This window comes from Camelus ferus, chromosome 7 (genome assembly GCF_009834535.1).
Source record: "Camelus ferus isolate YT-003-E chromosome 7, BCGSAC_Cfer_1.0, whole genome shotgun sequence".
NCBI classification, from domain to species: domain Eukaryota; kingdom Metazoa; phylum Chordata; class Mammalia; order Artiodactyla; family Camelidae; genus Camelus; species Camelus ferus.
Window position 1 is genome coordinate 18554210 of NC_045702.1, and position 60948 is coordinate 18615157.

The window sequence follows — 60948 nt, forward strand, 5'->3', positions numbered from 1 at the left end:
GTCAGAGAAACTGATACTGGCAGGATGATGAAAAGGGATTTTAGTCTGTCTGAAGCTGGAAACCAGCTATAGGACCTGTCACCTGGGTAGCTGAAAAGGAGATCAGAGCACATCAAGGCTCAAGCGATTTAGGTCTTCCGGGGATTCAAAGCAAAAAATCTCAGCTCTCAGACAACGTAGCTGTCCTGACAGCCAGTCAAGGGACCTGCACCCTCTTCATCCCTGGCAGACAGGATCTGAGACCGGGACAGGCAGAACCAACCACTGAACTGATCAAAGTTGCCCTCTGTGTCCATGTGCCTCTAACTAGATCTAATTTATCCTCTAAAAGCAACCTAGGGTAAAGGAAACTTGGATCCTTGGAATCAAACAGATCTGTGTTCTTAACACAGCTCTGCTTCTTAGGAACCCTTAGCAAACTCTCATCCTCAACTTTTTCACCTGTAAAATGAAAAGAAGGATTGTAATACCTACAGATGGTTGAAGATGCATTTTGCCTTGTGCATTACATTTGTAAGTGTTGACTGTTTGGGGGGCCCTAGGGAAAGCCTGTACCTGGAGTAAAGGGTGGAAGATGTACCATGGGATGGGAAGGAGGGTGAGGCTGGGGGATGACAGAGGCACAGGAAGCATTGCCAAGCCATCAATTCGTAATCGCTAAGGATAAGAATCTGCTAGGCAGCTGGTATAACCTCATTTTGTTGAAATGAGACAGAAGACCCCAAGATGTCTGGAGGACGGCCAGTGGGTTCCTGGGAACCTTTCCTTCTCTCTGCCTTTGTCAAGCCCTGTCCTCTGAAGGATTCATTTTCAAGACAATTATTCGGTTGGGGTTGGATGTGGTGAGTGCTTTAAGGTGAGTACCTGGGAAAGGAAGCAGTAGGAGTGGCCGAACAGGGAGAATGAGCCTGAAGCAAATGCGGCATTTGCGGCATTTGCAATGCTTTCCCATTTCATCAAGATCTGGCGATGTAAGATCTTTGTCATTGTTGCTGACGCTGCAGGAACACAATTCAAAGTTAAGGCTGGGGTTCTTGCTCCTAAGAGAGGTTTGGCGGCAGCACGAGTTTTTTGTTTGCATGTGAGCGCACTGTGTTTGGGGGAGAGTGCTTTGATTTTTGATCCTTTCCAAATTTAATGAATTCCTTTTATGCTATTGACTTAAATGATGAATCAAGTGGTAAGCATAGTGTGCATTCCATGAACATTTCGAACATATGATGAAAAATAGCTATAGCCAACTACTGCTATTCAATCTGTTTTTATGAACCTGTTAATAGGACTCAATATGCCTCTGTCTCGTCAGATTGGAGGGATTGAACCCAAGATGGATACGTGCCCACACGCACACACACCGCCTCTTTTCTCCTTTTCTTTCCCTTTCTGTCCTCCATCTTTGCTCTTAGAATTTTTAGCAAGTTAGCCCTGAGTGGAGATGCGGGCGGAGGGAGGGTAGACGGACGGTGGCAGCAGACAGAGGGAGGAGGGCATTGCTCTTGCTCTTGATGGGAACACGTCACGCTCTCATCCGACTGGCAGGCTCTCACACCGGCCAACAGCTGTGTGGGTCCTGCAGGACGCATGAGAGCGGATGTAACTCATGGCTGCGTTGGCCCAGCGCCACCACCAAGCTTAGAAAGTGATGTGGTCTTCCTCCCTGGTGATGGCACAGCAGATTGGAGAGTGAAGAGACTTATCAGTTGGATCAGAGTAGCCAGCTGGCTTCTGACTCTCTAATCATTGTCACAGCTCAGTAGCTTGGAGCTCCTTCCATATGGCTGATGTCACAGAAAAATATCTCCTCACTCTCCACTCCCATCTGCAATATCGCTTATTCATTCAGTTCATTCGAGTCATTCATATACTGGGATGTGGATGAGGATACGTCCCTCTAGTCTGTGACAGCCGATCTCCAAGAGCGGGGAGCTGTATCTCTGGCCCGGATGAGGAGGTGTCAATGAGACAGGATGGGCGGCAGGCCAGGATGAACCATGTCAGCTCTCTCCTTGCCCTTCTCCTGGGCGCCCTCTTAGGTGGGTGCTCCCCTCTCTGGCAAGCCTCCCTCAAATCCTTTGGTTACCATGTTGAGTTTCTCTCTCCACACTGAATTCTTAATGATTCACTACTGACAAGAGAAAGCTTTATACATGAAGGGAGTGGTGATAAATTTAACTCTTCTCTTTTTAATTTAAAAACTGAAATCTGTCCCTTAACAATAGACTCAGAAGATAATTTCAGGGTCTATTTGTTCCTCTGCAGAAGAGTTAAAAATTACCTGGACTGATAGGAAGAGAGGTGAGTCCATCAAGGAGATGTTTCTGAATTTCCCCAGTCTCTGCCCTCTCTGTGTCCTGCCCCAGCCTGGGTACATATTGATCAGGGGAAGAGATGAGAGAGAGGTAGAGAGGGCAGAATCAAAAGCTCAGATGTTTGGAGGGTAGAGAATTGTGCTAACTTCCAAGATGGTAAGAACAAAACTCTGGGTCCCTATGTGCCACCCCAGAGACCACTAAATAGCAATGGCTTGTTTTAAGCAGAATAATGTCTCCCGAAGATGTTGACATCCTGCTCCCCAGAACCTGTCACTATGCTGGGTTACATAGCGAAGCAGAATTAAGGTTGAAGGTGAAATTAAGGTTTTTAATCAACTGGGTTTAAAACACAAAAACTGATTAACATACAGAAATCAGTTGCATTTCTTTACAAAATAGGGAAATTAGCTTGGATTATCCAGGTGTGCCCAGTGTAATCACAGACGTCCTCACACGTGGAAGGGGAAAGGAAATGAGAGTGAGGAAGAGATGTAGCAATGGAAGCAGACCCAGAGAGATGCTGCGTTTCTGGTTTTGAAGATAACGGAGTCACGAGCCAAGGGATGCAGATGACCTCTAGAAGCTGCAAAGGGATTCTCTCCAAGAACCTCCAGAAAGGAATACAGCCCAGCTGACACCTTGGCTTTAGCTCAATGAAACCTGTTTCAAACTTCTGAATTTTAGAACTGTAAGGTACTAAATGTGTGTTGTTCTAAGCCACTACTTTTGTAGTAATCCACTACAGCAGCAATGGAAAACCAATACGTGGCTTTAGAAAGTTTCTTGACAGAGGGACCCAAGGTAGTCTGCAGAAATCCCCGGGGAACTCTGGATAATCGGGAGTAGCCACTTTCTCATTCATCTGAAAACAAATGAGCTAAGAGAAGCAATCAAGCCTCCTGGTTGAGACACGGAAGACACAGAGCATCCTGAGTGGACCAACAGGGACTGAAGGACAGACACACACCAAGGAGGCAGTAGGGACCAGTGGGGACAGATGCTGAAAACCAGTACCAATGAAGATTCTGAAGGAAAGGAAAACAATGACCACAGACTGAGTACCCTCCCCAACACGGCCTTGACCTTTGGTGAGGTCCCCAGAACTTAGACACCACCAGGAGGAAAGGGACACGAGGAAAAGCGTGAACTGTCCAAGAAACTCCTGAGTTCACCGTGTGTACCCCAGAGGAATGAGGACTTGGGTAACAGATGATTTTAATTACAGAAATAAAATTATTTTATCCATCTATATTGGAAGCCATAAACTTCATATCCAACTTACAGTGCATATTAAATTCAAGGTTAAATAGGTGCTTTGGAAAACACAGAAATAATTAAGATGTTATACTTGCCTTCCACCAACTATTATCTATGAAGGAAAGGAAGGGTAGAAAAGTCACCCAGATAGCTGAAATGCTCAAAGAGTTTGGAACTTCTGCTTCGAGCTTAGATGGAGAAACTGATGTCCAACTAGACCTCTGTACTGGTTTCCTTGAGCTGTTGTAAGAGCGTACGACAGACTGGTAGCTTAAAAGAACAGAAATATATTGTCTCACACTTCTGGAGTCTAGAAGTCCAAAATTAAAGGGACAGTACAGCCATGTGCCGTCTGAAACTTGAAGGGGAAATCCTTTCCTGTTTGTTCCTAGCTTCTGATGATTTTCTGACGAAACTTGGCATTCCGTGGTTTGCAGCTGCTTAATTCCAGTCTCTGCCTTCATCATCACAAGATGTTCTCTCTGAATGTGTCTGTGTCCCCGTGGCTGTCTTCTTATAAGAACACCAGTCCTTATTAGTACTGTGCGAGCCCACAGTTCTCCAGCATGTTCTCATCTTAACTCAACGAATCACAACTGCAGTGAACCCATTCCCCAAATGAGGTCACATTCTGAAGCACTGGGGGTTAGGACTTTGACATGTCTTTTTTGAGGGGGACACAATTCAACCCATTACACCCTCCAGCCATAAACAACTAGAAAACTGGGTAATATACATGAAACAAGTGTCTTCTGACGTTGGACAATCGACAGTTCAGGACTGTGATTCATAGGATGGGAAACAAATGAAGTGAGTCCCACAATCGTCCCAGTTTCCTGCCTAGCATTTTCTGGGCTGCTTTTCGGGGAGAAGGAACCCCGGCAGAGCACTGCAGCATTACTCAGCTCAGAGAGAGCGGGGAAGAGCCACAGAAATCCACAGGGGGGTCTCCTCAAGTCTTTGGTCGAACACTAAGCTGTGTGCACAGGGTGAAACTCCACAAAGCCAAGCAAGGAAAAACTACTGGGGAATTCACCACCACTGGTGAAATACAGGGCGAACAATTGGCAGCGATTGCACAAGGCTGAGAGATGTTTACGCTCTGCCCAACCAGAATAGACACGTTATATAAGCTTGATCCCTTCTGATGTTATCCTCTCACTGAGCCCCCTCCACAGGAGGTGACTCATCAAAGTATTTGGTAGACAAAGTCTCTATCTAGGGAGGATTCTGCTGCCTAAAAACTATTTTCTTCCTCTTGTTACCTACAAACATTGGTAAGATCACAAGGATTGGTTTAGGAGAGAGGGGAAAGATGTGGAATTTAGCGCTCTGATCTTGCGGTCACAGTGGTCCCTTTCAATGGGAAGGGCGCTAGTGAAAAACTGGATTTTTAATGAGACATCGGGACGGGTGGTAGTGATTTGGGAGTCGTTTACGTGGAGATAACACATAAACTTTCAGGAACGGATGAGATCTCTAAAGTAACAGGTGAAGGAAAAGAACAAAGGTCCAAAATCAGGAACTGCTAAAAATCCATGCTTTTTTGGCTAGGAAAGGAAAAAGTGCTTGAGAAAAAAAGAAGGTAATCCTAGAGGGGAGAAGAGACATGGGAAGGGGACTTGGGAATTAAGAGAAGACACTGACTAAAAAGAGATGACAAAGAGATTTAAATTTTTTTAAATCCTTTTAAGGCTATAACAAGGTCAAACAAATTAGGACGGAGTGAACCCCTTGGTATCATTGATTGGAAGAGCAGATGTGGAGCTTCATCTGTCAAGTCCAGGGATGGAGAGAATAAGGCAGGAGTTAAAGGAAATAGTACAGCTGAGTAAAATCTCTTATCCTAGAATAATTACATCTTATTAAGCTTGAAAGCCAAGAGGAATAAACCTGTGAAGACAGGAAAATTCAAGATGCTAAAGAGAGAAGTTAATTGAGAAACAAGGGAAGCCTGAAGAAATTAATTCTTGGCCATCAAGAGAGAGGGATTTCTTCCTCGGAAACAGAAGAAAAAGAATTTTTTTTAATGATAAAGGATAGAACTTGCAATGAAGAAGGTCAAAAAACATTGAAAGATGCTTAATCTAAAGTTCAGCGAAATGTAAATTTTTAAAAAATACACCGTTTCACTCATCAGATTGGCAAAATTAAAAGAATCAATGATGTCTGATGCTGGGGAGCACGTGGGGAAATACAGACACTCGTACATAGTTGGAATGTAAACTCAGGCAGTCTTTGTGGCGGGCCATTTGGCAACATTTATTCAAAATGCACATAACATTTTACTCAACGATTCACTTCAAAGAAAGAGTTGCATAAAAATACATGTACATGTAGGCAGAAATTTTTGCCAGGATATATGTGATGGCATTGCTTGTGAATGGTAAAATATAGGAAACCTGTAACTACCCATCAATCAAGGATGGACAAATAAATATCCACGAAGTACCATTCTATGCAGCAGGAGTATTGAATGAAGTGGTGCAGTATGTGGTGCCATGGAAATATGTCCAAGATATACTGTTAAGTAAAAAAAAAAAGCTGCCAAATAATATGTATAAAGCAATATGATTTATATCAAAACACATTCACAAACACATATGCAAAGCAGTTTATGTGTGTATATGTGTATACACACACATTCATTCATTCAACGGTAGTAATTGGGTGCCCGCTATACATTCGCACACAGCTCATTTTGGTAAGGGATGCAAATATATAAAGGGGAAAAAGGCTGGAAAATGCACACTGGATTGATAATAGTGGCTATTTATGAGAAATAAAGCAGGAGAGGGAAGTGTCAAGAGAGTGTTTGGCCCTGTTTTATTTTTGAGGTAGATGTATTTGTATGATGTGTATTGAGTACCGTCAAATAAGCCTGACTCTCACTCAGCTTACTCTGAGCAGGTAACTAAGTGAATGACGGTCATTAGGCTCAGCTCCATGTGTTTTTTTTTTTTCCCCTTTCAGTTCATAGCAAATAACTTCTTGAGAAGAAAATCAAAAAAGGTGCAGGAATAGATCAGACTGATAGCGAGTCAAGATGCCCCGTGAGGGATAAATCCGTGAAAGACAGAGAAAGAACGGGCGCACAGATGACCCAGCAGAGGGAGGGGACTGTGTGCACTGGAAATGCTGACGGAAAAGATGTTGAGGAGGAACTGTCTGTGTTTGGCCCAAGTGGTGGAAGATCGAAGGTCTTGAGGGATGACTCAATAGACAGACTGAGCTCATTAACGAGTGCCAGAGGGGGGACTAGAGAAAAGAACATGAATCTGTTACTGAATCATCTTTGGATGTGAAAATGGGTCAGCAGAGGATGCCAAGCTATAGATTTCAGGAGGGCTGTGGACCTAAAGGACAAAGACTTCAAATAATGAGGAGCAGAAGAAGGGTGGTAGAAATGGCCCCACATATGGTCAGTCCCACCGCCGCCTCCCTCTTACGATGCTGGTTTTGGAGAACTCTCAATGGGAGGGAAGCGTAGGAAGAGTAATGTTGAAAGAGGAGGACTGGATAGGGCAGGGATGTGAATTTAGGAAAAAGTTGAGAAAAAAACAGTGTGTACAACAGGGCAGACACTAACCGCATAATGTGAACACAGTGAGGATGGGACCAGGGGCTACCAACTGGATGGCTATTAAGAGCCAAGTCAAAGCAGCCAGGGAGAAAGGGTGGTGCCCTGAGCTCTGGGTGTGGGTAACTGGGATAATGGAAACACCTGGGCAGATGGCAAAAAGGAGCGCCATTCAGGGGAAAGTCAGAACAAGAACCAGGGTGTCTAGTTGCTGTCACTCCCCAAGGTGCCCCAAAGTGGGAAAATCAAGTTCAGGAGGGGAGAGGCCAATGACCACACATAGACACACACACACTCTCTCTCTCATACACACACCCTAAGATTCCAAATGCAAAACTTGTAATGAGTCATATCAATAGCAACAATGATTTGACCTGACAGGTATGTTTATTTTTGATGACATTACTAAGAGCAGTGAGGCTGTGAGAAAGCTCCATTTATATCTCTGTTTAAAAATCTTGTGGTGCTCTGTTAAAAGGTATGTGCTAGATTAAAATTGTGTTATCTTTTATTAAGGGAAGTTGAGACCAAAGTACTTTGGAAAAGTTCCAGGAGAGCAAAGAGTTGCTACAGAAAGTGTCTTATGAAAACACAGTAAACTTCATATACCAATTGAAAATAAATGACAAAGAAATTCCCAAAGCAAGTTTAAAACATTAGTGGACTAAAGAGATAGAAAGGATGGGTAATTTCTTTTTTCTAATAGATAATGTATTATGAGAATTTGCTGTGTCCAGGTGCAACTGAGTGGTTTTCACATCTTATCACCCTTGAGATAAAGTGCCACCATCCTGACAGGTGGTTGGGATTTGCCTCATTTAATAAATGAAAGCATTGAGGTTTGGAAAGACTAAGCCACGTGCCCTGGGTCACACCACAAGGCAACACCTGGGCTCCATCTAGCACTGACCGACTGTAAAACTCCTGTGTTTGATCGTCTACGTTATTTCTCATCACAGCAAGAGAGCAGCAGAGATTTGCGTTGCCGCTACGCAGAGGTATGGCACTTCCCCCTAATGTCTATCCAGGCTTACCCTTCCTCAGGCGCTGTTCTGAGTGCTGAAACATTTAACAGCTTGATCCTGACAGAGACCCTACGCTGCAGGCGCTTTCTTATCCAACACCCTCCACTCCGCAGATAAGTAAGCCCAGGCACAGAGGAGTTAGATCATTCCGCCCACGGTCACAAGATTAGTAAGTCGTTGAGCCAAGAGACCAACCCAGGCAGTCTGCTGTCAACCGAGGCTCTTAGAGGTGGTGGTGCGCCTTTGCAGGGTAGGTGGCTGGCTTTGCTTCCCCCCGGGCTACAGAAACAAGACAAAGCTAGGACCCAGGCAAGTGATGAAATTTTTTTTTTAATTTTCCCCTTCGCAAGAGTGTTGAGTGGATAAAAGAACAACAAAACTGGCTTTTCTGTTAGCATATACATTTGCAGTCTTAAGAATTTCAGATATTGGAAAGACACAGGATTTCACAGAAACAGAATTTCAGGATTCCCAAATGATTCCGTGAACTGAGGGTCTCTAAGCAAAGTTAAATATGCTCAAAGGAAAAGTTGTGACGGTATCTGGGAAGGTGAGAAAGAGAAGGACCATCCAAGGTAGGTTGAGCCAAAGGACAAAAATTCTGTTACTAATAGTAGTAATAAACATCTACTGAGTGTTTGTTCTGCCAGACATTGTTGTAGATACATTTCTCCCCCGGGCTGCATGATCAGCAAAGGCCCTCAGAACCTCCTCCAGAACATGGACTCACCCACCGGTGGGTGAGTGGGTGAGGGGAGGGTATAGCTCAGGGACAGAGCCCTTCCTTAGCATGCCCAAGGTCCTGGGTTCAATCCCCAGTACCTTCCATTAAAAAATAAATAAAAAAACAAACCTAATGACCCCTCCCCCCAAAAAAAACAACCAGTGGGTGGAAGGCTGGATTACATGATCAATAATATCTCTGCAAAGTCAGTTCATTTAAAATGGCTTCTAAGTAAATACAGGCCTACCCTTTGATCTTAGATTCTGTGATTCTAGAAATAAAACAAGATGCAAAGAACATAACCAGAGAGACAAATTCCTTGAGGAGTGATTATAATAAACTCAGACAAGCAAACACAAACACACACGCACACATCTAGATAGAAGATATCCACTGTGTGCGTGCTTATGTAGAATTTAGGGAAAAAACATATGGTCAGGGTTACGCCAAGGAGAGAAAACACAATCTCTAGGAACATTGTCCAAGGAATACCAGCTGATCTAACGGAGAGTACGATGCAGCTAGAAGCCAGTCACAGATCAACTCAGGGCTCAGAAAGGGCCTAGGGACATGTGCTTTGATAGAGAACCTTCTTCCACTTTTTTTTCCCTTAAAGTCTCCTAAAAATGTCATTACTTCATTTGATCACAGTGGTAAAAAAAAAAAATGAGCATAATATCTAAGTGTATCTGTGACATCTCACTCATTAAAATATCTATATTAAAATGTTAAAAAAAATAAATAAATAAAAATGAAATAAAATAAAATACACTTCCAAAAGTTTAAAGCATAAAAAAACTATCTATATTAGAAATACGTTTCATTATAATATCTATGTAATATAGACATAAATATTACATTTAATATGACCCAGTGCTTGAAGGAGCAAAATGTAGAGCATTTAGAGTAACCTAGGAGTTCCCACATAGCTAGGGCGTGGGCTTTGGAGGAGTAAAGCTCCATCCTTTCCTAAAGATTTTGAAAGGTAAGCAGCTAAGGTGAGGCGAGGTCCCCTAATGGGTGAATAAAGCAATCAATAAGATGCTAGTGATAAGGTCTCCCTCCTCCAGTTCTCCTCCGAACCATCCCTCAGGTCCTGGGTGAAACAGCTGAGGCAAGCTCTGCAGTAGAAGGCTGTGTCATCATGTGGAAACACACACACACACAGACACACACCCAAGAGAGAAAGAGAGAGTTGGCTTCTGCATGTTTCATAAAAGCCCTAGGTGTGGCCACTACCTCCAGGTTTAATGAAGCTGTAATTAGAAAAAGAAAAAACAGTAAGAAGCCCCGACTGTGGTATTTTCACTAATAGCAGAAGATTGTCTAGGTCAGGTGAACTCCCATATTTCTTCCTAACAATGGCCCAAATCCAAGGAAAGTCAAGGATGAAAAGATAAAGATGGAAGGAAGAAGCTGTTACTGTACGGTACTGGTCTAGACGTCACATTTTTCAATGTCATGAAAAACCAAGAGAAAAGGAATTTAAAAATATTTCTAATGTGCATATTACTTACACATGGCATATATCCAAGATTTATACGTTGTTACAAATCTGACATTATGAGAATGTTCGTATCTGTTATAGAGACAAGAAAACAAATAAAGAGGGGAAAGAAACTTAGGGTAGAGGCAAGTGGCTTGTGAGACATCGGCAGCATTCCTAAGATGTGCTAAATACAGATAAATAAGTCAGTAATCTCTGAGACACAGACTACTAGATAAAAAGCAGCCAGAATGTGCCAAATGTGGATAGAAAGGGATAGGGAACGAGGGGAAGGAAAGAAGGGAGAGAGGGAGGATGAGAAGGAGGGAGGAGGGGAGGGAGGAGGGGAGGGAGGGAGGGAGGAGCTGGTGTGACGTTGACCACATCAGCAGAGGTCGGGAGCCAGGCCTTGGGAGCAGTTTCCAGCTAAAGACAAGGCAGCAGACACAGGCATATAGATGAAAGAAGTCTAGGGAGGGTGAGTGATTATGAGCGTCTCATTAAAGGAGTGGCCCTGGTCAACAGAGCTTGAAAGAGGGAGCGCACTTGGCTCTTAACAAAGGAAATTATTACAAAGCAATAGAATTAATTATTGCCTCTAGACTGAATAAATAAAACAATTACTATCATTTTTGAACTCTTGAATTGTATTTATGTAAAAAATAAAATCATATTATTCTAAATCTGGAATCTAAAAAGAAAAGATACAAATGAACTTATTTACAAAACACAAATAGATTCACAGACATAGGAAACAAACTCATGGTTACCAAAGGGAAAAGTGGAGGGTGGGGAGGGATAAATTAGGAGTTTGGGATTAACATATACATACTACTACATATAAAATAGATAAACAACAAGGACCTACTGTAGAGCACAAGGAACTATATTCAATATCTTGTAATAACCTATAATGGAAAAAAAATCTGAAAAAGAATGTGTGTGTGTCTGTGTGTGTATGTAATACTGATCACTTTGCTGTACACCTGAAACTAACACAACAATGTAAATTAACTATACATCAATTTTTTTACTTCTTTTTTTAAATCATTTCTTTAGTTGATTACATTGGGAACTATTGGTCTAATCTTTTCAGTTTACCCATGAATGCATTCATTCATTCTCCCAATGGGAAGTCCTGGTAGTTAATTAAAGTCAACCCATTATACTTATAGATGAAAATAATGAGTTCCAAAGTTGTTAAATAATTGTCCTCACTTGACACTGAAAGCTTGGCAGTGGTAGAGTCAGGATTTGAACCCAAGCACTCACAGAGTGAGAAAATAGGACTTAAGAACCGAGTAGGAGGATAGTTGGGACAGGAGTGGGTGACAGTGAGGAAGGAACAACGTTCCTCCTTGGAAGGAAGCTCTGGATATAAAGAAGCACGAGGGGGAACCACGAAATGTCCAAGAAGCACAGCTAAGTAGAGGGATCAGCCAGTCAATGGCAGAAGACGACTTCAATGAAGCCCAGCTTTCCCCAGTTTCATGAGAGTAAGGTTTAACCCCCTTTGAGAAAAAAAACAAACAGTATATAGATGAGAGGAAGGCAAGTCATGAGGCAGGGATGTCTGCAGGTCACCTGCTGTGCTGGCCACCAAAGATTCCTCTGCGGGGCCGCATACCTTAGTCAAGGTATATGGGCCAAGCTGCCATCTCAGCCTTCTAGGCTCATAAACCTGTACCATTACAGAAAAGGTGGTGCAGCCTCCCATGGTCTATTTAAGTTCTAAGAAAAAGTTGCTCTATAAATTAGAATGCCAATTTATAAATTTAAAATTCCATAATGAAAAATGTGATTGTCATAGGTTCTGAGGAGCTTTATATTTATATCCTGCACATCCTTTCCCTTGGGAGAAGGCATACGCGAAGGCAAATGATGACTGGAAGTTCACTTGGTGAGTGGTGGCTCCGGCTGTTTTATTACATCACACTGGGTTAAGATGAAGCATGTACTTGAGCAGTAGGAACTGTCCTGTGTTGAGGACCACAAATTCATTTCTGTGTGCATTCATCTAGTCCTCCAGAGTGTGCCTTTTATATTAGCTACTCATGTCACAGCAACATCCTAGCTGTCTCCCAGATCCCCAGAAGCTCCCCCTACAACCCTGCAGTCACATTAAACATCCCTCCCCGGGAAGAGGAAGCTAATCAGTGTGTGGTGGCATCATCTTGATAATGAGCGCTCAGGCTGCTTACTCCTTCTGAGTAAGCCCAACACTCCCACATAATTATGTCTCTATTGCTTACTTCTGTGCCTCTAAGCAATATTCACACTCCACACATCCTTATATCTTTGTTTCTTTATCCTTTAAAAAATTCATTCTTCACCTGATATGATATTGGTATCCTAAATCTTTCCTTTGTTTCCTCTCCCTCCTTCCATGCACTGAATTTATCGTAATTTTACTTCTACGTTGTCAAGGTTGATATCATTTACATTCTGTTTTGTAGCATCATCAAGTGTTTTGTGCCTTGTCTATAAGTCGACTCTAAAAGTTGAAAATTGAAATGGTGTTTATATTATGACTTCATAAATAAATTATTCACTGCAAAGTCATACAAGTACAATTATAGTTACTCTCTTGGATAACCTTTATTGATTTCCCTGGAGTTAAAATTCTGTTTTCTTTCAAGTAGTTGACTTTATCATATCCCTAATTTATTTTTCCATGCTCTCTACCAAATAAAATATATTGTGGCAGAAGCTGCTAATTGTCCCCCAGTATCTATTCTCTGCTTCTTCTACTCTAACAAACCACAATTAAATTTAGTTGAGTGCATGGAAATTTGGAATAAAAATTTTTTCCCCAGATTTGCTTATTTATCTAGCAAGGCATAGGCAAGTAATTCAGCTCTGGTCGTGGGATGTAAGGTCTAGTTTGTGTGCAGTTTTCACTGAAAGTCCTAAAAGGAAGTCGGCATGTCCTTTCTTTCCCTCTTCCTCCATTCTGCTCCTTGGTACTTGAACAGGATGGCTTTTGCTCACTTTTAGGCTGTTAGAACATGAGGGAGCAGAAAGCAGAAAGCTGGTCTGGTCCTACATCATTGTGCAGTTTCTATAACTACTCTGAACTACTTACGTTCATGCTTTCATGTGAAAAAGAAATAAACTTCTATTCTGCCAAAACCACCAAGCTCTAGACTGCCTCATTCCGGGCTTCTCTTATGTAAATTTTTTTAATTGTTTTTTTTTTTTAAACCGTGATTATTTAACGTTTCTTACCAGCAGAAGAAGGCATAACCTGATTGATAAAAGCTCAGGAAGGACATCATTGTTTTAGACACTTGTCTTGCTCATTTACTTCATAAGACAACACATGGACTCCACTCAGAGTTGGTTTCAGGGCACAGATGTAGGATACAAAGCAGGACACAAGGACTGCTTGCGTGGGTCTAGTGACAATTACTCCTAATCAAATACCATAGAGCTGAACGTCAATGTAAGACAATGGCTACATTGAACTGACTAGGGTGCACTCCAGGACAGGAAGAACAGAGGGAAAAGGGAAAAAAAGAGGAAGAAGAGAATAAGGCTCCTAATATAAAATATTCTGTCCAGCCACATTTTATCCTAAAGATCCCAAATTTATAGAAAAGGTCAAGGCAGAGGCACATCTGGACAACTGTTTCACTTGTTCAACCCAAGTTGTCCTATAATTTCTGGACCTAACTTTCCAATAATTGTAATATTCACCTTCTCATATCCAAGATTATCTGTTTAAATACCCACAGTATTTACTAAGCTAATTCTTTCCTTTTTTATTCTTTTCAAAGCTCTGTCCTTTCCTGCCTGCCAACTTGTTATCAAAACCCCCAGAGCTCTTGAGTGAACCAGAAATGTGTCCTCTCTGTACTTGGGTTGTATTCATATAAAGAATACACTAGGAGGGAGTTGGGGTGAGCAGAAAATGACTTAGCCACAGGGATGGTGTACAAGGAGGAGATAATGGCAGTCTTGTGGATAAATTGCTTACACGCAGATGCTCAGATAAATCCGTAATTAAAAGGAAATCTGAATGCTTGGCCAAGGGGAAGTAAATTCCCTGGGGCCAGTCCTTTGTTGGTTTCTTTGATCTTCTTCAGTAATGGGTCAATCAGGCCACATGCCCGAAGCTCAGATGCTGTCCACGTGACATACTTGCTTTCCACGCGTCCTCGCTAGGGCCTTGGGATTTAGATTACTCCTGCATTCAAGAGGCCTGGATTAGCAGACAGAACAGTAATATCTAACACTTATATGCTACATGTATACCGCATAGGGGAGGAAATCTTTTCCCTTCTTCTATGCTAGGCTCTTTGGCTGGTCTAATAGTTAAACTGACATAAGACAGATTAACAGGAGAAAAAACAAATTTCATAATACGGAAACCTCTAAGACAGATCAGCAGCTGAGGCGTTCATGCCATCCTGAGCGAAGGAGAAGGGGTGGGGATGTGGGGATGTGGGGACTTCCAAGGGGAAGACAATTCACAGAAAGATGGATGGGAACAGCAAATGTTTGGTAAACAGATGTTTACCACGTCCCCCACCCTGCAGATAAGCCTTTCTGATATAAAAGTTATCTCTGATACAGGCCCCCTATCTGAATTCTTTCAGGCAGTTAAGGGAGAGAGCAAACAAACAAACAAACAAGAACATCGCTTCCTGATTCTTTTAGGCCTTGATTTTCATCAGCTCAAAACAATCCACATGACAAAGTGGCATATTTTGGCGTCATGTAATCCACTCCCCCTCAGCCACTTCAATGTATTTTCACATATATTATTTCATTTAATCCTCACAATGATCCTGAGAGATAGCCAGCTGGTTCTTTAATTTTTTTAATCGTTTATTATTTTTAAAACAAAATTTTCTATATATTTAGGTTTTGATAGGCATGTATGAAGTATGTGTTTAATCTTTACAAGACTTCAATACGTAGATCATGTTTTACAGTTGAGGAAATGAAGGCACCCAGTTAGTAAGTGCTGGTGGTATAAATACATTGATAAAGGTTTTCTTAAAATGATAACACCTACTGTTGTTGGGCTTATAAGACAGTCTAGTATTTCAAGAGGGCAATTTTCTACACATACATAAAGTCATAAACAAGCAAAAGACCTTTGGGTCAGCAATTACACTTCAAGGAATTTGATCTATGAAAATCATCAGATATTTAACATCCCAAGTACAAAAATGTCAATTGCAGAATTGTTTGTAACTGTCAAAAACAATACCGAAATAAGCTACATATTCAGCCAGAGGAAGTTAGTTGGTAACTAAAGGTATCCTACAAAATGGAATATTTTTCACATTTCATAACTTGTTTTAGGAGATTATTTAATAATAAAGAAAATATAGACACGGAAAATCATTTATTGCTAAGCGAAAAACATACAGCTTTTAGTTTAAGATGGTAAGTTGAAGAAAATTATCTCTCCTAATTCCAAAAAAAAAAAAAAAGCAACAAACTATTGAAAATAGCGAAGAACATAAAAGAGGAGAAAATCATGACTGCTGAATACTGGAAGGGAAATACTAGCGAAACAAGATTTTATAAGTTTCTTAAAGATCAAAGATGATTATGGCCAAAGTGATATATAAATGAGAGCAGACAGGGCCACAGCTCAGCACAGGCAGAGGAGATAAGCAGAGCAGAGACAGGGCCACAGCGGCTGTGGACAGAGTTCCTTAAGTCCACAGGGATGCAGTCAGAGTATGAGAAACAACTTAATACAAGACAATTGGTGTAAGAGCTGTATGTTCCATGGCTGCTCTGTCAGACCCTCCTTTCCGACCTCCACCCGTATGAATGTGTTTAAGGAAAATGTCTATATAACATGAAGCTGGAAAAATACCTTTCAAAGGAATCAAACTGTCAACCTAAAAGGGTCAATGGCTTCCAGAGAAAAGGTTGCCAGCTTCTTATCTGCGAGTAAAGCCTGCCAGTCCACACACCACACTCACAAACAGAGCGTATGCAGTCAGTCTTCTCATGCAGGGAAGTGGCCGATACTATCAGAGGAAATATAATCAGTTACAGGTACTTTTACACATTATTCATAAACATAATTGGACAACTGAGTATCAGCAGATGTTGGTTTAAAAACAAAAAAAAAAAACCAGCTGTGGCAAAGACAATGCTATAGATGTATCAAACCATTTTATTAGCCCCTCAGGAGTCCAGGAAAATTATGTCTCCCAGTCCCCTTGCACCGAAATGCAGCCAGGTAACTAGTTCTGAACAGTAGAACGGGGCCAGGAGTGTATGCCATTTCCAGGCTTGGCCCCAAACACTAGAGCTGTTCAGGTGAGCTTCCCGACCAAGAAGACGTGCATTGGCCTTTATGTGAAAAGGAAACTAAACAAAACTTCTATCAGCTTAAATCAGTACTAAAAATTGAGAGATTGTTTGTTATATCAGGTATTATGAATTACTCTTACTGATGGAATAACATAAAGGAAAAGACCAAAGTCATCAAAACAAAACATTGACTCCAGAGGAAATAGAGGTGATTCAGGGTGTTAACACAAACCATCAATAAACAGTCTATAATGAGAACAGAAGAGAGTTTTATCCGAGCTACACTGAGGACCATAGCGTAGGAAACAGCCTCTCAGCAGCATGGAGGGGACCTCTCCAAAGAGGTAGGGGGAGGGCCAGTATGCACATGAATTCTTTTGCCTGGGAAATATGTACACCTTGGTAAAAGATTACTGCTAATCACAAAGAACAGATATTTGAAGTTAATAATTTTAGTGTTTTTCTATGTATGGGAAGATGCAAGAATCTGAGGTCATTGAAATTCTTCCTGAGATACGCATCTTAACTATGCGGGAGCCGATATATCCAAACAGAATGATTCATCCTGTTCACTGTTGATGGGTGACTGCAGCGGGTGGCGACTTAACTCTGTATAACTGGATGAGTGACACTCTTTAATGATTAAAGCAGATGTACAATGTCTGTTTAACAGGCCATAAGATAGGTTGTTTTACTTAGCATAAAATTCAAGCCAAAATATGTATAAACCAGAAAGACTTCCCCATACCTCAATATGTGAACATTTCTTCCATCAAGGGCAAAGACAAGGACCTTAGATGAATTCCAAGTCTCTTTTTTTTCTTTTCAGAAAATTTTGAGCATATATTAATTCATTGATTAACAAAAGGATAAAGTAAAAACAAAAATCGAAGAGTAGGAGAGTCATGAAGTTAAAAATGATTGCTTAAATGGAAATTTCAGGAGAAAAGCTGAAAAAATATAGACCTCCCCCCAAAATAAACAAACACACAAAAAGATGGAAAATATGAGGAGAAAATTTAAGCAATGGGTAAATATTTTTGATATATATTCATGAAGTGGTCATTAGCCTGAGCGAGTGATCCCCAGGACCAAAGGGAAATCTGTTGGCCATTGCAAAATGGTATCAAGCAGACCTAATGCCTAGAACCCAGAGCATCCCCTGGGGTGCCTCTTAGTGTTCTTCTGTCCAATATTTCTAGATAGTGAAAACTGCAGTATCTCAGTGAAGTCAGGAGCCCAGACTCAGATCCTCTGGGAATGAAGGCATGATTCATCCAACCAAAAAAAGAACTCGGTCTTGCTAAGATGCTAGAGGAGGGTAGAGGGAAAGTGGAATGGCTGGGGGGTGCAGTGTAAGAAAGGTGCGATGACTATTCATTTAGACCCCATAACCGCTGTAGAAGCAAGGACTGAAGCAGTTACGTTTTGTGTTATTTAATGCTTTCTTTTCCTCTTTTCCCTGTAACATAGCCTAATAGGAGGTGCCCTAGAATAATGGCTAACATTTTAGTTTTCAGGTAGGTCCCATTCAAACCACCATTCCATCTGCTAACAATCAGATAACTGCTTTCTCTGATCCTTGGACTCTTGCATCCAGACGAACAACCTGTTTCCTCCATACACAGACAGAATTTATCAGTTAGAGTAATGCTAGCAGTTGTAACAAGCAAGCTCTAAATTTCATAATGGCAAAACCATGCTAGAAGTTTATTTCTTGCTCATGTAAAGTCCTAAATGGTTGCTCCTGGTTGATGGCAATCACCTCTCCAGGGAATAATTCAGAGATTTAAGGAGTTGTTATTTTTCCCACTTGCTTTTTAAAAAAATGTAATTTCCAAGATCCTTCTACTCATCTATATCAAATTGGTAAAAAAAAAAAAAAAAAAAGAAGAGACCATAGACAAAGCACAGCTGCTTATTAAGCTTCTTGACCTGGAGGTGACACAGGTTACATCTAGTATTTGCAAATACTTGGTGGGGGCGTTACTCATCACATGCCCCCCCTGCCGTGATTCTCTTTCCCTAGCTTTACTGTGTCTTTTCTGCTTCCCCAGATCCTCCAGCTTCTGTCTCAGAGTCCACATGAAAATCTCCAAGTGGCCCTCAAGGAAAAGTCATATGGTGATTTTTACATTTTAGGAAGAAGAAACATAGGTACAAACAGATTATGGCCCTCATCTAAAGAAAGGTAACTCAGGGTCCTTGCGTCCTTTTCTTAAAGATACATGCCTGCCTGTACTATGAACAATAAGCCATAGCCACCAAGTATTTTCTTAAGGAATCTGGTTTACTTAACACCTTTGCTTCATTAGTAGATTAGAAAGAAAGTTAGCCTTTAATATCTTAAATAAGACAAAAATAAATGTTAATGGATTTTCCCACAAGACTCCTGGGAAACAAACATAAAGGACTTGCCCCAGGGAAAGTAACATTTATGACCATGATATACCCACTTTTTGGTAGAATAGGGTCTTGTGGAGATCCAGTCCTGGGGCCAACACCTCTGCTGCCATTACCCACCCTGCCCCCACTGATGAAGCCGGAGACCAGACGTCCTGTTGCTGACAGCTGCGCTGTTTTTGATCAGTACATTTTGAGAAGAAAGTGTGATTTCCTTTGACTGCTCTCCTTCTCTCTTGGTATCCTGAAATTTCCATCCAATTGCTATTTAAAAATTAATTAAACACAACCCCCCAAACACCCCTTTATTATGTAAAGCAATTTCAGCCCTGCTCTTGCCACATACCCAAATTTATAATTGCATACAAAAAAAAAAAAAGTGGCAGTCCACTTGATTTAAGCCCTGGATTTAGAGGGCAGTTTGGGAGCAACCTGCAGAACTTGAGCCTTGCACTTGCAAATGCTCGTGCCCATGATAGCTTATCCACACGTTTCCTCCAAACACAACACAACATAACAACTTTCCCCAGGGAGAGTTTTCAAACCAGCTACTAAGAGGGGGAATAAAATTCCCAAAACATTCTCTATGATACTAACTTCTACTGCTTGAGTGTTGTCTCTCTGCCAACTAGTTTCTAAGCAGCCTTTTTTTTGGAAACTATTCAATGGCATTTAGCAGATGGAAAAACCGTAGATCGCAGAGAAAGACACACAACATAAGCATACACAAACTTATCAGAGTCCCAACAAAAACAGTCTTAAAAGTCTTAATCATTTATTTACAAAGACACGAAATTGTTTCCGTTTGGAAAATTAGACTGAGCAACACAACTGGAGAATACGCTTATTAATAACAAGGCAGATTAGAAAGGAATGGGTACATAATAAAATAACTTCAATGTAATTAATGTCAACCGTACAATTTTTCCATTTTAAGTAGCATTGAGTCCACTATCTTCCCACCACTATCATTACCACTAAAAAAACAAGAAGAAAGAAAGAAAAACGTTTGTCTGGAAGGAGAATTGTTTTGTCAATATGCTTACAGGATAAATTTTGTCAATATTCTGCCAGGTATTCAGAATCAAAAGTGTTCACCGAAGAAGCTCTTCTAAAATTTTAAACTTGAGAAAAGAAAAAGAAAAACCTCACTTTTTGGTTGTTCATCCCTTGAACTATTAACAATTGCTGAAACGTTATCGTGAATTATTGGATATAAAAATCCATAATACTTCCCACTCTGTTCATTTCTTTGCAGCCCGTTACGAGATACGTAGATTCTCATGGGAAACTTTGTTTACTTACCATGATTATCAGTTGTCAGGTGAATTACCTAAAAATCAGAACATGTTGCCATACCTCTTCCTAATCAGCCTCTACCAAATTCAGATGAAAGGAAATGATGGCTCTCAGAGACCATTAGGAATAATCACTCCTTCTAGTCTATAATTCGATTGTGGATAATTACGTGATGTAACAATAGAATAATTAGACTTGTTTCTCCATCTGTGTTTGTGTGTGGCCTAGTCATGCCACACATTTGCTAAATTATATTTTTCAGTGAACTATTAAAATTAGTCAGCTCTATAAATGTCATGGCTAGGAAAGATTCAGATAATTACAAGGCATGTGGTTCTCAAGATTGTACTTTAGTTTTCTTCCTTAATACTGGAAGCTTTTTATGCCAAATTATTTGAGTGGGCTGGACACTGTTGGGTGATATGTAAGCAAACCTGACACTGGAATCATTATGGATCACACAGTTCTGGGGACGAGAAAGACATTCCTCAAAAATCACACACACACACACACACACACACAAAATACACATTTACAAACTAGGATAAATACAAAGAAGGAAAAGCAGAGTCTTCTGGGAGTGAGTACAATAGGATTTCAGTTGTTTTCCCTGAAACAGCCATCCGTGAGCTGAGAGTTTTTTATTGTGATAAAATATACATAACTTCACATTTATCATTTTAACCACAATTCAGTGGCATTAAATACATTCATAGTGCTGTGTAACCATCACCACTATCTATACCCAAAACTTTTTCATCTTCCCCAATAAAAACTCTATACCCATTAAACAATAACTCTCCTTCCCTCCCCCCAACCCCTGGCAGCCTCTATTCTATATTCTGGCCTTAAGAATTTGCCTTTTCTAGATACCTCATAGAGCCAGAATTATACAACATTTGTCCTTCTATATCTAGCTTATTTCACTTAGCATAATATTTTCAAGGTCCATCCATGTAGCATATACCAAAATGCCATTCCTTTTCCTGGCTGAATAATATTTCATTATATGTTTATACCACCTTTTGTTTATCTGTTCGTCTGTTGATGGACACTTGGATTAGTCCCACCTTTTGGCTATTGTGAATAACGCTGCTATGAACATCAGTGTACAAACATGTGTTCTAGTCCCTGCTTTCAATCCTTCTGGATACATACCTAGGAGTGAAATTGCTGGGTCATGTGGTAGTTCTATGTGTAACTTTTTAGAAAACCATCAAACTCTTTTCCAGAGCTGCTTCAGCATTTGACATTCCCCCTAGAAATACACAAGAGGTCTAATTTGTCCACATCCTCACCAACACCTGTTGTTTTCCATTTTTTTAATTCTAGCCATCTTAGTGTGAGGTGGTATCTCATTGTGGTTTTGATTTGCATTTCCCTAATGGCAAATGCTGTTAAGTGTCTTTTCATGTGCTTATTGGACATCTGTGTATCTTCTTCAGATAACTGTCTATCAAGTCCCTTGCCCATTTTTGAATTGGGCTGTTGGTTTTACGTTGTTGAGTTTTAGACCTTTATATATTTGGGATATTAAACACTATCAGATATATAATTTGCAAATATCGTCTCCCATTCTTTACATGGTCATTTTGGTTTCTTGATGTTATCCGTTGATGTACAAAAGTTCTTAATATGGATGAAGTCCAGTTTATCTTTTACTGTGTGTGTGCCTGGGCTTCTGTCATCATGCCCATGAGACACTGCCAAATCCAAAGTCTCAAAAATCCTCCCCAATGTTTTCTTCTAAAAAGCCTTCTTCAAAGTTTTAGCTCTTCAGTTTAGTTCTTTGATCTATTTTGAGCCAATTTTTGTATCTAGTGTAAGATAACGGTCCAACTTCAGTCTTTCACATGAAGATATCCCGTTTTCCCAAGACCATTTGTTGAAAAGGTTGTCCTTTCCTCATTCAGTGGCCTTGGCACACTTCTCAAAAATCAATTGACCATATAGGTGAGGGTTTATTTCTGGGCTGTGAGCTGAGATTTTAAGAATGAATAAGAGTTAACTAGATGACAGAAGAGGGGGAAATCCCTCTAAGTAGAAAGATTCGTTTGAGCAACAGTTAAGTATTGCCTTTGTTTTCAAGGAATGTGGGATTGCTGTCTCATTTTTCTGTTCCTCTCAGACATACTGCATTAGATTAATCTGGCATCTAAAATCTCTTCTAGAAGAGATTGTGAGTTATTTACTCTGGGGTCTCCAGCAGAATAATACAGGGCAGCACTAAATCCACTCTACTTCTTCATCTTGCAACAAACGTGAGTCATAAATATGCCATTTTTTCCCTCCTAGTATCCAACAGGTAGTGGTGATTCAGAAAAGCATACCTCACAAGACCAAACATTAGTTCTCATAAAAAGCACAGAACAAAATTATGAGGAAGAACCTAATTATCTAACAATCAGTAAAACCCACCTTGCCCGTAATAAAATTAGTAATTACGCTATTACTAAGGGCAGTGTTAGAAAATCTCCTTCTAGGTAACTAAAAAAGTTGTGGGCAGGAAGAAAGGGGACGTTGGTGTTGTCGGTATGTATTTAATGAGAGTTAACATGGGAAATTTCTGTAATTTACACTAGTTTCATTTAGCATTTTCCATTATCTGTCAAATGTCTCTACCTCACTCATCTATTTTGCATGAAATGAATGAATGTGATCCAGTTAAGAAATGTACTCTGTTTTCCAGTATGGAAATAAACAATTTCATGTTTTCATTTAAAATGATTAAAGTCTTGAAGCCTATATTTTTGTTGAATTTGAATATGACTATCCCATGATTTTTTAAAATCATCTCTCACTTTCCCATTGCATCCTCTTGGGTTTATAATAAATAAGAAGTGAGCTCATTTCTAAGTTTTATCATTTTTCATGATTGCTGCTTTAGCGACACAAAGACTCAGATGAAGCTTTGAAATTATTGCCTGTAAGAGCCTATCCATTTTGTTGACAAGTCAATATCATTTTGCATCTCTCCTTCGGTTGTGAAGGTGCGTAGAAAGAGAGGTATGGGTTGGAGACGTGGGAAATGGGAAGGATCACAGTGTTCTTCTGTGTGTGTGTGTGTGTGTGTGAGAGAGAGAGAGAGAGTGTGTATGTATTTAGACTCCATGGTCTAAATATTTCAAAATTATATATTTAATTTGACACTATTATTTTGTACTGTTACTGATGGTTCCATTTTTATTTGAGAAATTAAAGGGTTACATGCGCCCCAAATACCGTCTCCATCATATAAACATTTCTAGAGGTGCAAAGGACAACAACTCATTTACGTATATTACAAAATGTGAAAGAGACTTTTGTTACATGCTACATGCAGAAATTTCACAATGTGCTTATTCCACTGACTTACCGTAGAAATTGTTCTAGAATATTATGCTTATTAGGACATTGTACTTGGTTTGACATCTGTCACTTCAATTATGTTTCCTATATTTTAATGCTTCCTTATTACCTTTTACATATTTTCCTTTTGCATGGAGAAACTATATGCATTTGCTTTTATCTATGATTTGTAAGGTTAACACCCTATTTTAAAGATAATCTTACATGATTATCTTACAACATTAAAATTCCTTTTATCTAATTATGCCAACAATAACTGTTGACTTCCTTTGATGATGTCAGGGAAGTTAACACTCATGACAGCCCCATCTTTGTTATTTCCCTTTCATACTTTGCATTATGCTAATCTGGAGTTTAAAATCTCCTTTCAAAAAACCTTTTTTTATATTTACATTGTTCCCATAATTACTCTCAATTACTTAATTTTCCTCTTTTTATTGCTTACTGATTTGCAGGTTCCTTTTTGTTTTATATTTTACTTATCCTACAATTTTAGATAGTTTCAGTGATTATAACCCCTTTTTCTCAATCACAACTTCCCTAATGAAGAATACAATTGCTTATTCATCTCTTAATTGTTCAGAGTACGTTTGCAGTGTGTCTTGCTGGCAAACAGACTTGAGCGGTAAATGTTCTAAGAATTTGCAGATCTGAGGATGACCTTATCTTGCCTTTTGAAAAGAATAAGCCCTTGGCTAGGGATTTAATATTTGAGTCTATATTCAATAGAGAAGTATGAAGCTGCAGATAAAAAAAAAAAATCACAGTTACAGGTGTTTATTTTTCTCAGGCAACAGGAAGTTTATGTGGTTGCTGGCTTTGGCTCAGCTGCCAATATGGTTGCTGCAGTTCCAGCCATCATGTCTGTGGTAGGCAGAATAATGGTCCCCAAAGATATCCACATCCCAGTCCTTGGAATCTGTTTTATGAGTGTACATGGCAACCAGAAATTAAGGTTACAGGTAGAATTAAGTTTGCTGATTACCTGGCCTTTAAATGGAGAAAATTATCCTGGATTATCTGGGTAGATCCAATATAATCACACCAGTCCTTATAAGTAGAAGAGAGAGACAGAAGAGAGTCAGCATGAGAAGGACTCAGCCCATCACTGCTGGCGCTAAAGACAGAGAAGATTATGAGTGAAGTAACACAGTGGCCTCTAGACATCACACTAGAAAAATCAAGGAAACATTCTCCCCAGCTCCTCTAGAAGGAACACAGACCTGCCTACATCTTGATTTTTTTTTTTTTAAGCCCATTTAGACCTATTTCAGATGTCTGACCTCCAGAACTGTAAAATAACGCCTTTGTGTTGTTTTCAGCTAAGATTTTTGTGGCATTTGATAGGAAACCAGTACAACCGAGGGATGATTTCAAAGCGAGACCAAGGAGAAAGGGCCACATCAGCCATATCTGTGTCTTTTTATCCCAAACCCAAAAGCTCTCTCAGAAGTGCCCCTAGCAGAATTCTATTTTCTTCTCATGAACCAGAATTCGGTCTGAGTATCTGCTCAGAACTGTAAGAAAGACTAGCAGGGCAATTATTTAAGGTTTTCAGCCTCAACATTTCACATCGCTAAGAAGAAGAGTTGGAAATGCCTTTTTAGAGGCTGATCAATAGTGTTTCATCCTTTCTTCTGAACACTCCATGGGTATTACTCTATGACCTTCTCATTAATCAGTGGTCCAGAGAAGAAATATGAACATATCTTGACTTTGACTCTTGTTATAAGTAAACTCTCTGTGTGTGTATGGTGTATGTGTGTGTGTAAATTTATAAGGTACTGATGGGAAATTTTTTACTAGAATATCAGAATATATCTTGGCATTGATTTCTACTTATCACTTTTGCTTAGAAGATGGCAAAATCTCTAAATGTTCAATCTCGTGACTTTTTTAAGGTAATTCAACTATTTGATAAATATTTGTTAAGTACTTAATATGTGCCGTATACTAAAATAAATTTCATTAATTTTGTCTTTGGTTTTTTTTTCCCCTCTTGTATATTTGATCTGTCTTCTCATTCCGGAATTATTGTCATTTTAAGGTTAGACTCCCCTGTTGTATTTTCCAGACATTTCACCTTCTCTGTTATTTAAAAAATAATCTATTTATGTCTCACGTTGAATATCTTCCCAGGTTCCTGTTATATTTCAATGGTTTGTGTTTCCTGGAGTTTTAAGTCACTTTTTTCCTTTTTGCATGACTGAGATTTTATTTTGGTTATTGTGCTTTTCCTTTTTTTTTTCCCCCTACCTTCTTTTCATCCCAACCTTTAAAATAGTTTCCATATCTGTTTTTAACTCACTAAGAATACAAGGTGAAAACTTTTTCTTTAAACACTTGCACTGTTACTCCTTTTTCATTTGGCCTCAGATTTTTAAAAGATCTCAAGTTTACTCATTCTTACTACTGACTTGCTCCCTTTGTTACTGGTGCTTAAAGGTCTGACAGGATAGATTCCCAGAATCCCATATGCATGGAGAGAGAGAGATCTGTCGTCAATGACAAAGGAACATCCAGCACCCTGAGATCCAGGAAATGCTCCAGCCTCATCTACAGCTAAAGGCAGATCTTGCAGCAACTGTCAGAGAAGACTGTCTGGGACCAGAGCTAGAGGACAAGACTGCATTTGACTGGTAGAGTGGACCATGGACCATCCGCTACATGCTGCAGATTGTCTCATCTCCTAGACCCAAAGGGAGGAGAGACACAGCACACACAAGGGAAGGGGCAGAGCGGTGAGGCACGCTTGTCAATCCTGTCCTGCACATGGGGACTGCCCACATTCTTACTGAAATCTAGAATTCTTTCAACTCTTATTGTTTATATGAGTAACTGCAGAGAATTTTTCTTCTGAGATAGTGTCATAGTTATTCTAGCAAGAGGAGGCTCTGAGCATTTCTATTCACTCCATTAACTTCCTCAGAATCATCTTTGAACATTAAAAATATGTATTAAAGATGATGGTGGGGGTAGGGTGCAAGGATGTGCTGTGGAAAGCCTCCATCCTCACTGATGGCGGAAAACATGGGTAATTGTGAGCATCTAGGCTCACTTGTGTTGGAGGCTGCTGGTTGCTTGCCAAACATTCTTTCTCCTCTCCCCTCTCACTAGCAGAACTTTATTTCTATTTGGTGCACATGCAATACACAGCCCCTTGCATGTAGGGGTGCTCAGGTGACACAGTCTTGGCCAACAATATATAAGGAGAAGTCACTGGGTGGAGTGCCCAGAAAGGTTCTTTAGAGAGTGCTAACACAGCTAAAGCTATGCCCTTTCTTCTGTGTCCATCTTCTTTCTCTTGGCTGAAACTAATAGACATTATAACTGGCGCTCTGGCTGACATGCTGAGAACAAGTCCTCACCCTAAAGATGGAGGGGCAGAATCCCAAGTCTCATTGATCTGAGGCTATCATAGCATCCCTGGATTCCTCGATTTGTCTAAAGCACTGCTGTATCATTACAACTTTTCCCTTACACGCAACGGACATTAATCTCTAACGGATTAAGCATCCTATTAGGAGAGGAGACCCTTTCTCTTTCTGTCTGTTCTCTAATACCTCTGAACATCTTTTTATTAATGCTTGGTTAAAGTAATGCCCAAATGTAAGACTGTGATGGGTAAACGTTGAGGACCACTCACATTGAATTCAGGTTATCAATCAATTTAGGTAACCAATCACCGCTGGTGCACAAATTGGTTGCAAACAGACCAGTACTGCAGGTTTGCTCTAGAAGTTACTAAACAGAAAAAAAAAAAAAATCACAAAATAGACAGACAACAAGGTCCTACTGTATCGCACAGGGAACTATATTCAATAGCTTGTAATAAATAACCTATAAAGAAAAAGAACATGAAAAAGAGCATGTAAATGTATAGCTGAATCACTATGCTATATACCAGAAACTAACACAACATTATAAATCAACTATACTTCAACTGAAAAACCAAAAAGTTTAGTTGCATAAATTGGGCATTTGACACTTTTATTTGGGTGAAATGTCTGGAGAACAGACTCCAGCTTTGGGGAAGACTGTCTGTAGAGGCCACGGGGCGTGGAGACAGTTCAGAGAAGTGCCTGAGACCCTGTGAGGTTGTGCATCGGGAACTGTAAGTAATGTCTTGGAATAAGAGATCTGGGGGCTCAGCAAGTTCCTTCATTGCTTTTTTTTTTTTTTTTTTAACTAGAACTCTTATCACTGAAATTACTTATAAAGCTCTTGTTTATAATAACATCAGCTTGCATTAGCTGTTCTAAAGGGAAATAAGAAAGGAGAAAATTGCACATCCTTGGGGAGTGATAGATGTTGGAGAGAGAAAAACCCAAGAAGGAGGCAAAAACAGGGGGAAAAAAAAAAAGGCAGAACTAATCAAAAAGCCATCCCAGACCAGCTGGAGTTTTCTCCTCAGGACCTTCTTTTGGCTCCAGATTCACATTGTAGATGCCTGCGTCCCAAGATAATGAATTCTGTGAGTCACAGACTTCATTAAGTCCTGCCCTTCAGCACAGAACAAACTTAAATACTGTTACTTATTATTCACTTATTCTAAAATACTTCTAAGCCCCTCATGATCAAGCACTGAACAAATTATGGAAAGGATTTATGTCCAGCTTTGAAAAGGAATTTATTCCTTTGCTTTGTAATAGCTGCAGATGGCAGCATAACTTAACAATGCATTCTGCGCTTTCCACCTGCTTTTAAAATTTCATTTAATAACACATAGGAGATTATAACACAGGGCCAATTGTAATCACAAATTTAAGCCCCTTTGCCTCCAGGGTACAATGATGCTTTCTTTGAACACTGGATGCCTCTCAAATTTTATGAACAAAAGAAAAATAACTAATTACATAAGCCTCAAACAACAAAAACTTGATTTCATATTCTAGGCACCTCATGAGCAGTGTAAACAATGTGATACATCAGACAATAGAAAGGAATGTTTTACTATAATGTCAATACATGATGTAAGTTACCACTGGAATTTCTGGGTTTTATCAAGTAACTTCTCTGTTTTTGGTTTGATTGATACTTCCTTTTTTTAACCTAATTTAATTATATGCTTTTTTGAAAAGTTTCCAATATACCCATAGCTCTCTGACAATCAGTCAAATTGTTACTATATCTAGGATCATGAGTTATGTAATAGTGCATATAATATAAAGTCAGGTTTCTTCACAAAAGTCTTTCAAGGCCTTGGAGAGAACGGATTTCGAAGTGATGGCAATTCTCTACCACTGGGTTTCAGGGCAAAGGGAAGACACAAACTCACCAGTGCCAGTGGACTTATTATTTGAATGTCCCTCATGCAGAGTCCCTCAACATCATTAGGTTTATTAATTGACTCAGATACTGAGAGTGAACGACCCCCTTGCCCAGCAGGGACTAGTTCAGTGGCCTTTATCTTTCTTTCTATCACTCATTCCACCGATTCATTAAAGCCAGTTTGTTTCTCCCAGGTGCCTCCTAGTGAGTTTCACCGTTCTAGTTGCTGCGCTTGTTGGCTCACAGATCGCTTTCACAATTTCCCTTGGTTTCTGAATGCTTCTTAAGTACCAGTTTTGACCAGCCCACTTGCGGCTAGTGCTTTAATAAAGATGTTTTGAATAAATGAAGAACGTAGGAGAATAACCTAGGACTGGGTGATATGGAGGTGGGGGGTGGCGGGGGGAGAGGTCAGATTCCCTCAGATGCCTGCGTTCCTGGAAAAGCGGCAGCAGGTGGTAGCAACACTTCGCTGTAAGGACCCGAACAATAGACCCCTACTGGGTGTGAGAGGAGGCTACCGGGTAGGCGGAAACGCTTTTGTGGCGGCGCCCCTCCGTTCCTGAACCCTTCCAGGCACCCGCTGCGAGTATTTTCCACCGCCTCTCAAACGTGTGGGGTGGTTCTCTCTGGGGAGCGGGTAAGGGAGGGGGCGCCCAGAGATGCAGTGACTTGCCCTGCAGCGTCAGCGCCTGGCACCGACCTCAGAACTTCCCCTTTCAGACCCAGCCTCCCAAGCCCTTTGGGGTGGAAGGAGGGAGGGAGCATGGAGTCAGAAGCCCTGCCGCTGAGCAAGACCTAGGGTCACAAACGCGGAGAAGTTTAAGGCTAGATCGGAGCCACTTTCATACCCTGACTGCCGATCCACCCCCACCCCACCCCCGCACCCTCCAGATTTCTCAGTTTGTCTTTCCCTCCACCCTCTTCTCCTCTTTTTCTCAGCTCACGCCCACCTCAGTTCAAATCTGAGTAGGAACTAAAACAGTAGGTTTAGTTCCTAGAGTTGAAGCAGAAAGGCAAGGGAGGCGAGGGCGCGCGGCTGCCCTGCGCTGGGCACCAGCCCTCGGGCCAGTCGCGCTGTTCTCCGGGGGCGGGAGCCCACGCCCGCCCAGGGGGCTTTCAACGCCGCTCCCAGGCGCCCGGTAGGGCCGCCTAACCCCGGGCCCCGCACGCGTGCCACCCTCCGCGCCCACGTCCCCCGGCCCCGCTCCCAGGCGGGCCCCGGGCGAGCCCCGCGCCGCCACCCCGCTCTCCCCCGCGCGCCGGGGCCGCGGAGCGAGCGCCGCGCACTCGCCGCCGAGGCCGGGAGGGCGGGCTCGGCTCCCCGGAAGAGGGGAGAGGGAGGGCGGCCGAAGGGGCCGGAGAGGGGCGGGCCGGGCTGGGAGGGACGCGGAGGGGGCGGGCCGGGCTGAGCTCGCTCCAGCCGCTGCTCCCGAACACAGCGGCGGCCGGCGGGACCCGCGACCCAGCACGGCGACGGCGAGCGCGACGCGGACCCCGCGCGATCCCCCAGCGCCCCGCCTCCCGAGCAGCCCCTGGCGTCCGCCACCGCCCCCCGGCCGCCCCAACCCCTGAGACCCGCGGGGCCGCGCGGGCCCGGGCCGCGGGGAGGGGGGCTCCCGCACCCCAGCGGAGACGCGGGCGGCGCTGCGCGAGCGCCGGGAGCCGCAGCTCCAGCGCGGGGCCTCGGGGAGCGCAGACCTGCGGAGCCTGCGGCCGGCGCCAAGGTGAGCCCTGGGGTCGCAGGCGGTGTTTGGGGGTCGGGGACCGGCGCGCCTGGGGACAGAGGGATTAAGGTCTGCAGAAGTGGAAGGGCCCGCCAGACAGGGCCTCTGCAAATCCGGGGAGTCCTCCTAGCAGAGTGCTGAGTATCTATCCCTCCCCAAGGCGAGAGCAGGGTTCGTGATGGATGCGGAACAGGCCACCCTGGCTCCCAACCGCCCCCGCCTCTGACCAGTCATCCGTGACACCCCGATTGTCCTGCTGCTGCGATCCCCCACTGTGTTTTCAGAGATACTCCGTTGGCTCTGATACAGGGAGTCCTGAGCTAGGGGGTCCTCGCAGAGGCTGGTCTCCAAGCCTTCTGAAGAGGATTGCCCACCCCTCTGACTCCAGTGGCATCTCTCCAATCCCGGTGGAGCTGGGAGGAGCAAGGAGGTTGATGGCACACCTGCCCCCAGTTCCCCGAAGCCTGTCCTCTCCCCCACCTCCATCACCACACCTGGAGTGGAGCGAAGGCTTGGTTCCTGCTCCCCAGCCATGACCCCCAACTTGCAACCAAAGTCTACTGCTTGCTGCTGCCCCAGCTCCACCCCCTCTCGTTACATCTGGGTGCTTGGCCCTGCCTGCCCGACACCCCCACCCACCAATCTTGGCTGTCTGGCACTGTCTCTCCTCCCATCCCTGGGGGAACTGGCACAGGCCCAGCATAGCCGATGTTGTAATGTCCCTGGCAGTGCCCATGGAGAGAAGCGGCTGGGCCTGTTCCCAATCAGTTAACCCCAGGCCCTCTGCCCGCCTGGGAGCTTGACTCAGGCTGTAGACAGGGAGATGCTGGTTCGGTGGGAAAGGAGATGTGGGACTTTGGCAGTCCACGGAAACTGCCCAAGTGGTGGGCACTGGGGCATTGAGACTTGCCAGGTGCTGTTCAGAGGGATCTTTCAGGGCACTGGACCTTTTCTGTAGCAGGAAGATTAGCGTGAGGGCTCCTATGTACCTACCTAGTGGCCTAGGGAACAGGACTCCTTTAGAGTCTATTGGTTCATTCAGGGTGCAGGAAGATGGCTGGCTGTGGCCACTCTGTCATCAGAATGCTGGGGAGCAACAGGCGGCGATGTGCTCAGTGTGGGAAGGGCCAGACCATTCCTCCACTAGCAGGGCCAGCTGCTCTCCAGCTCATCCCCATCTCCTGAGCCGGACCCTAGACCCTGTGTCCCAACCACATTCCTCACTAGGTAGGAGGGGGACGGTGGCCGTTTGAGGGGATTTGCGCCTGAGGTTTCCCAGTCTCTACTTCCCGGCTTACCTCCCCCTCCCATGTGTTTCTGCAGAAGCAACTCCCAGGGCAGAGAGCAGCTTACAGCCTGACTGGGGGTGGAGTAGGGGCAGACCAGGGTGAGGGAGAAGGACTCACAGGCGTCTGCCACCAGCATGAGGACCACGTGGGATCTGTGCTAATGTGCATGCTGTCACACACACACACACACACACAGCCCAGCACACACTCTCCTGCCCCACACCCACCTCACCTCGTCACACTCCCTTACACACTCTCACACTCGCTCTCATGGGCATGGGTTGGCACTCATGGGCTTTTCCACAATCTGCCACTTCCTCATCTCTCCTGCATATGTTTCAACTGCCCCAGCCCCCTCCCTTGTGCCCTCTTCCACAGCCGCACTTGTCCCCTATCTGTGCACAGCCAGAGTGGCTCATTCTAAGTGGTTGTCTGGCTAGATCCAGACACTGCCTGCATCTTAAAAGCCTCCCCCAGCTCCACAGCCAGCCGGGGAGTGAGAGGCGCATTTGTCTGCATCTGCGTGCTCTGGGGGACATGCTCAGGGGCTGGAGGCCTCCAGGGACACAGGGCTGTCCTCTGCTAGGTGATCCACAAATTGGCTTCTGCAGCCAGGACAGCTGGGGCTAGAAGCACCAGAAGAAAACCACCTCCTCACTGTCTGCTGGCTGCTCTCCTTAAAGGCCAGTGGGATCCTTTTTAAGGTGGGTGGCCAGAGGGTGAAGAGAGAGCTACTGAGACTGTATCCAAGGTAGAGATTAAAGGGTAGCATTCAGCTGAGCAAGGATTATACTGGAATTTCCTGGGCGTTTAACAGCTGCAGAACAGGACGGAGGTCAGGGCCTATGTGCTGACCCCTCCCACGCTGACCCTGTGGCTAACAGGTGTGAGGACCAGCTCAGCAACCACACCAGGCACATGAGACATTTAAAACCATCGACCCCTTTGCCCTTGGGAGCGTCCTTGGCCCTGCTGGCCCCCGCGGGCTGCTCTGCCTCCCCATCTGAGCTCCCTTTGCAGCGATGCCTCACGTGTGTTTCAAGTGTACAGCCTCCTCTGTTCCCCTCTTTCCTTGTGGAGTTGCAGGCCTTTGCTTGACAGCTCGTAAGAGAAGCATGATGTCATTAGTGGGACAGTTCTCAGGGGCTGAACTTCTTAGGAGAGACACTTAAAGAATGCCCAGGGATAAAGGGTATTTTGCTTTTACTGTTGACATTATTTCACTCATTCATTTCCAGCTCCTACTGCCTCGATATCTCTCCTTTCTTCTTATAGATGAAAATTTCTAAATATTTGGGGGCAAAGAGGGGAGGGATAAAATGTACCCATGCTATGCTAGTCTAGGTTTTACATTTTCCTTTTTCTGTTTAGATTTTAATAATGAGATTTTGTCTTAATTATAACAATAAGATATGCTCATTATAACATAAAAAAATTCAAATTTGTATAAGACAAAGTTAATAACTCCTGCATGCTCCAGCTCTACCCACTACAGGTTTTAGCTTCATAGCCCAATATATCTTTTTACATACTTTCCTCCAAGCTTATTTGGCTTATATTTTTTAATGTTTAAAAAATTCACTTTGTGGACGAGGTGCATAAATTATATTAAGTCAGCTTGGTTTGCTCATAAATTATCATATTTAGCATTTTAATTTGAGCCCTGTTAACTTTTAAAATTCTTACAGATTTACTCATTTATTTTTAAAGCTTTCATTTTTATAGCTACCAGGACTCATAAGCTATGATTTATAAGCTTAGATTCTACACATCTTTAATCTTTGCCAGTTTGTGAAAACAAAATACAATCCTTATACCCACGAAACTGTCATATTTTTGTAAACTAAAGAAATGTAGCAAGCTTGCAGGTGTAGTGTCTCTACTGTATCAAAAAAATATAAAATGATAAAGCCAGAAAAGGGGCTGAAAAAAAAAAAAAGCTGGTGATAGAATGCAATTTTTATCACATGAAACTTTCTCTAATCAGTCTCATTTTCTGAGCTCTGATTTTACATCCACATTTCTGCTGCTGCTGGTGTCTTATATTTTTAAAACCATATACACATCTGAAATGTGAATGTTTTCCTGATGGAGATAAGTTTTCTACTTTTTCATAGGTTAGAGGATTTCTAAACCCTGACGGATTCCTTTCATGAGCTGGAGAAGAGAGGACTCTCCAGCAGGCCTCAGGGAGGAGGATGAGGGGCCTGGCCCTACAGAGGTTGGTCCCCCTCTGAGTGGCGGCAGAGATGTGACTGGTTGCTCCCAGGGCAGACTCCTGGACCAAATGCGGAAAGATGTCCTAGTCCTCAGCCATTGAAGGCACCTTTGAAAATCAAGTTCTAAGTCCTGCTTGTTTTGTAGTCCAGGCATACGATGGAGCTGCGTGTTCTTGTCACTTACATTTCTGCCTTTGAATCTTCTCTCAAAAGAACCTGCAGGGGTAGGAATTAATTGACAGCAATTTCTTCCATATCTTAATAAAATTTCCTTATATCCTTGTTTTTGTCCTTGCCACAGACATACACTCAGTTTCTTTTTATACATTAAAAAATAAAGACTTGGATTTATCTGGTTTGTTTGATACGCAAGAACTGACCTAACTTCGTAGTCTTACTCAGCAACACTTTTTTTTTTCTGAAGAAATATGTTTATAACCTTCAGTCTTCTGGATCCAAATCTATAAGAGGTTCTCATCAAACAGCAGAAGTACACGTCTGGATACTTGAAGACCCTCTAACCTCTTCAATGAGTATCTTTGCCCTTAGTAAAATTTCAAAAAATTACTCCTGGCAATCCACATGCAATGTCTCTATTTTATCACTTTCTACTTGATTCCTCCTGACAACAGAAGCTGAGTGGCTTAGCATGTTTTAGAATTGCTTTGGCTCCTTTCTGGAGCTTCTGGAGAGAGGCCAGCTTCATGTTGTCCTCTAGATGCACACTAAGGATGTTCATGCACGCCCTGGGGTAGCCGCGAGCCACCATGTTACTTGTAGCGTGGGTCATCAAAGCATATGCTTTGCCTTCATCTTCTAGAATGTTCCATATTGCACAGCCGATGTGATCTGCAGTGCATCTTTTTCTCTCATGATTCGCTGTCTCTCAAAAAAATTCACTGAGATTTTTCCACGGTGTTCCTCATTCCTTCTCCAGGATTATTCATCTAGTTAGAAGTTTAGGAAGACATACGACTTAGAGTTTCTTCTTTGTACAGATTCCAGAATCCATCCATGTTCTGACTGAAAGAGGCTATTCTAAAGAATATCTGCTGGGCAAATGGTATAATAGGCTTCATTGTTTAAAGATGTTTTGCGGGCATTTTTGGTTCTTGATAAGACCCTGTGACTCTGGCCAGAAGCTGGTCTGCTTTGGTGTAGAAGCATGTCTCCAAACTGAGCCACTGAGAGTCTGGGGGGTGGGGGGGTCCACCTACAACGTGAATTACTTCAGGATATTTCCTAAACAGCCATTGTTGATGGGGCCATGCTTTTGACTTCACTGTCTCCTCATTCTTCTTTGAAACATTTATTTAATCTGTGAATGATTCTAGTAGAATTTGGGACAGTATTTGCAAAGAACCTCTGTTTCTTATGAATAATTTCCCATGTAGAAATGCTTCTTTTTTTCCCCAGCTGTATTGAGATACAATTGACATATGATATTGTGTAAGTTTAAGGGGTACAACGTGATGATTTGGAAATTCTCCTTACTTGCCTCCACACGCTATAAGTTGAATTCTCTATTCCACAAATCAGGCTCTAGAGGCATGAAAGGTAAATTTCAGTGGCTAGTTGGCAGACATCCCCTACACAGCAGCCCACACGGATGTCGAAACGGTGTCTTTTCATGATAACCACATGGAGAGAATGCTGAAGCCTTTATCTTACAGTACAGCCGGCATTACCAGAAAATGTAGTAGACATCAAATCATGATTTTCATATTTAGCAAAGTTAAATATAGTTTAATGGTTTGGTTTCAGCTTCATTGTATACAGTGTAATTTTTAAGTTCCAACTTCCAAGTTTTTTTTTTCCCACTCTTAGTCTCGTGTCTTTCAACCCAACAGGAAAATCTACTGCTCTTGACCATGCAACTTCCAGATTTCTGAGATTCAGTCATGAGGAGACAGCTCGCTCACCACTAATCTTAGACTAACAAGCAGCCCTGTTCGTCTTCACCTTGACCCTGGGAGCAGCCGTGCCTCCTGGTCCCATGCTTGTGAGCTGCGGTGCTCTGCTTCTAAAGGTTGGGGAATGTTTTGTATCAAGGGGTAGCTTATCACATAGTCCCGAGATGTCATTTTGAGGGCATGAACACTATCTGGATTCATTTACTAAACAGTTATTATTGACTGATTTAAGTGAAATTTTAGTGATTTAATTTAAAAAATAATATAGAGGCAAGATTTTTAAAATATAAAAATTAAAGAGCATATAGTGAGAGCACTTCTCCCTTGTGCTAGCCCCAGTCCTCTTCCTCCACCTTTCTCCCCAGCTTGTGTCTACCCTTCATGAAGATCCTATTTACATAACACGTATATGTACGGTCCTTAGTGAGTTCCCAGTAGGGAGCATACTGTACACGGCTCTGCAAAGGACAGTGTACTTTTACTTGGAGTTATTTTCATATCAGCACATAAACATTAGCCCTTATTCCTCTTTAAGTTGTGCCATAATTTTTTAACCACCTTCCCCTTGCTGAACAGTTACTTTACAGCCTTTTCCCTTGCAAACAATTCTGCAATAAATATTCTTGTTTGAACATCCATGCGAAAGAATCCAAGTATATGATCCATCAAGGACAAATTCTCAGAGGTGAAGATAGACATTGCCAACTGTCCTTCTAAGAGGATTCACCAATTTGAACTCGAAAGCACAGTGACTCTTAGAGAGCCTATTTCTCATACCTTCTCCAACCCAGTGCGTTGTTAATCTCAGGACAAAATGACATGTCACTGTTGTTTCAACATGCGTGCCTTTCATTGTGAGCAGAGGAGGAAGCATCTTTTCACATACAAGACATAAGTTTATTTTTCTGTAAGCCAGAGAAAAAATGTGCCCCTTGTGGAGAGAGGACCTTTGTTCACAAAATGTAGCTATGCCAGACCCGCAGAGCTCCATCTCTTCTCTATCCTTGCTCCTTTTTCAGACGGAATCTTTCCGCCTGTGTTCCTTTGTGCGTCTGTTCTTGCCCCCTCCCTCCCACCATACCCCACAGCTCTCCTTCTGTGGTCCCTCTCGCTTCACTGCCTCTCTGAAATGTCTAGAGGGTCCAAGCCTGATGGGGGTTGGGAGGTGATGGGGAGGGGAGACCGTGTGTCCCCAGGGAAGGAGTAGCTTCTAACTTGTCTGCTTTTAATGAAAAAAAAATTCTGACTTTCATTTCAATACCGGGTGACTGTAGGGAGAAGAGAGAGTAAATGAAGAGAAAGAACTTGATTAGCTCTTTCCGGAAGAAAAGGGTAAGACTGGCCCAGAACTGCCCTCTGCTCTAAGTGTGAAGGCCGTGAGAAACAGATGCTCAGAGGTGGGTCACCTGCGGAGAGTAGGCAGGAAGCGCCGACCGGGCCCACAGCCCTCCACGATGGTGGGCTTGACAGAGATCAGGAGTCAGCTTTCTGCTGGCCCTCACCCATGGTTGGTGCTGGGGCAGTTTGAGAGATACAGGGGGAGATACAGGGCCAGATTTTGGAGGCTGGGCCATATATGAAGCAATGCAGTTACCTCCCAGCGGCCTCTTCTGGTCCTTTGTGTCTCCCTAGGAAGCAAGCTTGGCTGCAGACCCCAGTCTGGCAAAGCAGCAGCCCCACCTGGGAGCTGGGCAGTGGCCAGGGCAATGGTGGGAGCCCTGAAGATGCCTGATGGCTGCTGAGGGGGCTGCCCAGTCAGGGAGCAGAGTGGCGGGCATGGTGGGCGGCCTGTGGGCCCTGGTGCTGGTGTCCTCAGTCCTGGCTCTGGAAGGTAAGAGGGAGGGGAGACCGGAGAACCCCCACCTGCCAGTAGAGACCCAGCATAGGTGAGAAATGGGAAAAGATTCAGAAAAGGCAGGAAACAGTGAAGATACCCAAAGTGGGAAAGGAATGGGTAGGGTTTCAGCGACAGGTTCCTGACAGACAGCTGTGCTCCTGCAAATCAGTTAAATGAACCTGGGAGGGAAATGCTTTCTTTTCCTAATGGGAGTGGGGTGGGGTTTGTCGTGGGGGCTGAAGGCCTGGTCACTGAGCGCCTCTTATCTCTGGACAGAGGTATTGCTGGACACCACTGGAGAGACATCTGAGATTGGCTGGCTCACTTACCCGCCAGGTGGGGTGAGTGTCACTCTTTCCTTCTGAGCCCCCTACCCTTCCCCTCTTCCCCCACCCTGCTTGCTCTTGAGAGCGTTGTCTTAGGAGAACGTTGCATTTGAGAAGGAAGCACTGGGTAGAGATTGATGGGATAAGACATCTTCCCTCCAGAGAAACAAGACTTCCGGGTGGCCTTACCTGCTTCGCCTGTCATCAATTTTAAGTCTCACTAGAAGAGAAACACCCCCACTTCCCTTCACCCTCCCAGCCCAGAGCAGATAATGCCATCTCTGATCCTCCCTGCAGTGGGACGAGGTGAGTGTCCTGGACGACCAGCGACGCCTGACCCGGACCTTCGAGGCATGCCACGTGGCTGGGGCCCCTGCAGGCCCCGGGCAGGACAACTGGCTGCAGACCCACTTTGTGGAGCGGCGAGGGGCCCAGAGGGCACACATCCGACTCCACTTCTCCGTGCGGGCGTGCTCCAGCCTGGGCGTGGCCGGGGGCACCTGCCGGGAGACCTTCACGCTTTATTACCGCCAGGCCGAGGAGCCTGACAGCGCCGACGGCATTTCCGCCTGGCACCTCAAACGCTGGACCAAGGTGGACACGATCGCGGCGGATGAGAGCTTCCCCGCCTCCTCGGCGTGGGCCGTGGGCCCACGCGGGGCGGGGCAGCGGGCCGGGCTGCAGCTGAACGTCAAGGAGCGGAGCTTCGGGCCCCTGACCCAGCGCGGCTTCTACGTGGCCTTCCAGGACACCGGGGCCTGCCTGGCCCTCGTGGCGGTCAAGCTCTTCTTCTACGCCTGCCCCTCCGTGCTCCGCGCCTTCGCCGCCTTTCCCGAGACGCAGGCCAGTGGGGCCGGGGGCGCCTCCCTGGTGGCCGCCATGGGCACCTGTGTGGCTCATGCAGAACCAGAGGAGGATGGAGGAGGGGGCCAGGCAGGGGGCAGTCCCCCCAGGCTGCACTGCAACGGGGAGGGCAAGTGGATGGTAGCCGTCGGGGGCTGCCGCTGCCAGCCTGGGCACCAGCCTGCGCGCGGAGACAAGGCCTGCCAAGGTGAGATCCCACTCCCTTGCACTTGCCCGAGATCCCCCACCTGCCTCCACCTTTGGGCTCCTCTCCTGAACGACCCAGACTTCATTCTGTCCCCAAAAGGTCAGGAATAAACTCTTTTAGGAAAGGATCATTGTTTTCTCCAGATTTATTTCCTAAAGCACATAGATTGCCGTTAGCCACTCCTCTGACACTTCTAGAACCTTCTGGAGGCTCCCACAGCAATTGCTGGGGATTCTGAGGCTGCAGGCTGGAGAAGGAATGGGATGAAAAGAATTAAACTCCTGGGCTATCTTGGGATGGGAGTCCTTTGTCCACGTGGGCGGATATCCCAGGGCCAGATGACCAGGAGGCAGGTGGAAGACATGTATACAGCGAAGCAGAATGATTCTGCTGCAGAGGGAGGTTATACAATCCAAGCCAGGCACCTACATCTGGTGCTTGTCCTCCCTGTAGCCTCCACCACACCTCACTTTTTCATCAATGGAATTATAATTCCACCCTAGCAAAATGGCAGAAGCAAGCTCTGCCTGAGGGAGGGAAGGAGGGAAGAGGGGGTGAGGAGTAGATCTCAGGAAGAAAGGAACGGAGGCTGTGAGGATGCCTGTGTGCAGGTGTGGGGGTCACAGGAGGTGATGGACAGAGGGGACCTGAGGCCTCTACCCTCCTCTGCCCCCTAGCCTGCCCCCAGGGGTCCTACAAGGCCTGGGCTGGAGATGCCCCCTGCTCACCGTGCCCTGCCCGCAGCCACGCCCCCGACCCTGCAGCCGCGGTTTGCCCCTGCCTGGAGGGCTTCTACCGGGCCAGTTCTGACCCCCCAGAGGCCCCCTGCACTGGTGAGTTCCCCACCCATCCAGGGTTGGACATGGGGATGGGGGTGGGACCAGGAGAGGGGGAGCCTGAGGGCAACACGGTGCAGCTGGTTTGCATTTGCAGTGATTTCTTTCTCCTGTGTCTTGGTTTTCCTATCCCGATGCTCTTTCTCTGATCCCACCCCCACCTGGCCCACCCCGTTCCTCTCTCCTCCCACCTGCCTCCTCGGGCTTTCCCGCTGTCTCCTCCCCGCTGAGCCATCCACCCTCTCCTGCCTCCTTCCTTTCCCAATCATCCCCACACCTACAACTTCCTCCCTCGGGCCCTCCCCAGGCCCTCCGTCCGCCCCCCAGGAGCTGTGGTTCGAGGTGCAGGGCTCTGCGCTCATGCTGCACTGGCGCCTGCCGCAGGAGCTGGGGGGCCGAGGGGACCTGCTCTTCAACGTCGTGTGCAAGGAGTGCGGCGCGGGAGGCGCAGGCGCTTGTCGCCGCTGCCCGGATGAGGTGCATTTCGACCCCCGCCAGAGGGGCCTGACGGAGAGCCGCGTGCTAGTCGGGGGGCTCCGGGCACACGTGCCCTACATCTTGGAGGTGCAGGCTGTCAACGGGGTGTCAGAGCTCAGCCCCGACCCACCCCAGGCTGCAGCCGTCAACGTCAGCACCAGCCACGCAGGTGAGCCTTACCCCGTCCCAGGCTTCCCCTCACCTCTTCCGGACCTCCTCCCCACTTCCGCTCTCCAGCCCCCCCCCCCGGAAACCCCGACTAACGCCCCGCGCCAGTTCCCTCCGCAGTTCCTGCGGTGCACCAGGTGAGCCGGGCCTCCAACAGCATCACCGTGTCCTGGCCGCAGCCTGACCAGACCAACGGCAACATCCTGGACTATCAGCTCCGCTATTATGACCAGGTGGGCAGGGGAGGCGAGGGGAATGGGCACCCCGCAGCGCTGGTGGGAGCTAGCAGTGCCCCACAGTGGCGCTGGAGGTAGGGGGCCGGGAGAGGGGCCTAGGAGCCCTGCAGCAGGGGCGTGGGGGGACCTTGGGGAGGAGCAGGGGTAAGAGGGGCCACCATGGCCAACAGGGAGTGAGTAGCTGTCACCCCCAGGCAGAAGATGAAGCCCACTCCTTCACCCTGACCAGCGAGACCAACACAGCCACCGTGACCCAGCTGAGCCCCGGCCACATCTATGGCTTCCAGGTGCGGGCTCGGACTGCCGCAGGCCACGGCCCCTACGGGGGCAAGGTCTATTTTCAGACACTGCCTCAAGGTGAGAGGAGGCCTGGATGGGGAGGGGGTGGCCCAGTAAGATGGTGAGGAGGGGTCCAGGGACCACCCAGGCCTTGAAACTTCACCCCAAACCCTCCAGACTAGGAGAGTGACTGCCCGCTGATCTTAGGGTCAGCATAGGGAGGGGGCGTGGGAGGGTGTGTGGGTGCACTGACGTGTGGGACTGTGCACACCTGTGACTCTGGGCCGCTGGTTCTCCAGGTGAGCTGTCCACGCAGCTTCCTGAGAGACTCTCCTTGGTGATCGGGTCTATCCTGGGGGCGCTGGCCTTTCTTCTGCTGGCAGCCATCACTGTGCTGGCCCTCATCTTCCAGAGGTGAGCCCCTCCATGCCATGGCCCAGCAGCCCCAAAGCCCCTGCAGAAACCCCCAGGAAGGCCCTTCTCCACCACCCAGCCCCTGCCCCTGGGCCCAGCCCCGCATGCCATTGATCCCTGGCAGGATGGACGTTGGCCTCCTCGGGGGCAGACAGGGGAGGAAGTGGGAGGGTCATCCCAGGACTCTGGTTTGTCCCTTAGGAAGCGGCGTGGAACTGGCTACATGGAGCAGCTGCAGCAGTACAGCAGCCCAGGTGGGGGTGGCTCTGGGAATTGGGGGCGCACAGACAGAAAGCTGGGAGATGGGGCCGGGAGCACATGGCACAGCTGGGCTTCCCAGGGTTGAGAGCAGCTCCTTGGCACCATCATTGGAAGTGAGAGAGCATGTCGGGTGTGGGGGCAGCCTGGCCTGCACCGCACCCTCACGCTGTGCCCCGCACGCCTGCAGGGCTTGGGGGAAGTACTACATCGACCCCTCCACATACGAGGACCCCTGCCAGGCCCTCCGAGAATTTGCACGGGAGGTCGATCCCACGTACATCAGGATCGAGGAGGTCATTGGGGCAGGTACCGCGGGGCAGAGGGAGGGCGTGGAAGGGGCCCCAGCAGGATACCTTCTAGAAGGAGCAGGATACCCACCGTGGGACCTTCCTGGACACCCCCCAGCCCACACCTGCTCTCCCAGGCTCCTTCGGGGAGGTGCGCCGGGGCCGCCTGCAGCCTCGGGGACGGCGGGAGCAGGCTGTGGCCATCCAGGCCCTGTGGACCGGAGGTGCCGAGAGTCTGCAGATGACCTTCCTAGGCCAGGCTGCAGTGCTGGGCCAGTTCCAGCACCCCAACATCCTGCGGCTGGAGGGCGTGGTCACCAAGAGCCGGCCCCTCATGGTGCTGACTGAACTCATGGAGCTGGGCCCCCTGGACAGCTTCCTTAGGGTCAGTCTGGCCTGAGGGTGAGGCAGGGTGGGGGCCGGCGGGGCGCGGGGCTTGGGTCCAGAAAAGTGGGAAGTGGGCAGTTCTCAGCAGTCCTGGAGACAGAGCTCTATGCCTTTGCTCCCTCCTGCCCCACCTCTGGGGTCTCCATCCTTCGTTCTCAGACTATCTGATTCCCAGATCCCCTTGCTGTCTGGTGCCAGTGTCTGCTCTGCGATGTTGAGGTCCCCCCTCTTGGCTGACCTCTTCCGCACTTTGGCTGACCTCCTCCCCCCCTTGGCTGACCTCTTCCTCCCCTTGGCTGACCTCTCCCCCCTTGGCTGATCTCTTCCTCCCCTTGGCTGACCTCTTCCCGTCCTTGGCTGACCTCTTCCCATCCTTGGCTGACCTCTTCCCGTCCTTGGCTGACCTCTTCCCCACCTTTTGCTGACCTCTACCCCCGTCCCTCAGCAGCGGGAGGGCCAGTTCAGCAGCCTGCAGCTGGTGGCCATGCAGCGGGGTGTGGCCTCGGCCATGCAGTATCTGTCCAGCTTCGCCTTCGTCCACCGCGCGCTCTCTGCCCACAGCGTGCTCGTGAACAGCCACCTGGTGTGCAAAGTGGCTCGTCTTGGCCACAGGCCTCAGGTGAGAACACAGCCCTAGGGCTCCGTATCCCTCAGGGGTGCCAGAGGATGAGCTTCAACCTGGGGTGGGCGGATTCCACAGGTGCCGTCCCTTAGTGTCTGAAGGGACAGAGCTCTTCTGTGTGATGGAGGGAGGGGGCGTGGAGGGATTTCCAGGACCGGGGACACTGGGACCAAGAGGGCGGCAGACCTCCTAGAACCACCTCCTGTCCTTCCCTAATGTCTGACTCTAGAGTCAGGGCCGCTGGATACCAATTGTGAACGAACATGCCACCCTCAAGCTCTGTGACGTTGCACAAGTTTGTATTTCTGTGTGCCTCAGCCTCTGCATCTGTAAAACGGAGGTGGTGCCATCTCCCCTACTGGGTTATGCGATTAAACGAGGTGCCTTATGGGATGTGAAGTCCATGACACATCTGAGCAGGTAGTATCTGCTCAATAAATATGGCCGCTGCCATGATGACTGCTGTTGTTACTTGCAACCTCCCCTCAGGGCCCAAGTTGCATGCTGCGCTGGGCAGCCCCAGAAGTCATTGCACACGGGAAACACACAATATCCAGTGACGTCTGGAGCTTTGGGATAGTAATGTGGGAAGTGATGAGTTATGGAGAACGGCCCTACTGGGACATGAGTGACCAGGAGGTGAGCTCTTGACCCAGACATCGCAGATTCCCCACTGCCATCCCCCCAACCCACCAGCCTCACACTTTCTAAGACCCCCATCCTATAATACATTCACGTTCTACAATCTCGTGGGTCTCCTTTTCCATATTTTTAAGTTCCTTCCCCACTCCAGCCTCATGCTCCACCTGATCCCAGGCCACCTCCTTACCTAACACTACATTCCTTTCTGCCAGCAATAGCCTCCAAGTACCATATTCTTCCTCTGACTCCCAGGTACTAAATGCAATAGAGCAGGAGTTCCGATTGCCCCCACCTCCTGGCTGCCCGCCTGGACTACATCTGCTGATGCTGGACACTTGGCAGAAGGATCGTACCCAGCGACCTCACTTTGACCAGCTGGTGGCTGCATTTGACAAGATGATTCGCAAGCCAGACACTCTGCAGGCTGGCGAGAGCCCCGGGGACAGGTCTGGAGCTTGGGGCTAGAGCCTGGAAAAGCTCGGGAGGGGAGATACAAACCAAAAAGAAACTGAGGAGAGGGGGCTAGGATGAAGAGCGGACTTTGACCTGCCTGCCCCTCCCCCCCTCAGACCCTCCCAGGCCCTTCTGAACCCCGTGGCCCTGGACTTCCCCTCTCTGGAGTCCCCACAGGCCTGGCTCTCAGCCATCGGCCTGGAGTGCTACCAGGACAACTTCTCCAAATGTGGCCTCTGCACCTTCAGTGATGTGGCTCAGCTCAGCCTGGAGTAAGCAGGGAGCACGGGGGTGGGGGAGCCTAGGTCCCAGGCCAGGGGTCTTGCCTGGGATATTGGAGAGGCTGGCCCCAAGTTGATCCACTCCTCCCCCTCTGCTCCTGCCAGAGACCTGCCGGCCCTGGGCATCACCCTGGCCGGTCACCAGAAGAAGCTGCTCTACCACATCCAGCTCTTAAAGCAGCACCTGAGGCCACCGGGCTCCGTGGAGGTCTGAGTCTGGGCAGGAAGCTGTGAACGGATGGTGCCGCTGCCCTAGTCCTGGACGCCAGTCCAAGGAGGGACATTGGCGACGTGAGCCAGGCTCCACCTTGGCCTCTGAGAGGCGCCCACCACGCCAACCCTTCAGATGCCTCATTCCTCACCCCTCCACCGACCTCCCCGCATTAAAGGGAAAGAAGGGATTTGCAAGTTGGAGGTGTGATGAGGCCTGGAGCAGAGGGGTGGGACCGGGAGACCACACTGCCTCGCAGGCTGCACCAGAGACACAGAGCAATGAGCAGGAAATGACTTTATTGGAAGGGAGGAGGTGGCCTCCCCCCAAAGCAGTACCTGTGCCCTCATTCACACCCCTTTCCACAGCCTCCTCAACTGTCTGCAGGTGTGATACCACCGTAGAGACCGGTGTCCGAGGCCCCAAGCCTTTCTTAAAGTGCTTTGCTCAGTGCAGCCACCTTCAGTTTGGCCAGGGTGGGTGACACTGGGCCCTGTGCTCAGCTGAGGCAGGGGCCAGCTCCTCAGTTTCTGATGCCCTGGAATGGAAGTAGAAGCCTGGGGGCAGTTGTTCCCAACTTGCATTCCTTGGGTTCACCCTACTCTAATCTTCCTGGTCAAGGGGGTAGAGGTCTAGGCAATTTTTTTTTTTTCCTGATGCTCTCAGGAGCCGATGTGAGAGGAGGCACTCAGATCTGGTACTCCCAGCCCTCCCCGTCTTCCAGAGCCTTGTTGACCACCCCCCTCAGAGTCTCCTGCCGAAGCCTCTCCCAGTTGGTGCTGCTGCGGGAGGTACTTCGAGACACTGAGGGGGTAGGAAGGCACAGGTGGGGGCCAAAGGGGTGGCCTAGCCACGTTTTTTCTGTCTTTTCCAAGTCTTTGTCCAAGTCATCCTCGGAGCCTGGGTTGTAGAAGGCATGCGCGTAGCGCTGGATGCGCTGCCGGTTGAACTCCTGTCTGTCCTCCACCCTGCGGGGACGGGGGACTCAATGGAAAGGCTGACCTTGGCCCAGCCCTTGGCTCCCAGCCCCTCCCCATCCCCACTGCTATCAGCCTTTTGCTTGTCTGCAGCCCCCGTGGACACAGGGGACGCCAGGCCTCAGGAAGCAGTACACTGGGGTCCAGCAGCTCTGTGGATGCTTTCAGGGCCTAGGGATCTAGCAGGTCCCTGCCCCCAGTGAGGCTTGAAGCTTAGGGAGCACAGGGATGCTGGCCTGTGCCGTCACTCACCGCAAGAACCAGCGATCTCCCAGCCCAAACTTGCACCCACAGATCCCAGAGCGAGGCCACAGGCAGCGAGGTAGCTTCCGTTCCAGCATCACTGTGGTGGCCACCACCTGCATGTGGGGACAGAAGGGGACCACATCAGAGGCAGGTGCAGACCGGGAGAGGAGAGGATGCTGGGCAGAGGGACAACAGTTTAGCAATGGCTGGGAGACTCATGGTTTCTTAGAGATGACAGGCACCACCCCTAAGCCGAGGATGGTGGTGTCAGCTTTGTCAACCCCCTTCTCCGGGAGAGTCAAGGAGCCTTGAGCCCACCGTGCTTCACCAAGCGACCTGACAGCCATGCCAAGCTGGTCCTGCAGAAGGTTGCGAGATCTTGCTCCAAGCACACAGGAAGGAGGGCAGAGCACAGAGAAAGGGTCCATGGGGCTACAGAATATTTTGACCCTTCAGGTATAAAGACTACTTAGAAATGCAACCATCCTCATGAGAAATCTCATATCAATACATTTGCATGGGAAAAATATTTTCATGAGCAAACCCTGTTTGGCCAGCTCAGGATTTTTTTTTAAACTCCATTTTCAATACAACACAGTTAAATACCATCCAATTTGAGGGATTTCCGTTTTTATTTTGCTGAAGTTTTGTTAAGATAAGTTATTTTCCAAGCCTATTTTTAAATGATGATTTGATGGCAATTAGTTCATTCTTTTGTCCCCATCATGATTATCTAGCTGGAAGATAGTTTCTGCTACTCTGGGGAGGTTTGGTGATATTATTTTTAACATGCCCAATTTTTCTGGGTCAAATTTTGAAGCCTTAACTCTTGCCCCCCCAAACGTTTGGTACTCTGGTTTTTATTCAGTAACAAAATTTACCGACTGCTGTTGTAGCCACTACCAAGCTTTACTTCTTGTTGATTATTCTAGAAATGACAGGTTTTAATTTTTGCAGAAACTGAGGAATTCTTTTCAGCTATTCCGGTATTGCTTGTGGTAATGCTAACCCAATTTTTCTGCACACTTTGCATTAGTTTTTCGTACCGTGCAATATCTGTTTAAACAGAGGGTAGGGTCAAAATATCCTGCTTCCAAGTTTGGCCCCATGACTTGCACTCACCCTCCCAGCCACCAGGGGGCTCACCTGGGCCCTCCAGAGCTCATCGCGTTCGTGGGCCACCCGCCAGTGGGTGTCGCCCATCATGGCAATAAGGAGGTTGAGCATGAGCAGAGCGGCAATGATGGCAAAGGCGGCGTAAGTGATGCCGTACATGAAGGGCAGGTCCACGTCATAGTTGGCAGGGCCATCGATGATGGTGAGGAACAGCTCAAAGGTGCTGAACAGCGCCATGGGGTAGTTGTAGAAATGGCCCAGGTCGTTGGGGTCCTCTGCCTGGAAGATGACGAAGAAGGCTGCTCCACACAAGGGGGTGAGAGTTACTATGGCAACCATATACGTGGCTAAACCACAGCCAGCTCTTTGCTGCCCATCTCAGTCCCGTCTCCTTCATCTCCAGGATCACCATCCCTGCACTGCATCACTCCATACTTCGGGTTCTTACAGACCCTCATTTTCCATATGGCTCACCCTCCTGATGCCAAGAGCCCCCTCTCACCTCCGCCTTCCTCCCCATCTTCCCCCCAAGTTTATCTAGAGGCTTTCTGTGCTTTCTAATTTCCTCCAGCCTCTCCAGCCCACGGCCCCCATCTTAGATGATTTACCTGAGGCAAATCCCAGGATGACCACAGCCATGAGCCAGCAGAATCGCATCAGATCACCAAAAATCATCTGGAGGGAAGAAGGGGAGGGAGGACATCTCCACACCGGTCCCTTGAGCAACTGTCCCTTACAGCCTCTAAGAGGGCTAACCCTGCGGCATCTAAGAGCACCACCCTCTAGGATAGAGTTGGCAAACTATGGCCTGCAGGCCAAAGCTACGTGGCCTGTTTTGGTATGGTCTCTAAACTAAAGGACCAAAAACTATCCTTTTTATAAAAAAGGATTGAGAAAATAATGAAGAGTTAAAAAAAAAAAAAAGAATATGCAACAGAGACCACATATGGCACACCAAGCCTGAGATGTCTGGATCAAGCCCTTTACAGAAATGTTTGCAGCTCTGCTCTGGGACATTTCTCTGGAAAGCTGAGGAGGAGGGACTGACCTTCTGGATCATGATGGTGAAGGGGCCCAGCATCTGGAATCCTCGGGCAAAGTACATGACGTTGCACCAGCCCAGCACCAGCGCAAAGGACATGGGCACCACCTCCCCGCTGGTGCTGGTGAGCCGCATCACCATGATCATCAGCACCGTGCAGGCGTAGGTGATGCTGGGGGGAGAGCGGGGAGTGAGAGGGAGACTGGGCTGATCTGGGGATCCAAGGGCAAGACAGTGGTGGAGACAGTTCCTCCAGACTCAGCCATCACAAGCTCGATACACAGGGTCACACACACATCGGAGAGGGAGGGGTCTCTGGAGTCAGGGTTGTCTGGGGGTCAGGAATCCAGGGAGTGAAACTAGAGCCTGAGGATGGGAGGAAGAAGACTCACAAGAGCACATGGAATGGCCCTCCGATGATGGTCTGTCCAAAGAAGCGGGTGACTCCTACCCGGAGGATGTCTGGAATCTGGAAAGAGGCCAGGAAGACACAAAAGCACTTGTAGACTGAAGCTCAGGCTGGATCCCTGGGGCTGCCAGCCTCACACCTGGGTTCCCGACCACAGCGCACCTCTAAGAGCAGGATGATCACAGCTCCAAAGACAGACACCAGCTCCCCCACCAGTCGGAGGTGATCCTGGGGGGTCACGTAGGCCTCCTGAGGGGAGAAACACGGTCAGAGGACTCAGGGCTTCCCTGCATCGGCGCGGCCTGCCCCCTGGTGCAAGTCAGCGCCCCCTGATATACAAGGTCATCAGCCTGGTCAGATTCTTTTTAACCCATTTGGTTTGACCATCTGAAACTCTGCTCTGAGAGCATGTCTGTTTTTGTGTGCATGTCTTTTGAGTGTGCATGTCTTTGAGACCTGGGCAAGAGGAGAAAGGTGGGTTGGAAGACAGGAAAGCGATGACGTGTCTGAGAAAGGGCAGAGAACTGAATCCAGCCCAAAGCTCTGCTGCCCCTGAGGTCTCACCTCAAGCAGCTTCTGCTGGAGGAGGGTGTTGTCTCGGGGGCTGGTTTGGTTGCTGGTCCTGGGCTTGAGGGGGCGGTAGACACAGCACATGGTGAAGCAGACGATGTAGAGCAGGTAGATGGCGCCCAGCATACAGAAGTACGGCCGCCCGTGTCGCTTCCACTTGAGGCTCACCAGCTCCTTCACTGGCGTCTGGTCCAGGATCTGGCGAGCCTGCAGCAGCAGGAGGAAGCAGCTCAGAGACCCTGACCTCCCTCCCCAGCTGTGCCTGGCCCTGCAGACCACACCCCCATACCTCCCGCTTCTTGGAGGTGACGATCAGTTCCAGCAGGGATGGCTCCTCCCCCTGGGAGTCGATCTCCGTGAGGTCGTAGAGGGTGGAGGTCAGCGGCCCGCACGTCCACTGGATGTGCTTCCACTTCTGCATCAGGTGCTGGAACATCTGAGGTGGAGGGTGGGGAGACGAGTGAGGAGGGGCAAGCAAAGGGGACTGTCATGTGTGGCTGGGAGGCTTGTCCAGAAGGACAGTGGTGCTCAAAGGGTGCCTGCTCTTCACCTAGAAACCACAGCCTCCTGGGCAGAAGAACCTGTCTTCACGCCAACCTCCTAAGCTCGTCCTCTTCCCTCGCCACTCCCTCCAGAGCTTGGAAAGAGGGGGTGAAAGGATTCAGGGCTGCTGCCCCGGGAGTGAAAGGGCAGGTGGACGGAGGCATTACACACCACTCCAGGGTGGACTCTAGGCTCTAGAAGCCTCCAATAACTCAGGGGAGAGAAAGTGGCCGAGAAAGGGGACAAGGAAGACAGGGGCCGAGAAAGAAATTTCAATCAAAGCTGAAAACAGGATCTCAGCATTTTAGGGAGGCCCACTCACATCTATTTCCTTTAAGGGCCAGACAGTGTAAGATGAAGGTCAGAGAGGGACATGGTGGCGCTGGGGGAGTGCCCCTCACCACAGTGTTGCCCTCCACTCCGGCCAGCTTGAAGGGGGTGAGGCCCTGGTGATTGGGCACGAGCTCCAGGGACTGCAGGCGGTCCCCACGCCTGTCGTAGGACAGCAGCAGGTTGTACATCTGGCAGGCAAAGGTTTTGTTGGGCTGGAGGACAAGGATGTGCAGCACTGTGTTTCCTAGGGGAGGACACAGGTGTCACATGGCCCCTGGGACCAAAGTCCCCGATGCTCCCCGTGACCCACTGGGTGGGCCTGGGGGCGGCCCGAGCCCCTCCCCTCACACCCCCAGCGTCCCCGCCCTCCTCAGCCCGGCTCTTACCCAGGGAGTCCTGGGCCCGGATGTCAGCTCCGTGCTCGATGAGCAGCCTCACGATCTCCTCGCTGCCCATGCAGGCAGCAAAGGACAAAGGGTGCTCCCCTGGGGGTGCAGAGGGCCCCGCGCCATGAGCATGCAGGCTGGGATGGGCAGTCTCTCCAAGTGACTGCCCCCTCCCCCATCGCAGCTCTGGGCCTGGGGAGACTTATCAGCAGAACCAGAGACAGGGGTGGTGCAGGGGCTGTGGGGTGGGGGGTTGGCTCTGGCCTTCAGCCCTGTGAGGGCTGACCCCTCCCAGCTTCACCAGGCGTGGAGCCTCCCCTGCCCTCCCTCCCTCTGCTCCTGCCCGCCTCCCCGCCCCCCGGCCCTGGCCCTGGCTCTCACCAAAGTAGATGAGGTTGCGGGGACTGAGGCGGAAAGCTGAGCCTAGAGCTCTTGCAGACACGCTGGCCCCGTGGGCAAGCAGGGCTCTCACCAAGTTCATGTTCTGGTTCATGATGGCTATGTGCAGTGCCGTCTGACCTGGATCAGAGAGCCCTCAGTCATGGGGTCTGTCCCTAGGACCCTGCAGGTGGTCCCTCCCATATCTCCACCTGGTCCTCTTCACCAGGGCAGTGGGGGGAGGATGGTGGCAGTGGGGCATCCTGGATCTGGCAGGGTTCCCAGGGGATCCAGCTACTGCCTGCCTCTCCCCACTCTAGGCCTCTCCATTTCAGCGGGTGGTGCTCTAAGGAGGTGCACTGAGGATGCCAAGGAAGAAGGGAGGTGAAGAGGGGAGGAAAGAGTAGGGGGCTCAGATGCCCTCTTGGTTTCCCCAAATTATCCACCGCAAAGCTGACTTGAAAATTCTGCTGGACACCCCTCCCTCCGTCCCGGGCCCTTGTCCCTCACCTTCATACAGCTCAGATGTCATGGGCTCCTTGACCAGCTCCGGTGCGGCCTCCATCAGCACCATGGCGGCCTCCAGGTTGTCATAAAGAGCGGCTATGTGCAGGGCTGTGTCCCCCAGGGCTCCTGGCATTGACAAAAAGAGTCACACAGCTTCTCAGGAGCAGGGAATGGGGACCTTGGAGATTTCAGGGCCCACAGCAGAAGGTCCTGGGCTATCCTGGGGGACCTGACCCAGGAGGAGAGGTGTCCTGAGGGCTCTGCCCCTTACCTTTCTGGTGCACATCACAGGCCTCACTCTTGAGCAGCTTGTTGAGAGTCTGGACGTCATTCTCTCTGGCAGCTCGGAGGAGTGGGAACTCCCAGATCCTGCAAGAGAGTGGGCGTATGCCCAGTTGTGGATCAGGGGGTGATGGCTTTGCTCCATCATATACATCAGCGGCAATGATTGCCGAGTTCCCTCAGCCAGAGAAGGGGTGCCTCTGGGGCCCCCAGGGACAGAAAGGGCTGCCTGAGCTCTTTTTCTGACCAGTTTAGTCAGCCCAGCCAAACCAACTTTTCCCCTTTAAGCTTATGTGGAACACCAGAGACTGCTTCCCCTTCCCCTGGGTGCTGGGACCAGAGTGTGTGTGTGTGTGTGTGTGTGTGTGTGTGTGAGTGTGAGTGTGAGTGTGAGTGTGAGAGAGAGAGAGAGAGAGAGAGAGAGAGAGAGAGAGAGAGAGAGAGAGAGAGAGAGAGAGAGAGAGAGAGAGTCCTGTGTGTACTGGGTAGGGAAGGCGAAGTTTTAGTTAAATACTCATTCACCTCCTGACCTGTTGACTTCAAGAGCAACCCTGGTTTAGCTTCACTTAAAGTCCTGAGATTACCTTCTGAGATAAGCCTTGTTTTCATGGACTAAGGGTACAAGGCATTCCTCCCTCATATCTGTGGGGGAGGCCAACATGTAGAGGCTGGCAGGTTTTCTGTCGCGTGACGCTCCCCTTCCGAGCCCTACCTCAGCACAGCCCTCTGACCCTGGCGCTTTCCTCCATCAAACAGCATCTCTGGGGCTCAATCAAAAAGCACCCATGGACCTTTTTTTTCCCCCTAGCTCCTAAATCAGTTTATGGTCTCTTCCATCTTCCTATCTGCTTCTCTCTTGTTTTAGGCAAAGAATCATCTTCTGTGACTTCCGAGTTTAAACCTATAACAAACTAAAAACCTTTTAAAATATCAAAAGTTACCCCCAACTAAGAGCCATGGGGTCCCTTTTATTTACTTTTCTTTCTTGGCCCAGAGCCACTAGGTCTTTCTACGGGAGTGAATGAAATAACACGGTTTATCAGAGATGGCCAGTTGTGGGCATAGGAGCTCATACACGGAAGGACTGGCAGCAGCAGGAATTCCGCCCCAAGAGCAGGGGGCGGGAGGGGGACCAGGAGAGCAAGGATGGCGCCCGCTCCTGCGTCATGCCACACAGGCGGCCACCAGCCCTGTCATTTCAGCATCTCTCTCCCTTCAGTCCCTACCTCCTCGTTCCTACCGACCCTCCTTAATCCACGTCCTCATTCTCTAGGCCAGAATTAGCAAAATGTTCTCCTAACTAGCTTCCCTCCAGCCGATTTACCCCCAATCCATTCTTCTTGACGCTGCCAAGATACTCTCTCTAAAGGGCAGAAGCAACCACAGTTTATAAAAATCCAATGGGCTCTTAAATGCCCAAGGAAAAGAAACTCAGAAGCCCTCTTCAGCCTTTGTGCAACGACTTTTCCATGCTCTCTTCCTCCCACTCACTCCTCCCACTCAGCACTTGGGCCTCACCTGCCCCAGGGTTTACCATTCTTCCCATACCTGTGCTAAAACTCTCCCTCCACCTGGAATCCAGCCCCCCCACCCCGCCCGATTCCCGCTCTGTTCTGCGCTGCCCATGCCTGGGAATATGCCCCACGTGTGGCAGACGCTCACTACCACCACCTGTAGAATCAATGAATTGTAGCAATGCCAGAAGGCGGTTTGGCTTTCCTGTCCCTCCTCATTCTCTCCATCAGCCATCCCCCTGAGCCAACCCTAGGCAAACATATAATCTAAGTAAAAAATAGTATGCTTGGTATGCACACACAGCTGCAAAACAAGTTTGCTATGCTCCCCGCGCCCCCACCCCCACCATTACCCCTATCGTCGCTACACCCGGCACCCCCACCCCCACCACCCCGACCATCACCATCATCACCCGCACCATCTCCACTACCTTTTCCAACAATTTGTCCAAACCCTTCCTTTATAGATATTCTAGAGCAAGCACTATTCCCCATCACACGCGCGTGCACACGCGCGCGCGCACACACACACACACACACCCGGGATGTTTTCCACCCTCTCCTCTGGCCTTACTATCACTTCAGCATTTTCCCTGTGTGCTGTGGTTAGTATCTGTCTCTTCCTCTACACTAGGGGTCCTTACACTTGGGGTCCCTGAAGGCAGATAGCTGCCACTTTCTCTCCTTTGTATCCTTTCTCAGCCCTCCTCCAACTAGCTTCTAGTTTTGTGCCTCATTTTGACTAAAAGCTAACAGTAAAGCTGGAAATGAGTCCCAGGGGGCTTCTGACCCAAGTGCAGAGTTCTGCTCCCTGCTTCCTAAGACATGAGTGGGGAGGCGAGTCAGTGGCAGACCCAGAGCTATCCCTCCTGGTCGCCACACATCTGTGACGCCCTGTAAGTGTCCCTCACAAACCTCCATTCACCACGTATTCTGTTTCTTGTCTCTCCTGACTGCCCTGGTGGTCTGGGAAGGACAGGGAGCTACTCTTTGAACGGGGCTTACCAGATTTACCAACTACAAACATGAGGATGTTCAGTTAGAGGTTAATTTTAGATAAACAACAAATAATTTTTTAATACAAGTATGTCCCTTGCAATACTTGGAACATACTTATACTATAAAAACGGATTTGTTGTTTATCTGAAATTCAGATTTAACCCAATGTCTTATACTTTATCTGGACACCCCAATCAGATCACACTCTGAGTGAAGAACCAGCTTATGACACAAATCAGTGAGGTTTACAGAGACATGGCCTCTTCTGGGTGGCCAACTCCAGAATCCAACAAAGAGGGAGGACAATGTGTGAACGAGTGGGTCCAGGGAAGCAAGCAAAGCCATCACTTGCAATAGCATCACAGGGCCACAAGGGGGCAGACGAGAAAGCCCTTGAGGGCATTCTTGGCAGTAAGGCAGATCCTCAGAACACCTATCTTTGGTCCCCCTAAAAAAAGGCACAAGAGCAGACCCCTCCAAAGATTCTTGTGTCTGGGGAATAAGTAGTTTCTTCCAAAGCAACCCAGCACAGAGGTTGAAATCTGGAGCGAAATCTAGACATCTTCACCAGACACCTCCCTGGCCAGGAAGACCATTGACAAAGGTCTTCCGATTTTAATGGTTAAATTACATGCACTCCCTTCCAGGGGAGAGTTTCACTTTGCTTAGTAGAATACACAACGTTACTACCAGAATCTCTTATTCACAAACGGTGGGTTAGAGCAGAGATACTGCACCGGGGGGATTCCTGCCGCCTCCCAGGGAGTTGGCAATGTCTGCAGACGGTCTGGGTTGTCATGGTTGTTGGAGAGTGGGTGCTACTGGCATCGATTGGTTAGAGAGTAGGGATACTGCATCAGCTTCTGACAAAGGGCAGCCTCCCCGTCACAGAGAACTCTCTGCCCAACGTGCCGAAAGTGCCAAGGCAGAGAAACCCTGACCTCGAGGTATCATCATTCATAATCAATTTTTAAAGAAAGGATTTTTCACGTGAAAAAGAATGAGCAACTCCCTCTGCATGTTTTCTTACAAATCATTAAATACTCAACTAGAAGGGAACCAAAAAGGTGAAGACTTTGAAGCAACCGCTGATTAAGTATTTAATAAAAGAATGTAATAGATTATAGAGCAGATAACAACATGAAAGGTGATTTCAGGATTTAGAATGTCTTGTTTTGCTGGACAACTACAAAACTGAACCATCTGTTCAATGCTGGACTGGTGGAAACCCTGCTATAACAGTTCCTGGCATAACCTAGCACACTTTGTATAGCATGAACAAAGCACTGATCTTCCCTGGGGGACACTCTGGGCCCTGGTGCAGGATCTGTCGTTTTCCCTCTGTCCCCGTTCCCTCCACCTCGTCCTCTCCGCCTCCATTCTTAGTGGATGTGTACGCGTCTGTGTGTGCACTCATGTGTGTGGACGTGCACCTGTGTGTGCAGCGTGCACAGGCAAAGTTTCATGTTTCGTTGCTGGGAAACAAGGCAGGATCAAGAGTGTCTAGAGGAGAATTCCAGTCAGCCTTTAGAGCTTGAAAGCCCGTAGGAACCTCGTCTAATCCGTTCACGTAACAGATGGAGAAGGAGACCTGCGGTCCCAAGGTGATTTGTCCAGACATGTTGGAGGAAGCGCGGGGCGCTCATTGGCCATTTCTCTGTCCCTATTCTCTGTGTGAATCACGGGGGGCTGTATCCACACGCGTGGATCCCACTGGTGTCTCCACACTCTCCTCTCAGAGGAGCGTGCTCGCTGGGCAGGGGAGGGCACACACCATCTGGAAGCTCAGAGCCTGGTTCCCAGGTGGATACAGTTCTAACAGGAGAAAGTTCACAGCCCCTCCAACTCACTGGAGTTGCCTTTTGACTGTGGTGTTTTTCTAAATCACAGCGGTCCCGTGTTTTAAGTGTGCTTTTCAGCTTCCAAAGCAGCATCTCACTAGCACGTTTGTGCTTTACAACCCCATGACACAGGCTGAAAATTCTCTCATTTTTCTACAAAGGAAACTGAGGCAGCCTAGTTAGTTCATTGCCAGAAGATCAGACAGAGTTAAAGGCAGAATGCTTGGCCAGGAACCTAGCCTCAGGCTCTCACCACTAAATTATGTGGTTCTTCTAGTTGTGTGGCTCTTCCCAATTTTTCTGGGGTTGGGGTTGCTGGCGAGGGTGGGGAGGGGGTGCAGCTGGAGCAGTGACCACAGATGAAGGATAGAGCAGCCATGAGTGGAGGAGGCACTGGCCACTCGGGGTGACCTCCCTCCAGCTCAAGTTCTTGGCTATGGGATGAGGAAGCCAAAGGTTGGGGAAGTGGCTAAGTCCAGACTTGGAGCTGGTCACCTTTCCAAGTGCCGGAGGTGTATCCTGCACATAGGAGACATAAGCGCCTGCAAGTTGCACACGTGTGCGTGTAATTTACTGAAGCCTGGAGTCGCCACATGCTGCAGAGTCCCAGCACTTACCTTCAACAGACACAGCGGTTCACACATGTCATGACACAGGGATCTATCTAAACAGAAGAGATACTCTAGTGTTCCCTGCCTTCCGCCAGCTAGAGGGAGGGTGACCGTGCTAGCAAGGGGGTCGGGGAGGGTCAGATGAGGCAGCCTCTGGAAGCCGCCCTGCGTGTCCCACACCAGCCACAATCAGAGCCCGCAGTGTCCTCCTCTAGGCTCCCATGATGCTTGTTCACAGCCTTCTTAGAACACTCGCCAGGCTCACTCTCAACCCAAGCTGACACCCATTGGTGCGTTTTGCCCATGAGAATGTATGTGTCTTGAAAGCAGAGGATGTGCTATGTTTGTTTCTGCAAACACAGCGGAGTGTTTTATGCTCAATGGTTAGTACATTGCATCTCAGTAAATAAGACAATTCAAGGCCAAGAGAGAGACGGTGCAGAAGACTGGAGAGCAAGGTGAGAGTTCAACTCAGATCCCAAAGGTGTCAATTTAAGCAGAGGGGGTGGCAACTAAGACCCAAAGAAGTCTACCCGAGAGGGAAATGCTGGGTTCCCCGTATTCCTGGAGAGACCTGAACGCCTTCCCTTCTCATTGGACCATGCTCCACCCACTGGAATGCCCCCAACCCCACCCAGAGTCCCCCTCCTGGCCCAGATCCTGACTTCATCAGGCTCACTCTGGGTCTGCCCCAGTCATGGGGGTAACAGGCCCACAGCTGGTCTGGGGATGATAGGAGATAAGAAGGTGCTGGGCACATTGGTTGCTTCCTTCCGTCACTCCCGCCTCCCCTGGCCACACTGTCCTTATGTACATGGTCAGCTCGTGTGGTCTAGTCACCCACAAATCTTCCCTGAGGCTGGTGGATGGCACAGCCTTGGACACTCTCCTTCCTGGCCCTTCCAGGTCCTTCTGGGGAGTACCCACCCAGAGGAGAGTCAATAGTCCAGGCTCCTGGTATCTGGGAAGAAGGGGACCAAGAAAATTGTGCAGTCAGACAGGGGAGATCTGCGAGTGGTGGCGGTGGGGGGGAGTCCTTCAGAGCAGTGACAGCGGGACTTCCTAGCCCAAGCCCGCAAGAGGACATCCTGCCAGATGTTCTTAAGAAGAAACGGGGGCAGACAAGACAAAGAGAAGCCGCCCAGGGCCCCAACCCGGGTCCCTGGCTCTGTCTTTGTCACACACAGGCACCCAGGGAGCCTCTGCTGCCTGCTGCCAAGCCCCCAGGCCTTTCTGTGCTCCTGCCTGGCTCCCCCCGCCCTGGGGTCCCGAGAGTGGGATGGGGATGAGTGGAACCAGTGATGGCCCAGTCACCAACAACAGTACCATTCTGTTGCCTCAAGATGTCATCAGCCAAACATGTGCTCGGCCCCCACTCTCCCAGGCCTGGCGGGGAGAGAGGTGGGTGGCTGGTGTGAGAGACCAGGGAAGCCAACACTCAAAAAAAGGCAGCACGTCCTCAGCCCTGAATCCTTGAGCAAAAGGAGGAAAAAACCACAGGGGCTCCAGGAAGCCCCCAGCCTCCCGGTCAGGCTCAGGGAGGCCCCTGCATTTGGAGATGGAGAAGGACCCTCAGATACAAAAACTTTGAACTTTCCCCTATGAATAGACATTGTCCCTGCTTTCTGATGGGCCCAGGAAAACCCCAAGAGGACTTCCTTCTAGCCTGCTGGTCCTTGGTGAGGAGATCCATGGGGACTGGAGACGAAACCACCCATGGGGATGGCCTCAAGCTTCCTCACCACCTCCCAACTCTAAGCCACCATGGAGGCGGGGGGAGCGGCACGTGAGCTGAGGGACGTTCCCAGAGGCTGGGAGCAGCCAGTGAGGTTTACTTCAGGCTCAACCTTTAGAGCTTCTCAAATTCTTCCAGCTGCATTCGATGGATTCTAAGCTCATCTGGTATTTTGGCTCCTTGCCCGTGCCCCTCTCTCCTAATAGAGGGTAATAAATTCCAGGGCTGGATCCCAGTTTCCTTTTCTCCAAAACATCCCCACCATCCCACCGCAAGAGTCTGCCACAGAGAAGGGCCTTGGTCAAAGGCTGATGAGATAAGTGCGCAGGACTGATGATCACATTTTGTCTTCTTTTGTGGTTACTGGGGTCTGCGGTTCCCTGTTCCCTCTCTGCCTCGTTCATCCATTCATTCATTCCCACACGTGTCTCTATGTGTGCTGTGTGTTTCTGCCAAGACTGTTCTAGGGGCAGGGTGTGGAGATATAAGGCATTGTCCTGCCCCACCAGCACCTCTGGGGTCCAGGTATATGATGCCACCATCCTTCCAAGGCCCAGCAAGGTACCTGGCCTTCAGAGATGTACTCCCAAGAGGTTTGCATACTTGCTTGCATCTTAAAAATAGTGAACACCTGTGCTCATACTGGTCCCCTCCGCTTCCACCTGGGGCCCTGAGGAACTAGCCTTACAGGCCAAGACCCGAGGAGCCAGGCCTGGGAGAACAGTCTTCCCAGACGGAGGTGCCCAACAAGCTTGAGACGGGGCAGGGGGCACGAAAGGAAATAGTGGGGAGAGGCACAGGCCGGCCGGGGGTGTGGGGGGAGCAGGTTGAGGCTTACCTCTTCTGCTGCAGCAGATTCTGCTCATCTCGGCTCTGAGTGCATGACTCTCGTCGCTGCATCCACTTACAGAGCCTTCTCCATGGGCAGAGAGCGAGCCCCTTCTTCTTGGGCAACGACAACCCCATGGAGTGTAGGACCGGCTCCTTGGGGGGCTGGGGCCAAGGCCAGACCCCGGCTGGACTCAGCCCTGGGGCCACATCAGCAGCCCCTGGGGCCGGCCAGCCCTCTGCCCGTAGAGGTCCCGTCTCTGGCCTTCTTGACACTGGAGGAGTCTCCCTGAGGTGCACCCTCCAGACTGAGAGGCCTCCGAGTTTGTTCCACTTGGCAGAGCTCGGACTCCCGCCACTGGGCTCCTCCGTCAGGAGCTCCTCCTGGGAGTGAGCAGACACTCCCTTCCTCCTCCCAAATTACCTGAGATTTAAAGAGACAGGCCAGCAGGTCTGCCTGCTGGCTGGGGCCTGGCTTAAGCTCCCTGTCTACCCAAGGTCTCCTGTCTCCAGCCAGGCCAGAGAAACTGGAGAGGCCTCCTTGGACTTTGGGACACTCGGTGACCTTTTATAGAAGGACCTGGAAAGGTCTAGCCTGAGATACTCAAGTCAGTGAGGGAGGATGGGGAGGAGTCAGGAAGCTCACCAAGTCTGAGAGGCCCCAGGGGTGCCCCGGGAGCCCGCTTTTCCCACAGAGCCTGTCTGGGCCTCCTTGTCCTGGAGACAGCTCTCCTGGACGCTCCCATTTAATTTCTTGCCCGGCCAAGAGAAGGTACATAAATATGGAAAACACTTAGTCCCCTCGCCAACTGCGGGTCAGTGGCTTTCTGTAAAGGGCCAGAGAGTAAATGTAAATATTTTATGCTTTGCAAGCTGCGCACAGGTCTGCAGAACCTGACACACCTACTTCTTGGTTTGTCTTTTGTAGCCCCTAAAAGATGTAACATCCATTCTGAGCTCACGGGCGAGGGCACAAAATGGCGCTGTGGGCAAGATCTGGCCCCCTGGGCAGAGTTTGCAGACCCCGACTCCAGAGCTCTCGAGGCTTGTTTCCAGCACGACAGAGAAGGATTGGGTTGCCAAATAAAATACAGAATGCTCAATGCAATCTGAATGTCAGGTAAACAACGAAGAAGTTTTTTTTATATAAATATGCCCCCAAATAATTGCAAATATTTTCTCTGGCAGCTTCTAGTGGACACAGCATTTATTTACCACTACTGCCTTCTGGGCCCTTAACGAAGTCTTCCCACGGCAACTCACATCAAACCTGCGAGGCAGGTATTATTATCTGCATCCTATCCATGGGGGGAAAAAACCCTCAAAGCTCAAAGTGGTCAGGAAAATCACCCAAGGTCTTCTAGATGATTAGGAGCGAAGGCCAGATTCAGGCCCACTTCCCTGAGGCCAAGTCCCCTGTCTTTCTGTCCTGCCACACTCCCTCCATCCAGTTGGCAAAGAGTGTCCCTGAGAGGTGACCGAAAGGACTTGCGTGGTGAGGACCTTTGGGAGCACAGCCCACCCTGGTCCCACGGTCCCACAGCACAGCACTCCGCCCAGAGGGAGCTGGGAGCCCTGTGAAGATCACTGTCCCGTCCAGGAGGAGCGGTGGGGGCCCTGGCTTCTGCCCTGCCCACTGCAAGCCGGGGACCAGCTGGCCTGGGGTGTGGGTGGCTGGGGTGTAGAGTCACAGGTATGTATGTGTCCCTCCCAAGCCTCAGA

The 60948-nt window shown here is 47.8% G+C and overlaps 2 protein-coding genes across 7 annotated transcripts; one reads left to right on the forward strand and one right to left on the reverse strand.

Annotated features, from left to right (window-relative positions):
• The first annotated feature begins 30392 nt into the window (after positions 1-30392).
• EPHB6 (EPH receptor B6) lies at positions 30393-45106 on the forward strand. Of its 6 annotated transcripts, none has more exons than XM_032483537.1 (19): positions 30393-30720; positions 36079-36257; positions 37416-37473; positions 37774-37972; positions 38255-38319; positions 38602-39355; positions 40033-40188; positions 40499-40837; positions 40945-41069; positions 41267-41429; positions 41651-41765; positions 41967-42019; positions 42214-42332; positions 42432-42698; positions 43149-43319; positions 43812-43961; positions 44217-44410; positions 44534-44689; positions 44804-45106. In XM_032483537.1, the coding sequence occupies exons 4-19, from the start codon at positions 37873-37875 to the stop codon at positions 44910-44912; spliced, it is 3036 nt and encodes a 1011-aa protein (XP_032339428.1). In that variant the 5' UTR covers positions 30393-30720; positions 36079-36257; positions 37416-37473; positions 37774-37872; the 3' UTR covers positions 44913-45106. The 6 variants fall into 6 exon arrangements, with proteins under 6 accessions (XP_032339428.1, XP_032339425.1, XP_032339429.1 ...); XM_032483534.1 differs by having other exon boundaries at positions 30395-30720; positions 37416-37538; positions 43146-43319; XM_032483538.1 differs by having other exon boundaries at positions 30395-30720; positions 41967-42025; positions 42219-42332; positions 42451-42698; positions 43146-43319.
• An 85-nt stretch (positions 45107-45191) lies between these two features.
• TRPV6 (transient receptor potential cation channel subfamily V member 6) lies at positions 45192-59785 on the reverse strand. Its single transcript, XM_006185370.3, has 15 exons — positions 59237-59785; positions 51688-51785; positions 51420-51542; positions 50913-51050; positions 50532-50630; positions 50214-50389; positions 49559-49705; positions 49264-49476; positions 48862-48948; positions 48683-48759; positions 48297-48462; positions 47857-47923; positions 47279-47547; positions 46139-46245; positions 45192-45877 (listed from the first exon to the last, which is right to left on the reverse strand). The coding sequence occupies exons 1-15, from the start codon at positions 59362-59364 to the stop codon at positions 45598-45600; spliced, it is 2175 nt and encodes a 724-aa protein (XP_006185432.1). The 5' UTR covers positions 59365-59785; the 3' UTR covers positions 45192-45597.
• Positions 59786-60948: the final 1163 nt, after the last annotated feature.

Coding starts and splice junctions, on each gene's coding strand:
- EPHB6 (XM_032483534.1), top strand. CDS start 37,873: ATGGCTGCTGAGGGGGCTGCCCAGTCAGGGAGCAGAGTGGCGGGCATG. Junction 39,356..40,032: donor CGGAGACAAGGCCTGCCAAG/GTGAGATCCCAC, acceptor TCTGCCCCCTAG/CCTGCCCCCAGGGGTCCTAC. Junction 42,333..42,431: donor CGAGGAGGTCATTGGGGCAG/GTACCGCGGGGC, acceptor GACACCCCCCAG/CCCACACCTGCTCTCCCAGG.
- TRPV6 (XM_006185370.3), bottom strand. CDS start 59,364: ATGGGGTTGTCGTTGCCCAAGAAGAAGGGGCTCGCTCTCTGCCCATGG. Junction 48,949..49,263: donor TCCAGCAGAAGCTGCTTGAG/GTGAGACCTCAG, acceptor TTCTCCCCTCAG/GAGGCCTACGTGACCCCCCA. Junction 47,548..47,856: donor CATCCTGGGATTTGCCTCAG/GTAAATCATCTA, acceptor TGTGTGGAGCAG/CCTTCTTCGTCATCTTCCAG.